Source organism: Solanum dulcamara, chromosome 2 (genome assembly GCF_947179165.1).
Source record: "Solanum dulcamara chromosome 2, daSolDulc1.2, whole genome shotgun sequence".
NCBI classification, from domain to species: domain Eukaryota; kingdom Viridiplantae; phylum Streptophyta; class Magnoliopsida; order Solanales; family Solanaceae; genus Solanum; species Solanum dulcamara.
This window is the reverse complement of record NC_077238.1, coordinates 79,969,600-80,030,547: the sequence shown is the minus strand read 5'-3', so window position 1 is coordinate 80,030,547 and position 60,948 is coordinate 79,969,600. Positions and strand designations below refer to the sequence as shown.

At 34.8% G+C, this 60,948-nt stretch overlaps 7 protein-coding genes and 1 non-coding gene across 10 annotated transcripts in view; 2 read left to right on the top strand and 6 right to left on the bottom strand.

Moving 5' to 3' along the window:
• Nucleotides 1-282: 282 nt before the first annotated feature.
• Nucleotides 283-9,280, top strand: LOC129880957 (O-fucosyltransferase 1). Of its 2 annotated transcripts, XR_008765511.1 has the most exons (10): nt 283-450; nt 576-726; nt 3,157-3,235; nt 3,357-3,427; nt 5,402-5,490; nt 6,364-6,487; nt 6,569-6,852; nt 7,215-7,344; nt 8,126-8,854; nt 8,942-9,280. XR_008765511.1 is itself a non-coding variant. In XM_055955236.1 (9 exons), exons 1-9 carry the CDS (start codon nt 443-445, stop codon nt 8,723-8,725), a joined length of 1,536 nt encoding a protein of 511 aa, XP_055811211.1. In that variant the 5' UTR covers nt 283-442; the 3' UTR covers nt 8,726-9,280. The 2 variants fall into 2 exon arrangements, 1 of the variants encoding a protein (XP_055811211.1); XM_055955236.1 differs by having other exon boundaries at nt 8,126-9,280.
• A 639-nt stretch (nt 9,281-9,919) lies between these two features.
• LOC129880956 (uncharacterized) lies at nt 9,920-20,089 on the bottom strand. The gene is made up of 9 exons (XM_055955235.1): nt 19,539-20,089; nt 17,686-17,778; nt 17,414-17,518; nt 14,966-15,124; nt 13,309-13,407; nt 13,109-13,237; nt 12,524-12,703; nt 11,376-11,492; nt 9,920-10,324 (listed from the first exon to the last, which is right to left on the bottom strand). The coding sequence occupies exons 1-9, from the start codon at nt 19,893-19,895 to the stop codon at nt 10,151-10,153; spliced, it is 1,413 nt and encodes a 470-aa protein (XP_055811210.1). The 5' UTR covers nt 19,896-20,089; the 3' UTR covers nt 9,920-10,150.
• Nucleotides 20,090-20,739: 650 nt separating this feature from the next.
• LOC129881327 (U6 spliceosomal RNA) lies at nt 20,740-20,842 on the top strand. The gene has a single exon (XR_008765554.1). It is a non-coding gene; the product is annotated as a U6 spliceosomal RNA (small nuclear RNA).
• A 4,017-nt stretch (nt 20,843-24,859) lies between these two features.
• Nucleotides 24,860-35,013, bottom strand: LOC129880955 (ubiquitin carboxyl-terminal hydrolase 2-like). Of its 2 annotated transcripts, none has more exons than XM_055955232.1 (3): nt 34,928-35,013; nt 31,306-34,124; nt 24,860-25,328 (listed from the first exon to the last, which is right to left on the bottom strand). In XM_055955232.1, the coding sequence occupies exons 2-3, from the start codon at nt 34,116-34,118 to the stop codon at nt 25,094-25,096; spliced, it is 3,048 nt and encodes a 1,015-aa protein (XP_055811207.1). In that variant the 5' UTR covers nt 34,119-34,124; nt 34,928-35,013; the 3' UTR covers nt 24,860-25,093. The 2 variants fall into 2 exon arrangements, with proteins under 2 accessions (XP_055811207.1, XP_055811208.1); XM_055955233.1 differs by having other exon boundaries at nt 25,211-26,481.
• A 1,475-nt stretch (nt 35,014-36,488) lies between these two features.
• Nucleotides 36,489-40,103, bottom strand: LOC129873637 (probable pectinesterase 29). Its single transcript, XM_055948768.1, has 6 exons — nt 40,090-40,103; nt 39,865-40,008; nt 38,924-39,083; nt 38,272-38,478; nt 37,477-37,721; nt 36,489-36,657 (listed from the first exon to the last, which is right to left on the bottom strand). Exons 1-6 carry the CDS (start codon nt 40,101-40,103, stop codon nt 36,489-36,491), a joined length of 939 nt encoding a protein of 312 aa, XP_055804743.1.
• Nucleotides 40,104-42,337: 2,234 nt separating this feature from the next.
• On the bottom strand, nt 42,338-44,737 carry LOC129880954 (60S ribosomal protein L13a-4-like). The gene is made up of 4 exons (XM_055955231.1): nt 44,376-44,737; nt 43,115-43,231; nt 42,941-43,028; nt 42,338-42,658 (listed from the first exon to the last, which is right to left on the bottom strand). The coding sequence occupies exons 1-4, from the start codon at nt 44,645-44,647 to the stop codon at nt 42,515-42,517; spliced, it is 621 nt and encodes a 206-aa protein (XP_055811206.1). The 5' UTR covers nt 44,648-44,737; the 3' UTR covers nt 42,338-42,514.
• Nucleotides 44,738-48,371: 3,634 nt separating this feature from the next.
• LOC129878320 (transcription factor FAMA-like) lies at nt 48,372-51,694 on the bottom strand. The gene is made up of 5 exons (XM_055953451.1): nt 51,538-51,694; nt 51,107-51,242; nt 50,370-50,945; nt 49,308-49,763; nt 48,372-48,729 (listed from the first exon to the last, which is right to left on the bottom strand). Exons 2-5 carry the CDS (start codon nt 51,128-51,130, stop codon nt 48,628-48,630), a joined length of 1,158 nt encoding a protein of 385 aa, XP_055809426.1. The 5' UTR covers nt 51,131-51,242; nt 51,538-51,694; the 3' UTR covers nt 48,372-48,627.
• A 1,336-nt stretch (nt 51,695-53,030) lies between these two features.
• Nucleotides 53,031-60,948, bottom strand: part of LOC129880953 (26S proteasome non-ATPase regulatory subunit 1 homolog A-like) — an 8,242-nt gene continuing 324 nt past the window's right edge. The window contains exons 2-13 of the mRNA XM_055955230.1: nt 59,279-59,342; nt 58,939-59,044; nt 58,441-58,552; nt 58,161-58,329; nt 57,056-57,510; nt 56,824-56,959; nt 56,474-56,722; nt 56,060-56,280; nt 55,194-55,452; nt 54,626-54,858; nt 54,035-54,548; nt 53,031-53,807 (exon numbers count right to left, since the gene is read on the bottom strand). Coding sequence (XP_055811205.1) covers nt 53,487-53,807; nt 54,035-54,548; nt 54,626-54,858; nt 55,194-55,452; nt 56,060-56,280; nt 56,474-56,722; nt 56,824-56,959; nt 57,056-57,510; nt 58,161-58,329; nt 58,441-58,552; nt 58,939-59,044; nt 59,279-59,342 — 2,839 coding nt within the window. The 3' untranslated portion in view covers nt 53,031-53,486. The remainder of the gene's footprint in view (nt 53,808-54,034; nt 54,549-54,625; nt 54,859-55,193; nt 55,453-56,059; nt 56,281-56,473; nt 56,723-56,823; nt 56,960-57,055; nt 57,511-58,160; nt 58,330-58,440; nt 58,553-58,938; nt 59,045-59,278; nt 59,343-60,948) is intronic.

Sequence of the window (60,948 nt, the reverse complement as noted above, 5' to 3'; positions counted from 1 at the left end):
ATAAAAGACATTCTTTTGAAACGAAAAATAATATAAATAAATTAAAATGAAAGATTTAGACAAATATTTTAAGATAATAATTTTTATTTACGTACCAAATACTAGAAAATTAACAATAAATTCACTTATTTTCCTAAATTCACTAATTTTTCTAAAAAACATTTTTCATTGTACCTCACACTTACCTACTGTAATATATATTTTTTAATTAAGCCAACCAGTAAAAAAATTAACATTGATTATTATACACCCATATTAATATTAATGGCAGTACAAATTTCTAAAATTATAAAAAACCCAGTGACTTCCGTAACACGATTATGTATACAAATTGTTTCCTCTAATTCTCACTGTTGGCAGATTTCTCCAAATATTCAGCGCACAAAATTCTTCACTACTTTGAAGCTTTACGGAATTCTCCATTTCTCGGATCTCAACAAAAATGCGGAGGTAAATGCACTAAATTCATACATAAATCTCTTATTTTCACAAAAATCTGCATGTTTTTCCGTTTATGTATGTTGATTTGATCGAATAACGCTTTGGATCTGATGGTTATGGCTTTTTTGCGACAGGCCTGGGTATCGGCAACCGCTGAAGCAGCAATTAGGTGGTGTTAAAGCAATGTTTATAAGGCTCTCGATTGCTGTTATCGTTGTTGTGATTTGTATGTTCTTGTTTATGTATGCGATTTCGGGTAATAATAGTAACAGTTCTTCAGCTGAGGTACTGCGTTTCAAGCTGTTTGTAATTAGCTTGAATTGCTTTTATAGTTTTTTTTAGTTGCTTAATTTGATTAGAAATGTGGTGATTTAGCTAGAAAAAAAAGTCTTGTTTGCTGTCATTGTTGTCATGATTTATATGTTTCATGCTTATGTCTATAGTAATAGTAACAGTTCCTCAGCTGAGGTATTGCGTTTTAAGCTTTTGTAATTAGCTTAACTTGCTTTTATAGTTTTTAGTTGCTTAATTTTATTAGAAATGTGGTGATTTATCTTGAAAAGCAGTCCTGTTTGCTGTCATTGTCGTTGTGATTTGTATGTTCATGCTTATGTCGATTAGTTAACAGTTCTTCAGCTGAGGTACTGCATTTTAAGCTGTTTGTAAATTAGCTTGACTTGCTTTTGTAGTTTTTTTAGTTGCGTAATTTTATTAGAATGTGGTAATTTAGCTAGGAAAAAGAGTCATATTTGCTGTTGAAATTAGTTTTTCATATTTGCTGTTGAAATTAGTTTTGTTAGGAATCTGCAGTTGATTGCTCTTATAGATTTAATTTAGTAATATTCTCAAATTTTTCGATTTTAACAGTAACAATTCTTCAGCTGAGGTACTGCTTTAAGCTGTTTCTAATTAGTTTGGCTTGTTTTTGTAATTTTCTTAGCTGCTTAATTATTAGAAATGTGGTGATTTAGCTAGAAAAAAAGTCCCATTTGCTGTTAAATTAGTTTTTGTAGGAATGTTGATTGCGATCTTATTATATGTTTCGGGTTTTCTCAATAAATTCATCTTGACCTTGTTCACCAAGTATGTACTATCTAAAGGCCTTTCAGCGGTTTTATCCATGTAATGTCCTTTCTCTGAATTCATTATTTCTGTATTACGCATTCTTGTGAAAAATTTGGCTTGCTCTTAATCACCTTTTAAAATACATAATATCCACCTTTTGGAGAAATATTAGTACTAAAGTCTGACAGAATAACTCTTATGTTTAGTTAGGTCATGTAGTCTCATAATCAGTTTATCTGCTTCAAGTAGGATGCATCATTAATTTCACTTAAACCTCAGCAAAATTAAAGTCTCTAGTTATGGTTGGTAAGACTAGAGTATAGTCTCAGTAATCATAATTTAAATTCATAGGCAGTAGAAGGAGGTAGAGAGAAGAAAGATGGTCTTATCAAATGGGGCTCCTTGATTCATGCATTGCTGTGCTTGCATAGTCGTAAAGATGAGTCGAAAAGTACAATCACCAGTTTAGACACTGCATACTCCCATACAGATGACAGTGTGCTAAGTATAGAGTGAGAGTTTTGTTCACTTTACCATTTAGCACTGTATTGTGGGCACTGCACTGCATTGTGAGCATGTTACACGTGCTGGGTAAGTAGTGGGCTTTCTCCATCACACGTTGTATTACATAACCCAGTTGGCTTCCATCCTCCCACATCCTCTTGAGGGTTTCACAAGCAGCAATCTGTGTTGAAGTTCCTAAATTGGCATCATTGTTGGATATGCTCCTGTAACGACTGCTGTTATCTGGTGATCGTGCTTAGCTCTATGGGGCAATAAAGCTGGAAGTGGTTGGGCATCTGTCATCCTCCCTTGAACTTCTGCATCTGACCTGGGTTCTTTCCTCCATTATGGAAGTGCTAACTCTGCTCGTGTTGGCAATGACAATGGCTAAGAAGGCTAGGAGGAGAGAAGAAAGCTTTGCCATACCAGCAGTTAAAAGGCTTGTGAACAGAAGAGCTAAATGATGCTTGTGACAATGATCGTGGTTGTCTTGAAGGGCATTTATAGCAGAGTCAGTGGAAAGCATTGGGTGATAGCTGAAGGCTGAGGGAAAAAGTTATGTGGTGTAGTTGAGCATTGAGGTGGCCAGCTTTAAAGCCTCCACATAAATTTGCATGCAAAAGCTGCCAAAAGCACCTAGTTCGGATGCTAAATGTTAATTGTCTTTCAAAACTTTCCATAAGCATTTGCATAGTGTAGCAGTCTTGGCTGTTTCTGTTCCTGATCACTGTACACTATTCTGTACTTGGTTTGCTGGAGGTCATATGCTAATCACTTGATAGGAAGTTCATAAAAAAAATCTTATTTATGACATGAAAATCTCAGCTACAAATTCAGTTGATGATAGTTCATTTCAAATTGTTTACATTTTTCCTCCTCTCCAAACAGGAAGTTGATAATTGCAAAAATCTCTGATATGCTCATCTTTAATAACATAAATGTGCAACACATATAGTATCACATAATATTACCTAATATAGAATATTTGCAAGAGCTGAGCTATTTGTCTTACCTCATCTACGCTAGGTTTTTAGCTATTTTTGTATATAAATATGTAATCTGTTGTTCATCATGGAATCTGAACCAGCAGTTGACTTTTCATCAGTTGATTATTATGTTACATATTATGTTCTTCTATCTGAGCAGATCAATGCGGAGGCACTCTGGGGAACTGCTGCTTCTGATGGTTGGAGGGCGTCATCTGCTCCTCGATCAGATTGGCCTCGTATGCAATTTTACCTATCTATGTCCTAGACCAATTCAAAATGAACACAATTACGATATCAAAATCTACAATGCTGCAGCTTTATGCTAACGTCTCTCTTATCTTTTCTCTCCTTTTGCAGCTCCTCCCAGTGAAAGCAATGGCTATTTACGGGTTCGGTGTAATGGTGGTCTGAACCAACAACGTAGTGCGGTGTGTAACTAATCCTTGGTGTGAGATTTATGAATATTTTTTCATATAATTTAAATAAGTAAATCACTCTTACTGCCATATTACTGTTCTTTTAATCAAAGAACATCAACTTCTGGAAGTAGGTAATAAAGTTAGTCAAACAATATCAACTTTGGGAAGTAGAGCTAGATACGAAGGTTTCCTCGTCTTATAGGAAGGATGGGGCAAAGAAGCTAGCGAATAAGAAAGTTAGATTCGGATAGGTAGTTTGAATATAAGCTTGTGGACAGAAAAGTCAATAAGAAATGTGATGTTTGAGCAAACAATTCACATATCTAGGCTTAGCTTTCTAGTAAAGTGGCAGATTAGATGAAAATGTAACATATATAATTGAAATAGGAATGATAAAATAAGTTGAGTGCTACGTGAAAAAAAGAGGCCTAACAATGACTAGACCGAAGTGGTTGGTGAAGTGGCATCGTCTTTCTTTTCTTGTGTTGATCGCTTCTCATTGCTAATTTCGGGTTAACCATGGCCTAACCTCAGAATTCCGATGAAAACTTTGATGGTGAATGTGTATGATTGGGCCCCTCATAAGCCAAAAGATTGGTGATTACCGTCCAAACAAGTACTTGTTCTCTTATTCTTAATATGGTCTTAGCAAGATTCATGATATACTATGTGTGGTCAATAAAATATAGTGAAATACTCTAAAAGCTAATTACTATAGAATGATTGCGAGACCAATAACATTATATATGAGTGCATGTTGGCCTCTTAAGGTTCAACATATCTACAAGATAAATTTTGTTAAAAATGGAGATGTCATATAAGATTGCACAAGATTACAAATGATCAGGTCCAATAGTAGATGAAAATACCAGAATTACAGAATAATACTCTTTCTGTCCCGATTTATATGCCATACTTTTCTTGTTAGTCTGTTGGCAAAAGAATGTCATACTTCCTTATATAGAAACAATTTAACTTTGAACTTCCATTCTACCCTTAATAAGATAAATTATAGCCACAAAAATGTCTATGGCTTAATTTAGACCATAAATTTCAAGTGTCTTCTTTTCTTTTTTTAAACTCTGTGTCTGGTCAAATATCACCACATAAATTTGGTCAGGGCGAGTATGCCGTATGGTCGCTTTAAATTGTTTGACCATATCCTCTGTACACTTCCCGATGCATTGATCATTTACGATTTGATGATTAAAGATGATAACCTAGACCTAAGTTTATATGAATGCATTGTCTCAAAAGACTTGTAGTCTCTCGTAATAAATGCATGTTTAGCCAAGGACATAGCATAATACAAACAAAAGTTCTATATAGTGGATACCAACTAATTGGGATTAAGACTACTTGTTGGTGTTGTTATTGCACTTATATTGTGTCTGGTGTTTGTTAGTCCTTCCATTTTGGCAAGTTACTTCTTTGTAGAGATACATGAGTCGATTATATGTCCAAGCATCACATGCCGGTAGATGTGACCACCATTATAGATACTCAAGATATTGTGTCTTGAGAGCTGGATGTGGTATTTAGGAAATATCTAGTTTCTAAAAACTCCGAATTTGCCTCAAAGACTTTTTTTAGTATTGCACTTGAAGAGTGTGGCTTAATGGTCTATGAAGTGGGAGGAGAACCATGAGATCTCAGGTTCAAATCCTTATAGAGGCAAAAACACTAGGTGATTCTTCCTATATGCTAAAAGCCATTGGACAAAGTTACTCATTATCTGTGTTGGTGGGAGACAACATGTACCTGGTAGAATAGTTGAGGTACGCGCAACCTGGTCTAGACACCATCGTCATAAAAAAACACTTGTTTATTATTGTAATGAAGTGAACCTTAATAAAGCAGAATGGATAATGAGAGTTCATATAATTAAATTATTAATCTAACTAATTTGGTGTTGATTTGTACCTCTTTTTTCGTCCTTTATGTTGCATATATTCGACATAACAAATGCTTGTGACTTTATAGATCTGTAATGCAGTTCTTGCTGCACGAATTATGAATGCTACACTGGTGTTGCCTGAGTTGGATGCAAATTCCTTCTGGCATGATGATAGGTACTTATTTCCTCGAATTCCCTAATTCTTCTACAATTTAAAAACCTATATCATGATTGACATTGTTATTTGAGTATATTGCTTAAATCTCTGCACTGTAATGACGTTGGTTCTAAGTTTGTCCTCAACAACATGCGTGGTATTATTCCAAATCTGTGATTAATGGAGTATACAAGGCCGGCTGATAATAAAAAAGGTAGAGAGCAATTTCTCTAATACTCTTCAAATAGTTTTGTACCTTAATGGCTCGTAGGAAAATCGTTTTGAGCGTGATATTTGTGCTTCCTCTATTTATTTATTTATTTTATTCTTGAAATTTTAACCATTTCAAGAAATTTTTAAATTGAAGAAAGAGGTCATGCACCCAGTAGTTGGTGGATTTTCTCTGATAGAGAGAGATGACCTTTACAAATTCAAGGAAATTGAGGAGTTAAAGACAGTTTGAAGTTCAGCCACTCATCTTGAATCATGGGCAGCAAGGCTTTTAGTTTTCTTTACTTGAAATTTTAATTTTTTTTTTTATGTAGCTGATGTTATCACTGGATGTGTTACTGAGTGATTTGCTATTCTTTATTTCTTGTCCTGCTCTCCAAAGGGTCACTAGGAAGTAGGATTAGACTAATATGGTTCATTATGTAGTTTAACATGAAAAGACTGTTGCACCAATCACTTTATCGCACAAGGGGGAAGTTCTCTTGAGCATGATATTTATTTTAGACAGTCACTCAGAACACTTGTTGGAGTTAGTTTGTTACCATTAACTTGGTCCCCCAAGCTTGCTCTTGATTGATTTATAATTCTCACAATTTTTAGTAGTTTGAGTTTTTACCATTAACTGAGTTATAACATGTAACTTTATTTCTATATCCTCAGTGGATTTCAAGGTATCTATGATGTTGAACATTTTATCAAGACATTGAAGTACGACGTAAGAATAGTAGAAAGCATTCCTGAAATTCGAAAAAATGGAAAGGTCAAGAAGATAAAAGCCAAACAGGTATACATTGCTCCTCAGAGTTTGATCATGTTCTTCTTGGGGCTCTGATGGATTTTTGAAGAAAGCATTTCTTTTTTTCAGATTCGACCCCCCAGAGATGCTCCTATCAGTTGGTATACAACAGAGGCTCTAAAGACGATGAAGGAACATGGTGCCATTTATCTTACTCCTTTTTCACATCGACTGGCAGAAGAAATCGATTATCCTGAGTACCAGCGGCTGAGATGTAGGGTTAACTATCATGCTCTTCGATTTAAGCCTCATATTATGGAGTTAAGCAGTTCAATAGTCACTAAACTTCGTTCACAAGGCCACTTTATGACAATACACCTTCGTTTTGAGATGGATATGCTGGCATTTGCTGGGTAAGTTACTCATTATTGTGTGCACTTAAGTAGATTAAAGCTCAAGTGGTGCGTTAGATCCCATCTTCTGTTCTTTCCTGAGGTGGCCCAAAGGAAAAATGAAACAATGTAATAGGAAAAGAGGATGAAAGAGAGGAAGAACAGATTCTTCAAATCTCTCTCTTTTTCTTTCTCACTTTGTTTTTTTTCCCTATTCCTTTTGTGGCTGGGAAATTTCGAGCTGACTACAGAAATAATTGCTCTATTCCATTGGGTATCTTTAGCCCTTGAAGTACTTCTAGTTGGTGCTAGTTAGTATAGACCAAAAATCTTCCTTTCGTGATAGAGTTTGATCCGTTTAACCTTGGGCTCAATTTCCCCAGGTGCTTTGACATATTTTCTCCTGAGGAGCAAAAGATTTTGAAGAAGTATAGGCAGGAAAATTTTGCAGAAAAGAGACTTGTTTATGATGAAAGAAGGGCAATTGGAAAATGTCCACTAACTCCAGAAGAGGTAATCGTACAGATACTTGTACACAGTATATGGATGATCTTCATATTTACAATTTCCATGCTATAAGTTACTTGATTTAAAGCCATCTTAGAATGGTTAAATATGTATCATTTGGATGAGAGTAGAGGTTAAAGATGCTTAGTATAGCTCTGATGTTTTAAAGATAACAATAGTCTGTCTCCTCGACTCTGTTGTTTTCCCAAAGAGTAACTACGCATTTAAGGAAGTGTATATATGTAAAGATGAACTCTAGTAATCATTAAAGAGATTATCCATTGGAACTTAATATATCTTTTAATACAACCAGCAAAGAGCCACCTTTTGGGATACAATAGGAAGGTGCACAAATACGGCAACAAGAGTGTGTAAATTCATTGTGGTTCTTTGTGATGATATTTTATTAGTCTGACCCTTAAATATTTTTTAAGGTGAGTAATTCAAGGTATGAGAAGATTGCTGTCTGTAAATATCCTTTCAAGGACTTGAATCAGTTTGTGAAAATTTCTGTACTCAGAATTGCACATCATTAAATTGAGAATTAGCTCAAATACTAACTTGACTGTATGAAAATGAAAGTATTTCAACATCCTCTTGTTTCATGAATGTCAACTTTAACTTGATTTATTTATATGCACGCCAGTGTTAACAGAAGAAAGCCTTTCAAATCATCAGGAATTTGATACATTCCTTCTGAGTTGTTTAAGTATATACATTAATACTTGTATTGTTAACTAGAAAATTGTTGTTCAGATAATTGATATCTTCCCTTCGAATCTGGCAGGTGGGTCTTATTTTACGTGCAATGGGTTTTGATAACTCTACTAGGATATATCTTGCTGCAGGTGAGCTCTTTGGTGGTGAGCGATTCATGAAACCTTTCCGTTCCATGTTCCCCCGCTTGGAGAACCATAGTACAGTGGACACCACAGGTGAGCTGGGGAAGAACACAATGGGCTTGTTAGGTTCAGCTGTGGATTATATGGTTTGTCTTCTCTCTGATATTTTCATGCCAACATATGATGGACCAAGCAATTTTGCAAACAATCTCCTTGGTCACCGGCTATACTATGGTTTTCGCACAACAATCCGACCTGATAGAAAAGCATTGGCTCCTATCTTTATCAGTCGTGAAAAGGGGCATACAGCTGGTTTTGAGGAAGCAGTTAGGCGTGCCATGTTAAAAACAAACTTCGGTGGACCTCATAAGCGGATCTCACCTGAATCATTTTATACCAATTCTTGGCCAGAGTGCTTTTGTAAAAAATCAGCTGTAAATCCTGCTGATAAATGTCCACCACATGATGTTGTTGAAATCTTAGATAGTCAACTGGAGAGTGAAGGAATCAGTGACTTTGAGGCAAGCGGGTCAAATTTGACGTGAGCTGTGGATAAATAGATGTACTGGGTGAAGTTTCTTGGTAAGATTCTATGGTTCTTGAAATGATGCGACAACACGAGGTCAAATGGAAGAAATGAGATGGTTTTCCTTATCTACGAGTTGGTTTTACAGGTATCACTTATCTCAGATCATTCTCTATAAGATATTGTGATGATTTTACTTGTACAGTTTTAGTGATCACCTGATGAGTGATGACAGTAAATGTAGCTGCCAATGGATAAAAGCAGCGTAGGTTCCTGGGAAAAAATGACAACGATTTATGGAGAATATCCTTGATTGGTGTTTGAGTTAATTTTTCAACTAGGAGGAATCCAGGGAGGTTTCGTATGTAGGACTAAGGGACCAGCACCTTCCTTCCAGCAATATTAGTGTCATTCGATGCTTGAGATGTTGAAAATCTGAGCATTTTATTTTGCTCACTTTTTTCAGTTTGTATCTTTTTGAGTATCTGACTATGTTTACTTCATTACCTCATAACCATTGTTGTATCTGATTTGGTATCTTCTTCAATACGAAAATAATACGGTCTTTCCTACATTTCATCAGGTTGTTAATGAGAGTACTGGTTTCTTGCGTTCACAATTAATACATTAGACTTGTTATTTCAAGTTCCACTGCTGATATTGAGGGTGTGTTTGGTATGGAGGAAAAACAATTTCTACAAGTGAAATTCTACACTGTTTGTGTCCTCCCCGCCCCCACCCCTGCCTCCCCACACCACCCTCAACCCCATAGTATATGTCTAGATTTTTATTTAAATGATCTTGGGACAATATCTTTTGCTTGCTTATTTAATACCAAAACATAAGTTAGTCACTTTCATACCAAATACAAAAATTCAAAAGCTACAATAATGCGACATGGGGAAATAACTGGCTAGCTCTTTCCCTACTTGGAAATGAGGAGTGAAAGGTCAAATGACATTTTCTGATGCATTGTTATGTCATGCCAAGCATTCTTGTAACTCATGTTTCTTCACGTAACGTGTAACGTGTTCTATCTGGTAGATTGTGAACTTTCATATACCACCAAAATACCTAGTGTAAATCCCATAGGTGGAGTCTGAACAAAGTATAGTGTACACAAACCTACCTTATCTTATCTTGTGGAAGTAGAGAGACTTATTTCTGAAAGAATGAAATAATCACTATCATCTTTGTGGACTGAACTTATAGATTCAAACCAAAAAACAGTTCCTATCTTCTCCATAAACCCAACAGAAATCTCCGACGCAATGCATGCGTATACATTCATCCTGAAGCTGAAAGCAAGATTGCCGATTAAGGGAGGGAGATGGGAAGATGTAATGTACTAATTACCTATATCAGACATTTACATTCTTAAATATTACAGTACATTTGATTATACAGTGGAGAAAAAACAAAGAAAAAGATGTTTTCTCCCTGATTAAAAGTTTAAACCAGCTGATTTAACACGCAGTTTATTGGCGACATAGAGAAGATGGCTGATGTTAGAAGATGGATAATTTTGCAGTAGCTTCAAATTAGAAGTGAAATCACCAGCAAGTAAACGCCTCCGGACAATAATCAACATAGCACAGCAGATTCTGAGCAGTGTTTCCTGCAAGTTGATAATAATATTTTATTACAGATTATCGGAAACAACCTCCTTACCCTAACAAGGTGGGGTTTAAGGTCTACGGACACTCTACCCTCCTAGACCCCACCTGTGGGATTATACTGGATATGTTGTATTACAGTAATAAACAATATGTTTCTCCACCAGATCACAAGTATTTCATAGCCACAGCAGACTAATTTCCCCTCCACACCCAACTCACAAGGAAAGGAAGAAAAGAAACACATGAATTTTAAGTTTTTGTTGTACAAATCTACACTTAACAATGCCCTCAGGGTTTAGTTCAAGTGGCAAAGGTTGACGGACTTGTGACTTAGATCACAGGTTTGAGCTCTGTGTCATGCGAACTAAGCCTGGTATTGAAGTGGAGAAGGGTAGAGAGGCGGGCCCATTATTTAAGTTTAAAAGGCTACGGGTTGGCCCTACACAGATTTCATGGTCATATAAAAAGAGTCCAAAATTCTCACTCTGGAACTGGAACACCTAGCTTACAAGAAACTCTAAAATTAACATGCTGCGATGAAACTATTAATCGAGTGGAAACCAAAGATTTTTCACATACATTTTGTCTCCAGTTTTGAGTCGGTAAAAAATGACCTCCCAATTCGAAGGACATAACAGTGAAATCTCTAATGCAGATCTTTAAAAGGATAAAAAGTATGAGCTCATGCAAGCAACATCTTAAAAGAGATATAGCTCTTCGTGTATTTGAGTAAGGAGACTGATGATGACAACCCCCATACAAAAAGAAAATTCAGAGGATCAGATACTGGCAATTATTAAGGTGCCTTTCGAAGCATTAACCAGCTCATTGGGGTGGGCAGAAACCAGTATGGACAGCAACATTAGTGGAATTCGACTCTGTAAAACCTTTGAAACACCTATAAGACTTAATTGTTCTTTGTAGATCCTTGATGTGGAATTTCCCCCTAAAAGTCAGTGAAATTACGTATCCAAAGAAAAAGAAAAGGAGTAACGAGATAGACTTAATAAAAGGACAGAACATCAACTTTTAACTCCCATGACATCTAACCTGAGGTCCTTCAGGATCACTTAGGAGAGTGTCCCATATAAGAAGACTGTCTGGAAAATTGAACTCTTGCGTCAGAAGGAGAGTTATCCACCTAAACGCATAAAACTGTGGATTCACCTGTTAACATCCAACAACGAACACATAAAAGATCAGTGTTAAACTCAAAATATCAGAAAAGCAAGTCAAGGTAATCTCTCGCACCTAAGGGAAAAATAAGAAAACGTGCTGAATTTGTTGTGCACATCCAGCAGTAAAACCAACAAATTCTGATGTAAGAAAGCACAAGGAAGAAACCTCTTAAAGCACAAGGACCATCACAAACATATGGGATGTCTTATGACTTTAAAGTCATGTAGTCTAGGCAATTAATTCTTCATCACAGGAATCAGGACATATATAAATTCTCTAGAGACGTGTTTCCAATATATTCTCTAAATATAGATTGTACCAGCTGCTAATATTACATGAAAGGCAAAGAAAGAAGAAATTCAGACAAATCCTACTAAGAGGAAGGTGTGGATGACTAAAGGATCTTGAATCGAGAATATAAGTTCAGCTTAGGGACAGGCTACATGCGAATCTGAATCAATTCTCAATTGGGTCACTTGGCTGCCCAGAATAAATAAGGTGCCAGACAATGAAAAACGGTTTTCATTCCAAAGGAAACAATTCACAAATGAACAAGCCCAACATGTTTCATGGAAAGCTGTTAGGCTTAAAACTAACTTAAACCAGGTGTGGGCATGGTCACCTGCACTCTATCTTATGCTGATCCTGTATTTGCCTTGAACATGTCAGACAGGTGTATAAGGTGTAGGATGCTCTGCTGATACTTCAAAATACACTAAACAATGGCAAAAACACTTGAGATACCTGTACCAGATATGCACCTTTAGGCAGATCTGTGTAACATAGCTTGCATTCAAAAAGTAAGGTTCTGGACTAGATTAAGCCTCCAGGATGACAAACACATTAACGCTGCAGTTTTTTCTTTAAATAACTAACTACATTAATATTATAAAACATGTCATCAATAATGTAAATATGCAAATAACAGAATTAGCAAGCAGAAAGGGTGCCTAAATTAGATGTTCTCAAGACTGAACAAAAATGTAATAGCCAATAATACACTAAACAAGGAATCTTACATTAGTTGTCACTTCAAGATGCCGCCATAGCTCTTCATCATGTTCTTTCAAAAGCTGAGATAGCCTTGTAATTGTGAAACGAATACCAACAACACTATTATCAAGTTGCTGACAAAAATTATCACGAAATCCACTCAACAACTCCACAAAGCAGAAGAAAGTATCTGCTTCTGCAATTGCCTGTATAATTTGCAGATAGAAATGATAAATAGACTGATTGACGAGGACATTTGAAGCGTCAGTATAGAAACAGCTGAGAAAATAACTGTCTAGAAAAAAAATAGCATCCAAAGGTTTTGACGAACCGAGTAGCACTCTTCACCAAATGATCAATATACAGAATCACAACTATCATTATCACAGAGAACCAGAGTCACAAGTTAAAACCATAAGACTAAAGAGAAAGATAAAATATAAAGAATGATGTTTAAAATAATTCATTGGTCGAAGATCAGCAGTTGCAAGTTTCAAAGAATTCAGCTGGCCCCAAATTCTTTAGCAAAACTTGGTTACCAGCTATCATGTTCTGGGAGTGACTACCCACAAAATGTCACTAAGGGAACAAAGCATCACTTAGACACTTACTGCATCTTCCTCATTGGGATCATTCCTGAATACATAGAAAAGTGGTGCCAAGATCTCATTCATCCCTTGCACATATCTAATACCAGGATTCAGTTTGGCAAATATAATGAGTATAATCTTCAAAGCATCCTGGAAACAAAAGATAGACTTGATCAATCCACTGCAGATTGTATTATAAAGCCCAAAAGACTACCTCTTGCCTGGTTAGATTTTGCAGACGATGTGTCCCCTGAGAAAAAGTGCAGGTCTGGATGGGTACGCTTTACATCCCGGTCAATCTGTTCAATAATCTCCGTGTCCTACAAGAAAATAGTATAAGACAAATTATCAACAGTAATAAGCTGTGACATACTCCTGTCAACTTGACAAATTTTGCAGTTTCTTGTTGTTTTTTCCCATTTTGAAGGAATTAAAATGTTAATTGTGTACAAAAGACAGTCATGATAGAACTGATCTGCGTCCAGTGCAATGTAAGTATGGTTGAGGAAACTATCAAATATCACTAATACGTAACAGCTTCAAAGCAAAAATAAATTTAAAAAGCTACTTTCATACGAATCTTGATCCATTTGTTCCCTCTCCGGGTCTATCATGGTCTCAATATAACAAAGTGCAGTGTTCAACGGGGGTACCATACTATTAGGGGTCGTTTGGTTGGAGGTATTAGGAAAAATAATCTCAACATGAAGTTTTGTCTGAAATAATACAATGTTTGGTTGGACGGATTCGAAACGCACAACTAATGTAGTGTTTGGTTGGCCGTATTAGAAAAAAAAAATCCTCTCATAAGGAATGCAACGCTTGGTTGGCAGTACTAAATAAGTGAATTCAGCTATTCAGAATTTTTTACGTATTATTTTATGCGGGATAGAATGTGTCATAAGAGCTAAGTTGCGCAGACTCTTCATTTTTGCTGTCACACCCGTGTCGACATGAGACGGGTGCAGGTGCGGGATATGTGTGGAATTCGGTCAACCCACATCAGATACTTTGATCAATAGTCCATGGAAAAATTTGGGGGAAAATTGAGATTTTGATAAAAGATAAAATAGATTTAAGCCAGGAGGAATGGCATACTTTCAAGTTTTAATATTATAATCCTTTTGTCTCTTTTTTAGCTTTTTCTCTTGGTCAATATTCGTTGCTTTATTTTTCAAGCTAAACAGAGAGATGCCAAATTATCAAGCAGTTGTGTTCTGACTTTTGGTAGACAATAGCAATGACCTATAAAGAGAGTTGGAGGAAGGTCTTGAATGACTTTCTTTTTCTTTTCTGAGCAGAAGAATATCTTTATCTTTATAACTATATTTTTGTAAAATTGAATATTTCTAGCCGAATCCCCACACCAGTATCCATACTCGGATTCATATCCCCGAATCTTAAAATTTCGATTTTGCCGAATCCGACTCTCGGATTCGCATCCGTCTCGGACACTCGCACCCAAGTCCGAGCAACTTAGCATAAGAGTATGAGTATTAGAAATACAACGATAAAAGTATTTGTAGATGAAATGCGCTTAAAGTAGGTAATCCCCACATAACATCCCTGTATTAAATATGCACTGCATAACAATCTCAACATTATTATCCACCGTATAAAAATCCCTTCATAAATACTCTCTATATAAATAACTCCTGCATTATAATCCCCGCATAACGAGCATAAGAATCAAACGGCCCCTTTAAGGTACATTTACAGAAAACAGAATGTACGAAATAGATTGTGACATTCAGTTTGAGGCACTTGTCTTGAAGACATGTATTCTTATGCTCCACAATGGTGCTCTAACAGAAGAACCCCTACATAATCTTAGAGGTAGCTACTGGGGGAAAAGATCATTCGAAAAAAAGGTGGTACCTGGAAGAACTGATTCCAAATGCTACTTTTTCCAAGACTCAAAGGATGCTCTTCCTGAGTTACTTTAGATCTTGAGAGTACACCTTTGCCTTCAATGTCTGTTCCTGTTCCATCGTTCTCAAGACTTGCAGACTTCTCCAACCTCCTCGCAATCTCTGACTGCCTAGCCATAACAACATTCAGGAAACTTTTGTACTAGAAAATAAATGATGCTTCCAGAATAACAAAACTCGCATGGTATACATGAAATATTGATTCCATGAGAACACTTTTCGTTTCTTTGATAGGTATTGATTCTATGAGAGCATTTTTTACAATCATTTTTACACATTAACCTTCCAATAATACCAAGGGGACTAAACAACATGAGCAATAGGCTATCCCCCCAGAAGATGACTAAACTGTTCAAGCAATGCTAATTTGTCTGCCCAGAAAAGAGAAGGAAAACTACAAAATTAATTATTGCAAACAAAGTCTGTGTTTCCATAACAATATTTGCTACTGTGGTCAACCATATTTAAATACTTGTAGATAACTCCAAGCAGGGGACTTGAAGAAAGGGACAAGACAAGAAACTAAATCCCAAATTCAAAAAAAAATTGCCATCAATTCTAGTTCTCATTTGACAATGAATCTCATCTGGAGCAAACCATCTATAAAAACCATCTGTAGTTAGCACTTTCAAAATCTTTTCTGATAGAGAAAAAGAAAAGGAAAAAAGGAAGAAGAGATAGCTTTTTGATAAGTCAAAGTTCTTTCGTCAACCCAACACTAAGTTAACATCACTTTTGCACACATATCAATAAAATTAACCACCTAATTATGCAGTATGGAATGTTTCCTTTTGCACCAAAAATTATATATTGAATGAAAGGGAACTTGACTCCCATAATGAATCATGGCAATTCTACAACACCGTTTGCTTCAGATCAACAAAAATATACAAAGTGGAGATATCTTCCATGTCTTTCTCTTCTTTGTCTCCAACTTGCTCATTTTTTTTGATAAATCAATCTCCAACTTGCCAACTTCCTCCATAGTTCTAAACATCACCAAACAATATATAAGGATAACAAGGCCCACGACTATGCATGACAAGTGGGACGGTTGGCCCATGACCATCCAGCCCGGTCCACATGAAATTAGGGGGCAAGGGCTGGACTGGACTTTACTTAATGGGTTCTGCCGAGCCCATCCATTTTTGGGGCTGGATCAGCGCACATCTCAGCCTATACGGCAGCTGACCTGGTCTGGTAAATTCTAAAGATTTTTTTGTAATCTAAGGGGTCATTTGGTAGAGTGTATTAGAAAAAATAATGCATGCATTAGCTTTGTGTATTAGTAGTACCTTGTTTGGTACACTTTTTCAACCTATGTATAAAGGCATTAGTTATATACTCTATTGTGTATTGAGGTATGCATTACTAATACATAGAAATCCATGGTATTAGAAATGCAAGGGCTTTTAAAGCAAGTATTAGCATGGTTAAAGACCCCCTTGCACCTCAAAACCTTTTTTACATCTTTTTCACCGTAATTATGGAGGGCATTTTTGTAGATAAATATTTTTATGCAATGCATGCTATTTTTAATACATCAAACCAAACAATGCATAAGAAATAATCTATGTATAATTAATGCAAGCATTACTAATGCACTCTCTTTAGCATTATTTTTATACACCTAACCAAACGACCCCTAAAAGCTTGGCGACGGCCAAAAACAATCAAATTTTAATTCTAGCCTTTTTTGTTGTTGCCAAACAGCTAAAAACACCCAACCCTCCAAAGTCATATTTTTAACTCTCTACTTTGAATAATCACATTTCAACCCTCCCAAATATCAACTATTTTTTTTTCGGGAAAAAGCTCAAATATGCCATTGAACTTTGAGAAAAGGCCCATCTATGGCAGGGTTAAAATTTACAACGACATAGTCTAATTTTGTAATGATAAAGAAATAGAGAACTTTTTTGAAACAAAAGCAATGTTGTTAAAAGCCATCGCTTCATTGCTTAAAGTGAAGAAGTGATGCGAAGCAAGGGATTACACTTCATGGGTGAAGAAGTGAGCTACAGATAATTGTGCGCTTCAAACAATGATGCACAAAGTGAACAAAAAGAAAAGCGGTGGTTCTTTAGATCTCAACTTTGAGTAATTGGGTTAATATTGAAGGGATTGTGTATAGGATGTTGAAGTTAGTTCTTTTAGTTATAATTTGACTATTAGGTACTAGATGTTCGGCATTTTTATCATGAAACTAGGCAATTCACTTCTTCACTTCATGCCCATGGACCTTGTTGCTTTTTGCGATTTTCAAAGGAAGCATGAGAAGTACCGACAGACAAAGGAGGGGTAAACATGAATTCAAAGGTCTCTAACTTTCTATAATATTTTAGTAACTATAAGTCGTAAGATGTCATGAATTAGTGAAAAAAACAAAACTTACAGGATTCATAAGGAGCTCCTCTTTAAATTGCTTGTACTGAGACCTCTTCTTAGCCAATTCCATTGGCCATAATGCTCTCTCAGTTGGCAAATACCCTAACAGTAGCTGCACAAAGACATGCACTCAAGATGATATATATACTCAAAAGGTATCTACGAAAAGACCTTTTCATATCCACAAACTCCTAGAAAAAGAATTTTCTCCAATTTTAACCAGAACAAATGCCAGAAAAAAAAGTTTTATAATATTAAGTCGTGTGACACGTTCAGTACCTTCCACACTGTAGCACGCATGCCAGCTCCATCTGGTATTCCTTGTGATGCCAGCCTCCGGACTTCCCCCAAATTAATAATCTTCCTTGACAACTATATCCAATAAAAATGAAACAGTGTACTTAGCAACAAGAAGAAATAGGCCTTCCTATCCTAAAATGAGCTACTCATTGTGTCATCCTTCAATATCAGGTCTCTTTAACTCTCAAGCAACAACATACCCAGTACAATCCCACAAGTGGGGTTTGGGGAGGGTAGGATGTACGCATACCTTACCACTACCTTTGTGAGGCAGGGAAATTGTTTCCGATAGACCCTCGGCTCAAAGAAACGAAATCAAAATAGAATTGAAAAGAAAATAGCGGCAACAAAATAGCAAGATGAACAAAACAAAAACATGTATAAAATTAAAGAATAGGCTACAACGCGAATACTAACTAATACTACTAATAAGTAGAAAATGGGCAGATGAGACTAGCTCCCTGCCTCTCCCACATATAAGTACGACACACTGGGCTACCTACTACTCTTCTATCCTTCTATTCTAATTTTCGGGCTCCATACCTTCTTATCTAGGGTCATGACCATAGTAAGCAAGGAGAAGATGTGTCACGTCCTGTGTAATCACCATTCCCTTGCTTCCTTCATCTTGTCTGCCATTGAGACCAATCTCACCTTGTAATGTATGACTTCGTTCCTAATCCTATCTCTCCTAGTATTCCCACACATACATCTGAGCATCCTCATCTCTGCTATCTTCATTTTCTAAACGTAAGCGTTCTTGAATGGACAACACTATGCCCATACAACGATGTAGGTCTAACTACCACACTGTCAAACTTATCTTTAAGCCTTGGTGTCACATTCTTATCACAAAATACCTCGGATGCAAGCCTCCATTTCACCCACCCTACTCCAACTGAAGGGTGACGTCATAATCAAGAATAATAATAATTTGTTCCCATTGTATATATTCAAAAGACAAAAGAGACTAACAAGCACCATTGACTAATTAAAGGTTTCTCATACTCAATACTCATGCACGGTGGTGGATATGTACAAGTCATGCACATCCCACAGGATTTAACTTATATGCACTAACAATGTCAAGTATTTTTACATTATCCATGTAGGTTAACATATTTTAACCTAAACATCAGTTCAGATATTATATTTTTTAAAAAATTTGTAGGTTAGTCGGTTGTCTAGTTCCATTTTTAGTATTGTTATTATTACTTTCTTATTATTTATTCTTTGATTTTAGTATTACCTGATGTTTCATTTGCTTCATCTATCATACTTTTTGGTGTTGCTACTGTTTCACTTCTTTACGTTTTCAGCATAATTTCTTCACTATTATATTTGCTTTACATACTTGTTTTTTATGTAACTGGTAAAGTTGCTGCCATGTGACCAGGAGGTCACGGGTTCAAGCCTTGGAAACAGCCTCTGGCAGAAATGCAAGGTAAGGCTGCGTACAATAGACCCCTTGTGGTCGGGCCCTTCCTCGGACCATGCGCATAGCGGGAGCTTAAGTGCACCGGGCTGCCCTTTTATACTTGTTTTTTTATATGTTTTACTTGAGCTGAGATCTATCTATCGAGTAAGCCTGCGTACACACCATCCTCTGTTGTTGTTGTTGTATGGGGAGGGGGGAGTAAAGCTAAAATGGGCAATGAATTACAAGGAATCAAACCATTATCAACAAGGTGAAAGTTCACATATAATATATACTTGATACTACATGGATAGCTAGTACCCTATTAGCTATACAGGCATATTAACCTTCCTATAACAATCTCTACATTATAATCCATGATCATAAGTGTATAAAAGAGAGAAAAGTTTGTGACCTCTTGAGAAAGCTGAGCCTGTCGAGAAATATCCTCAGTTGAAGAGATACCAGATGTCGTAGTACTACTAGCTGAGCTCCCATTTTCACCATCACTACGGCAATTACTACTACTATTCAAATGAGCAACAATTTCCGCCTTAGGGCTCGAAGTCGGCACAGGACGAGGCTCAACTTTTATTACAGCAGGAGGCGGCATTGGAACTGACCTATTTACCGACGACTCTGCTCTGACCGATGATTTTACAGCTGAATTCGTTGAGCGATTTATATCCTCACTGTCAATTGAATTCTTCGCAGGAGTACGAGAAGACCAGAGAGAATTGTTGAGCCAATCTGGAACGTGATTCTTAGCCATTTTCGATTTTTTCAGAGCGAAACTGAAATGAAGAATCGGAGATTTGTGGAAGAGGAATCGAATTTATACTCCGTTGTGAAACAGTTGGAAAATTGGGGACGCCATGGATGATGATCAGTGTATTTGGCTTGAGTAAAGAGAGAGGGGAGGAGTGGGAGAAATTGCCTTGGAGATTGGGAACATATCACGTGAGAATCTCGTGATGAAGGAAAATGTTCATCATTTATCTATTTTCTTTGGTACGTAAGTGAAAAGTAGTATTATGCTAAAGATATTTTAATACTCTCTTCATCTCACTTTAGGTGATATTTTTTGAATTTTGAGATTTAAATAAGTTTATTTTTTATCATAATTTTTTTATATATCTTTTAAATATTTTAAATTGATAATCATTATAACTTATACTACTTTTTTAGTAGTTTTCGAATATATAAATTTTGTTTCAAAAAATTAAAAAATTTCATGCCTGAATTTACGATTAAAATTAGAATGTTTGACTCTCAAGAAGCGAAAAGTGGCACATAAATTGAGATAGAATGAATATAATTTACACAATCACTATGAAAGGTGAGGGTGGGGTGGTGGGAATACAAGGGTAAAAAATATTGATAGGAGGATTGAGATGACATAATTAATATGGAATATTGCTTGAGGAGCTTGTTTTTCTTAGTTTCACTACACAAGTCATTTTCAAAATATTTCCTAAAAAAAATTAAAATTTTTGACTAATTGAAAATTATTTTCCTAACATATCGATTACACTCAATGTAGAACTATTCGGCATAGAATAACTTTACCCTTTCTTGGGAAAAAAAGAAGAAGAAGAATGCCATTACTGTTAATTGTCCCTTTGGGGACATTGAATAAAATTAGAACGATACAGAAAAGATTAGCATGGCCCCTATGCAGGGATGATACGCACAAATCAAGAAATAATCATTACATTGTTAATTAACTTAAAGTTATCTTTCTTACTAGTCAAGTAGTTTAAAATATCTTTCACTGATGATTGCTCTAAAATTAGGGGAAAATGGTTGATTTAGCTATTCAATTCGAACAATTTTATTTCTAAGGATTTAAATTTTTTAACATAATACATAGTTGGAGTTAAAGTTATTCAATTCTAAAACTCATATCATAAACAACATTTGTCCCTATTGCTAAATTGCAACATCTCTTTCATCACTTTTAGAACAATCACCTACACAAGATTGTGATATTTTGCAAGTATTAAGGTTTTTCACTAGATTAGACATTGTCATATCATCTTACATCAAAAGTTTACTCTTACTAAACTAGAAAAAGAACAAGGACCAAAATTGATTAGGTTGGAGTTGCTAAATTGAAAACAACTTCCTCTTGGTACTTTTAGAACAAGGACCTACAAAAATTGTGATAATTTATAGGCATATTAGATCAGACATTGTCATCTCACATCAAAATTTTGCTCGCATTGATCTAAATAAACAATTTTGATAGATACTACATACTAGATGATCATGCGCAAAACTCGTCTTATAAAAGAATTAGTGATCGTGTATAGACATCTCACTTCTAGTTATTGTATTTTAGTTGGAGATAAAATATATATGTGTCTCATAAGAGTAGAAATCAGAAAGTAATTACAAGACCAACACATAAGGAAAAAAATTCATGTAATGGCATTGACAATTCGTGAACTCCTATGGATCAAACAATTAATCAGATTAAACTTCCGAGGTTCATTACTTCACATTGCATCGAATAGTAATCGAATCGAGTATACCATGAGAAAATCAAATATTTAATAATCACTTTGAACATTCTAAAGGAATGTTTTGAAATCTATTGGTGTCTTCGCAATAATCATAAATCATATTTTTGCTTCTAATATCTTTATATGATTTTTCTTGATTATGAGTTAGTTTCCAAAATTTCTCAGAATTCCACCACAACTTTGTTGAATTGCAATTAAGTCTATAATTATTAGAAGGGCAACCTTCAATGTTGAAGCCTTGAAATTGTACTATGAATGGAGAATTGGACCAATTGATTTTGGCACTTCCATTTTCTGTTGCCCAAGTTTCTCCATTCCATATTGTGGCTTCTGATTGCATTGGTTGTGAAGGATATCCAATTCCTTTATGGGATTTGTTCTTGTAAACCCTAATTGGTATTTCATCTACAAAAAAACTTTAAATAAACAAATCAATTAGACAATAATTAATCAAGTATTATTAAATAACAAATGAAAAGATTGTATGGCCATCGAAAGGTACAATGGGATGATTGAAATTCATTCATTTTTAATTAAAAGGTCTCGATTTCCATCTTAAGAATGAAAGCCTTTTTGCTATAGGAGAAATTTATGCCTCACTTTACTCCTAAAAAAAACTCAATATCGATGGTCAAAAAGAATCGAATGTAGTAGCTTTTTGGACAAACGATAATCGGGGCTAAAGGACGCTCAAAGGGCTAAGAAACATGAAAATTATATTACCTCCTTAGTAGGCCTATTCGACGAGGATCCAAATTAATCAGATCCGTAATCTTCAAATAATGGATGATTAAATCGAAAGAATCGGTTGATTGATCCTACTTTACGTGATACACTATACAGTAACTTGCTACATCTAGATTAATCTATTTTTTAAAAATTTTGAAAAGGGTAATAAGCTAAGATTTATAGATTAAATGATTGTATAAAAATATTATGTAGTTATTATCAAAACTTTAATTAAATGTCTAGAGTTTGAGTTTTTTTAGCTAGCAGCGTTTCGACATGCCTGAATTTAACAGAAAAAAGAAATATAAACTTACACAATATGATGTGAATTCCATAGGATTGAGTACTCATGAAAATTTGCTGTTGGATCAAACCAAAGTTGAATTCTTTGCTCTCTATCACCAACACCATTTGCAAATACATTTGTTTGAAATATGTATGGTTTTCCTTTTCTATTACCTAAAAACTCGAAATCCAATTCATCATGATGACTTGTATGTGAATGTAGCTGCCAAAAGATTAAAAGAAAAATATAAAAGAATAAACAATAGAACTTATAAAATAAAATATTGAGTAACTTCAAAATCTAAATAAGAATTTTCACACGACTACAAAAATTTAGAGTTTTAAATGTTAGTATGAAATATTTAATAAACTTTAACAAACTAAACCCAAGCAAGATCCAACATTTTTTTTTAAAACAAAAAGGAGTTTATTTATTACAGTTTGGAGTCTTGGAGCAATAGTAAAATTGTTTCCATATGATTTTAGGTCATGACTTCGAGTCGTGAAAGCAACCACAATGTTTGTATTAGGATTAACTGTGTGTCTATATCACACCTCTTGTGGTACGATCCTTCGCTGAATCCTGCGTGAACGTGAAATGTTTTTTTCATCGACCTGTCCCTTTTTTTACTAGTACTGGAAAATACCATATGGTCACCTAAAGACAGAAAGATTCCACACAAATATAGACCTAATGCGAACTTAATAGCATGACCAAAATTTAATTTCAACTAATTGACATTACTTGTATAGTTCTCAAGAAGTAAAAAATTGAATGTATATATGTCTTCTTACATAAAAGGTTGTCACTACTCCAGCTGAGTCTTTGTTTGGTAGCTTTATTCTCATTTTGAATGATCCAGATCCATAACTTTGTTTGGACTGAATTCCACAGCCTGCAGATTATTTTTTTAAAAAAATAATAATTCATTTGGTATTTAGGTTTCTAAGAAAACAAAAACTGAAAAAAAAACGAAAAAAAATCAAAGGTCTCAGCTTCGAGCCCCTAAAAATAGAAAAAATCATGTTGAAAGTCCAAAAATAGGCCCCACAATGCGCAAATAAGGATTTTGTCTGGCCCCAATGCTTATAACAGACATCAAATGGAAAAACAAAAAAAGAACTTGTGGTCTAATCTTATGTTGTAAGGAAAAAACTCAATTATACAAAGATAGACGCCTTAAACTGGCTTCAATTGACAATTAAAACTTCAACTTTGAGGATGCACAACTGACTCCTCAACTCGTCTCCAATGTATTAGTTGAACACTCAATTTAACAAAATGATCATCCAGACACCTCCAAAAATTATGTGTCACGTTAGTGCCGGTTGTTCACTAAACACAATGAGGATGAGTTGAGGCGTCAAGATGTGCATTGTTTAGCTTTCAGTTGAAGACAAGTTAAGTTGTCTATCCATGTGTATGCCATCTAAAAAGTAGTCATTTACTAAAAAACAAAAAGAACGAAGAAAAGAAACTACAAAGGAAAGATCACCAGAAAATTTATCAAGGGATAGCTGAATTTCTTCTCCATTGTTTAATGACTTGACATTGTTGTTCCCCCAAGAAATGTTGTATTTTTTATCAAATGGTAAAGCTTGACTTTCAAAAATTCTAGTTAATACTAAAAGAGCACTTAGACTTGATAAATAGAAACCCATTCAGTAACTTAACAAAATTGCACTAAGATATTAAGGAAGGTCCTTTTTTTTCCTTTCTTTTAGTCGGGTTGAATTAAAAAGTGAAGAGTTTTAAAGTGACTTAAATTGAGTAATTAGATCAATAAATAAGCATTCAAGTCATGAGTTAGTTCTGTTCTTAAGTGAAGTAACTGTTGACAACATAAAATAGTCTGAGGGTGGGGTGGGTGGGGAATAAGTAACTGATGTGACAAAATGCAAAAAATAATCAAATTTCCCTGCCCTGTTAGAACAATCTGGTCTATAACAACACAATCTGAAAAAAAGTCATTCATAATAGAAAGCAAAAACCCTTGCTTCACTCTTCCCGCCTAATTGAGAAAGTAACTCCCTGCCTTCACGCCTATACTCCAACTCAGTAGCTCATTCCGGATAAGTATGACAAATCCTCATTAATAGAGTTAGAATAGACTGAAAATTTTCAATGCCAAATGTTGGAAATCAAAATGGCAATTGGAATAAAGCTCATCTGACAACAAGAGAATTCATCATATATACCAATTCAATTTTCATAAAAAAATAATAATATTCTCTTTCTCAAAGAGTGCATTCTAAAATATGTACTTCCTTAATCAATTGCACATCAAAATTTGAAGGGAAAAAAAGGGTGTTGATACTGGAGATAGTAATACTCACTCTCCCCTCCCTTTGTGTGTGTGCGCCCGCCCAAAAATTATCATAAATTAAGAAATTTACCCAAAAATTATCATAAATTAAGAAATTTATATCAAGTTTCTTCATAAAATAAAATGTATGCCTCAGAACGAAGAACTTCCTCCAACGAGACCTCACGAACATGAGTGTCACTTGCATAATACCACGTAAAATCTTCTGTGTTCTTGTCTTTCCCTGTGATCTTGGGATCTTCTCTGACATATGCAACATAATGACCTCCCCTCATCGTCCCCGAATGTACTACTACACCAATAAGATGGTATTTGTATGTCTCCTTCTGCAGGCACCTGCAAAGGCGATCATCAAGTAATCATCAGGCCATTTCAGCAGAGAGATTTCATTTTGCAGAAAATGAAAATATTACATATTACATGTGCATTGAACACAGGACCATTTTATCGACGAATCTTTGAAATCACAAACATACTATGGAGGACATTAGAAATCACTAAGCATGAAGGTAACACACCACAACGCTGTATTAAGAAATATACATAAACAAAATTTAACACACTTATTGTCCAACTTTGGTATCTAACTCATGGGGAAATGAGGATGATCTTAGTACGAACTCACCAATGAAACTGATGGTCCTGTTATGCAAGACATAAAACTCATCGAGCTAGCATGTATCTCCGAAGTCTGAATATACAGAGTTTTCACTAGAAAAAATGTAAATACTCAACAATACCCGGTGTATTCCCACAAGTGTGGTTTGGGGAGGGTAGAGTGTACGTAGACCTTACTCCTACCTTGTAGAGATAGAGAGATTGTTTCTGATAGACAATAGGTTTTTTTTAAAAAAAGCATTTCAAAGCAGTTTCAAATACTCATCAAAATACATTGTTTATCAATCTACATCTGGTCTCGATTCACATGATACGCTTGACATTTTTTTATATTCCACAATTGGTACATTACTTTGTTGTTTTCATGGATTACATTCCACATAATTATTCTCAAGTTATTTAGCTCTAGAATGCCGATCAAGTTGTAGAAATCATCTGAATACAACTCTCATCTAGAGCCTCAACAGATTTGTTATTCTATTCTATAATATAATTTTCTAATACAAAAGGGGAAAATAATTATAGAGTAGAACGGGTTGAGCTATGATGATTTCCATTTTCTGAACACAGAAAGATTTGGCTTCCTCAGTCCCTGCCCTCGGGAAAAATTTAACTCAAAAGTACATGTACGTATCTCTTTATGATAATGGTAACTCAATGATCAGCTAGTAGTCCAGAAAAGGAACAATTATGCGCACATCCTCGTAATCACAGACAGATGGATCAGAACAACTTGGAGGAATTCTAAAACCGTAAAGGAAAACAGATAAAAGCTTATCTTGCATGGACACAACTGAAAGCAAATCAGCATGCAGATCTGTGAGGGAAGGTTATGAGAGCTATTTCAGTTTGCCAGGATTCATTTGACGTCCTGCATGATGTATCCTTGTCAATTTAACATAAAACCATTTCAAAATAGGAAAGCCCTGTTGTATATTGCCTCCGTCCCATTTAATGAGATTCACTTTCACTAGGCATTAAGTTTAAGAAAGAAAAAAGAATCTTGCAACTTGTGATCTAAAACAAGAAATAGACATTTGTGTGGCTATAAATCATCTCATTAACAGGTAAAATAAGAAGTTTCAAGTTAAATTGTGTCTAAATATAGAAAGGTCTCATTATTTTCATACAGACTAAAAAGAAAAGTGCATCACATAAATTGGGACAGAGAAAGTACCAAAGCTACACCTCAGTCCATAAAAGTTCAGTTGACTATATGAATCCTCAATGACCATTTTTTCTCGTTTAAATTCATCTTATGCCAACGTTACAAAAAATTAAAATTAAAATTAAAAGTACTAGAAGTTCTTTATATTACCTTTTTTTATTAAGTTTTTAATGTATCCTACTAACATAAGAATTTTTAATAGAGTTAAAAAAAATCCTAGAAAGTATAGAACCTAATGTAGATGTATTAAAATGACTAAAAGACATTTCCAACTAATTCGCATTGCCTATATAAGTTAGCCCCATCTTACGCTATGTTTTTTGATTCCAAGCGAATGTAGATCTCCCAAACCACTTCCTTCCATGTGTACCTCCTCTGATTTTATCCTCAATGTGTGCTATTTGTACCTTCTGACAATTTTCATTTTTAATTTTGTCGAATATTTGATGACCGCACATCCATCTTAGAATCCATAGCTTTACAACACTCATGTGTGGGCTTTGGCAGCACAACATTTCTTCCCATAGAATATTGATGATTTTTTTAAAAAAATTTTTTATGACAAGGGAAACCCACAGCCGCTACCCTTTGGGTGCGCACAAGGTAAAACCCCCGCTCCTATGCAATAGCTCACAAACCACATAAGAGAGGTAACCTGCACAATATTGATGATATTATAACTAACTATTATATGGAACTTACATTTCACTTTGCCAGATCTTATCTAATCACATAACACCGCGGTAGCACTTATCCATATCAAGCACCAACTTTGTTTCTATGTGCAACATCTTCATCTATCATTCTTTCCTCGTGAAACACGACCTCATCAATCTCACCTCACATTCACTCTTCTTATTTTGACTAAGCTTGTACTATCATAAAACCTTAACTCTCTAGAATGCATCTCCATAGTACAAGCTTTTTTGGTTGACACCCTCGATGTCATAAACAAATAGCATACACCACGGGACCTCATTAGTATTGTTTATTTAAAAGATAAAAAGGAGGTTTCTAAGGGCTTTTGCAGCTACTATGAGCCCGTTTGGATGGGCTTAAAAAGTAACTTTTATGTATGAAGTGCTTTTAGAACTTTAAAGTGCTGAAAGTTATTTTTATAAATAAGCAGTTGAGTGTTTGGATAAAAGTGCTTAAATGAGGAAAATTATGTGAATTTTAGGGTTAAAAGAATAAAAAGGGTAGTTTGGGAATTTAGTTAAAATATAAGGGATATAAAAGTAATTTCCATGGTCAAAGAAAATGACTTTAAGCACTTAGAAAAAAAAAATAGAAATCCTAACTTTTCATTTTTGACTGACTTTAAGAACTTTCTGGCTTAAAGTTAGCATTAGGCAAACACGTCCAAAAGCTGAAAAGGGGCTTTAAGTTGGTTTTGACCAACTTAAAGCCAATCCAAACGGGCTCTATAACAACTTGCTGCCGAGGAATAACAAGTGCAAGTGGATTATATGAGAGAAAAAGCTCGGGAACCATAGCTGTATTTTCTCTCTTTTCGTGTTAAAACATTTTGGAAACAAGAACATGAATTCAATCATTTTTTTCATAAAAAGCAAGATAGGTTATATTACATGGATACACACGCACAAAGTATTACTTCCTCCATCCCAGTTTATTTGACATTGCTCGACTGAGCATAATGTTTAAGAAAGAAAGAGTTTTGAAACTTGTGGTCTAAAACAAGTCATAGATATTTATGTGGCTATAAATCATCTCATTAAGGTAAAATGGGAAGTTTAAAGTTAAATTTTTTCTAAATAGGATGTTTTCATTCTACACTTGTACAAGTCTGCAAACGATATGTAAAAGGTACATTGTTTGTTACAAATTTCTTTTGCTGAAGTTCTCAAACATGCAAGATGTTCTAATATAACTCTCATTAAACAGAGGTGGCAGTCATACTTCCATAAACTCTTGAATGACGTAGGGGACAGAGACTTTGTGTTGGGAGATTTGGAACATACAGAGAGGCGTCGCAATTTTGGATATTGCAGGAGTATTAAGGTCGAAGAGGTTAAGGGTGTTGTTCGTAGGATGCGCTGGGGAAGAGCAACCGGACCTGACGAAATTCCTGGGGAATTTTGGAAGAGCGCCAGCTTGGTAGGTTTGGAGTGACTGACTAGGTTATTTAATGTCATCTTTAAAACGGCAACGATGCCCGAAGAATGGAGGTCGAGCGTAATGATCCCTCTATACAAAAACAAAGGGGATATCCAGAGTTGCAACAACTATAGAGGTATCAAGTTACTAAGCCACACTATGAAAGTGTGGGAAAGAGTGGTGGAGATGAGGGTGAGGAGAGGCGTGTCTATTTCAGAGAACCAGTTCGGATTTATGCCGGGACGCTCAACTACAGAAGCCATCTATCTTATGAGGAGACTGGTGGAGCAATATAGGGAGAGGAAGAGGGACTTGCATATGGTATTTATCGACTTAGAAAAGGCCTACGATAAAGTTCCAAGAGAGATACTATGGAAATGTTTGGAGGCTAAAGATGTACCTGTGGCATACATTAGGGTGATCAAGGACATGTATGAGGGAGCCAAAACCAGGGTAAGGACAGTAAGAGGGGACTCAGAGCATTTCCCAGTTGGGATGGGGTTGCATCAAGGATCAGCTCTAAGTCCATTTTTATTTGCCTTGGTGATGGATGCATTGACGCGACAAATTCAAGGCGAGGTGCCATGGTGTATGCTTTTCGCGGATGACATAGTCCTGATTGATGAGACTCGTAGTGGAGTTAATGCTAAGCTGGAGGATTGGAGATATATCTTGGAGTCTAAAAGGTTTAAGCTGAGTAGGACCAAGACAGAGTACTTAGAGTGCAAGTTCAGTGAGACACCTCAGGAGGTTGGCGTGGAAGTTAAGCTTGGTGCCCAAGCCATTCAAAAGAGAAGTAGTTTCAAGTATCTTGGGTCTATCATGCAAGGCAGCGGGGAGATTGACGATGATGTCACAAATCGTATTGGGGCAGGGTGGATGAAATGGAGGCTCGCTTCCGGAGTGCTATGCGACAAGAAGGTGCCACCACAACTTAAGGGCAAGTTCTACAAAGTGGTGGTTAGACCGGCTATGTTGTATGGGGCAGAGTGTTGGCCAGTTAAGATCTCTCACATTCAAAAGATGAAAGTTGCCGAGATGAGAATGTTGAGATGGATGTGTGGTCACACCAGGAGCGACAGGATTAGAAATGACGCTATTCGGGACAAGGTAGGAGTGGCCTCGGTGGAGGACAAGATGCGGGAAATGCGACTGAGATGGTTTGGGCATGTGAAAAGGAGAGACACAGATGACCCAGTGAGGAGGTGTGAGAGGTTGGCCATGGATGGTTACAGAAGAGGTAGGGGTAGGCCGAAGAAGTATTGGGGAGAGGTGATTAGACAGGACATGGCTCAGTTATAGCTTACGGAGGACATGACCTTAGATAGGAGGGTGTGGAGGACCCACATTAGGATAGAAGGCTAGTACATAGTCTCGTTATTCTTCCCTATTCATAGGCGCACTAGCACATTACAATTCCTTGTGCTCTCATTTCTGCTATTTCTGTTACTATTTATTACTTTCAGTACTTTTGATTACTCTATTTTATCTGTGATGCCTTCGTTATTTATTTTCCTATAGCACTTTGAATTTCTTAACCTTATCTGACCCCCTTTTTTGCCTTTTTTGAGCCGAGGGTCTCTCGGAAACAGCCGTCCTACCTTGGTAGGAGTAAGATCTGCGTACACTCTACCCTCCCCAGACCCCACGTTGTGGGATTTCACTGGGTTGTTGTTGTTGTTGTTGTTGTTGAATGTCAAAGCAACATTGAATGTAAGAGTGAAATAGCATCAATGACAAGTTCTGTCTCAAAAGATTCCATGACTTCACTACTTTTCGGGCTTAATAAATATTTCTTTATGAAGAATAAATATTCTTTTTTATAAACAGCCTCTGGCAGAAATGCAAGGCAAGGCTGCGTACAATAGACCCTTGTGGTCAGGCCCTTTCCCGGACCCCGCGCATAGCGGGAGCTTTAGTGTACCGGGCTGCCCTTTTTTTATAAGTGTGTGTAAGAAAAAATCTTGGAAGGCTCTAAGGACTGCAAGTACATCAGCACAAAAGCAAGCTAGAGATCTTGATAAAATCCAAAAGGGATTGGCTTACAGGTCAAAGATAAGACAGTGAAGCCAGAGATCATGACAAAATCCCAATGCATTAACCACCACAAATAATGCCCTCTCAACAAGAAAACAAGAAAAATCATACTAATGAAGGCCATAATCACACATCTTCAGATTCAATAAGCAATTCTCATTTTTAATTAAGAAGTATACAACACACTATCTAATGTTGTATTGAACCTTTTTCTACCAAAAGTCTTCTAGCTTGTCCTCTGAACTTCCTAATATGGATTGTTGAATTTTTGTATAAAATATGAATCAAAATATTAGAATCAGTCTAATGAACAAGGGATACACAATAGTCCAAAAATAATTAAATTCCCAAAATGAAGGAGAATCAACAAACCTGGAGTCAACATATGGTTTGATATCAACAGTATCTCTAAAATTGACATGGCCACTCAGCTTACTCAAGCGCCCCCGAGCATCTTGACTGAACCTCTTTAAATGAATAGACAAAATAGAAGGGACCTTATCAATTAGGATCCGTTTAGTTGCATCTCTCTCAACTCTAACTCTTTTAAAGTCTGTCTCCTCATTCTCACTTTCTTCAGATTCAGATTTAGCAGAAATCAGCGGAGCTTCCAGCAATTGAATTTTATTGTTCTGATAGTCGCTATTCACTTGATTACTAGCTTCACCCTGATTTCCCTGTGTGCTGTTTTCCGATAGCCAAGACACTGAATCTCGCTCAGCTTGAGGGCTGGTTTCGTTTGGGGACAACAACCTGTCATCAGAAGTTTCCAACGCATCTTTTTCTGTACTTCCATTATGAGTTCCCAGTCCAGTCAGAGGAGATGTTCCTGAAGAAGACACGCCATTTGAATTTCTGTCCTCATGTCCATTCACCATGCTATGTGATCTAGGCTTCATCAACTTATTCTTAGATTTCATTCTCTTTTCTTTTAGAACTTTTCTGCAATTTTCACATTGCCAAGCATGTTCACTTTTGGGAAGAAGCTCGGGCTTTGTAAAATAAGCCAAACAACTCTCCACTGATACTGGAGCATCTGTATTATCAACTTCTTCTGGATCAGACTCGCTGATGTTTGAAACAGTAAAACTAGCTTCTCTGAGTCCATTGGCCTGAGAAACAGCAGCATTGCACAAAGGCTGATCAGAAGGTCGTGCATCAGACTCAGGTTCATTAAATAGATTTCCAACACCATCCAAGTCCAATGAATCTTGTTCCCAACCAACAGCAACTGAGGATATATCACAACCTTCTTTTAACATGTCACCAGAAGTGGAGGTTGCTTCTTTGTATGGAAGTAACAGAATCTCTGACTCTTGTAGTTGTAATGGGGCTTCATCTTCCAAAAGCCTCATGTATGAATCTGTTCCAAGATTTGAATCCACAGAGCAGATCTTTCCAGACTCTTTAATCAGTAACTTTTTACTGAATTCAGAAGCTATATCGCAGTCTGGTGACTTGCATTGTCCTTGGTCATCCAAACACATCAAATCATTAGGAGAACAAGTGCTGTCTGTACATGTCAACTTCATCTCTGTATCAGCATCCAGATTATTTTGCAAATGGTCAACAGGTTGAACAGATCCAGTTTCAGAACCCTGATTAGTCAGGATGTGATCAACTTGTAAAGCTGTTGACTCACCATTTGGCAGTGTATTCTGATCGAGAAAATCTAACCATGTTGAATCATCCACCGTAGCCAACTGTCTAGTCACACCCACGCAATTTTGCTCATAATGAGACTTCTTACTGGAATATGAGTCCTGGGAAGTTAAACCCATATTATCAGCCATAACACCAGCATCAATGGATTCTAGCGATGCATCAGAAGGAACTTTCATTCCTTCAGTGACAGGTACTCTAGGATGCACGTGACTGAGAGATTTCTCTCCATTTGCTTGAGCATTAAGAGAAGCTGCATCTCTGCTAACTTTAGGAAGAACTTTTCCGATTCTCTTTGGAGGTTTTGATATTATTTTGGCATGGGAGATTGATTGAGCTCCTTTAGATGGAGGTTTTTTCGTCGGAACAGGCAATGAGAGATCCAAGAATGGCTCATAGACTACTGAAGTGTGCCCACACTCAAGACAGCTAACAGTGCTTGAAAGTCGGCCACCAAAGATGTCATCGACAAAAGTTGGACATGAACTCAAGGATTTACCTCCATCCTGAGAAGATTTGATTTGCTTTCTGCGGGTCAATTCCTCAGTACACAGACGATCAAGTAAACAACGAAGCAATTCGTGACTGTCCTGTTGTTGGTATCCTCGAAACTGTGGAGCTTTGGCACATAATGAACCAAACAAAGATTTTGGATTTACAGATTTTTTCAACGCAGCCTCATTGCTTGTCTCAGCAAAGAGCTTCTTCAGACCAGCGGTAAGAGGACCAGCAAAACCATCAAACTTAAGGAAGTAATCCCGTAATCTATTCATTGCCAGTAGGTTCTGCATTATTGAATTGAAAAAACATGTATTCCCTAAATTAATCAATCCCCTAATGACATAATCAACTTTTCCATCAACGCCTACAGAAGCAGAAGCTTCTGATTTAATTTCGCTAGTGACACTCCCACTCCCGAACCAAATAGCCTCCACATCAGTAGTAGGCCGTTCAGTCGGACGCCTTTTAATCATCTTTGCAATGTCCTCAACTACATCTTTTTGTTCACTGTCATCCTCTACTTTCTTAGCGTGAAGTAGTGTATTGCACAGAAAACACCAACGCAGTTGAGGATTTTCAAACTGTACAGCGAGAGGGTGATGGTAACATCTTGCATGCCGAACTGCATGGCTCTGAGGTGTAGTAGGCAACCCAACACCTCCGCACGAGAAATGGCCACATACTAAACAGACCCAAATGGCTTTAGACTTCTGCTTGGGATATGCACTTCCCTTCTTTTTTCCATGTTTACCTTTTGTCCTACTAGCTTGTCTATCAGCTACTCCTTCCCTGCAATCTTCGCACCTAACAGATTCTGAAAACTCAAGTTTAGCGGAGACTTTGTCCACATCAATAACTTTATCAACATGTGGACATCCTTTTCTATCATTTACAACAACAACCGCATCATCAGGAGTATCAACATTTGGACTGCTATTTTCATCAATAGGATTTGCAGATGCCACGGGATTCCACGTCTCCTTGACACCACTTCTAGCCTTTTTCTTAGCCTTTTTCCCCATTATTCCCTTAAAAAGACCACAAAAATCAAATAGATTTAACTTGCATACACTGACAGTGCAAATAATTTATATACTATTTGTTTAATTTAACTGGTTATATAGTAGGCTAGCTAGAACATTTTCAGGCTACTAATATGCAACAAACACAGACATTTACTTGTGATTATCTTTTCAATGAACCAACAACAACATACCTTCATACCCCGTGAAGTTCCACAAAGTGGGATCTGGGGAGGGTAGAGGTACGCATACCTTACCCCTACCTTAGAGGTAAAGAAGTTCTTTCCGATAGCCCTCGACTCAAGAAAAAAAAGCCCAAAGCAGTCCAGTAAAAATAAGTAATGGAAGTACAAGAAAACAACAGAAAGTAACAGAACAATACTAGAAACAAAATAATACGATATTAGTCGAATTACAAGAAATAACAGATACTAACAGAAATCAAAGGACAAGAAACTACAAGAACAATACTACAACTACTAGTATGAACAGACAGCAAGACAAAACATTCTATATATAACTAGTCAAGTTGACATATAAAGGCTTGAATTCATACTGCACTATATATAACTGGAAACACACAGAAGCACAAAGTTCTAATTAACCAAATCAACAACAACAAATTACTAGCGAAAAATTCGATTTTCATTCCAACAGATACCAAAAAAAACAAATCTTTGATACATGGAAACCTAATATATAAAATTAACTATACTAAATATCATTCATTTCAATCTTTACATCCATAAATTGTAGTGCAAAGGGTATTCTGATACAAGCTAAAGAGAAGAAATTTTTCAGAGATTTACCAGCAACTATATGGAGAAAACAGGCAAAAGATTTCTTCAGTAAATTTTCAAAGAATTTATCAAGTGACTCATCATTGGGGTTGTGGGGTGGGGGTGGGGCTAAGCAAATTCAAAAACCTCAAAAGGAGCAATATTTTTATTTTTTATTTTTTTTAGATAGTAATTATATTTTTTTAGTATAAATAATGAAGTAAAATACTTACGAGACTCACTAGAGTTTATAATCATAGGATAAAGTTAATTTCAGCATTTAATCTCGAGATTATTATTTTTATTGGATGTATCAAATGATCACTAATTTTATATGGTATTTATTATGTGTTGGCTTCCACCGATTTAAATCTATAAATACCTCAATATACTAAAATTTGAACAAATAAAAGAATATTACTAGTGTTTTTTTCTTTGCATTTAGTGTTTATATAAAACTAATTTAAAAAAAGAAGATATATCAATTAATTATGATGAAATTATGTACATTTTTCATTTTAATCTTTTTATTGTTAATGTTAAATTCATTTATTGAATGTAAATATTGAATCAAATAAATAATTGTCCTAGTATATAATTAAAGAGTCTTAACACTATACATAGTAATTTTATAAATGAAATTTGAATAACTAAAACGTCCTTACTTAAAATTTGTGCATACCTCTCCACGCTAAAAAAATTCCCAAGGGAATGTTTAAAAAGTTGTTTCGCAGTCTTCTATTATATAATCCAAGTAATTATCAGATTCAAATTGATGTATATATATAAGTATTGGACATTGAATAAAAAAAATAAAAAATAAAATATATATATATATATATATATATATATATATATATTATTTTTTATTATTTTTTTTAGTTCTATGAAAAGTCGTTCTCCTTGGAAGACCCAAATATATGGAATTCATGTCTTGTTCTCCTAGACAATTTAGGTCTACTAATATTTGGTTCCTACTAAGAAGAGGTATCACTAAAAAATAAAAATAAAAAGTTATAGAAAATTTTCTTATGTGGTGCGTAATTTTGTAGCTTTATGAGAAAATGGTCGTAGATAGAATCAGAGAATATGAAGGTCGAAAATTAAAGTAAACGCTTAGTAGATAGTCAAGCATTATCTAGTCAAGTATGACTTCTTTTCATACTATTTGAGATATGTTACTTGAGTCAAGAGTGTATTAGAATCAGTCTTCACAAAATAGGAATAAGGTCGCGTACATTTTACTCTCTTCGCCTCAAACCCCATTTATAAAATTACACCGATATTTTTGTTGTTGTTGTTTATATTTTTTGATGGCTAACCTTAACCAGTGAGAAGTTCAAAAAAAAAAAATATGAAATTGAAACAATGAACATATGTCCCACAAAAATAGGAATATACATCTAATGTTTATTATTATTACAAGTAAAATAGAAAGGAAAAAACATTTAAAATCCAACATGGTTTAATTAAGGATTCAAATTCTCTACCAATAATTTTTGTTACATTCGTGAACGTGGATCTTTCATTCATCTGGAAATAAAAAAGCTAATTAAGTGCCATAAATAATCTAATTAAGCTAATTAATTATCTATAGTACTTTGAGGGGCTGCTTCATAATCCAACCCTCATTATCAATAAATGATAGGCTTATTAATTGTTGCAACTCTTGTTGGCTCAACTTGGTTGTCCATGACACTCTTTGTGTAGTGTTTGATCCAATTCCTTTACAATTTTCCTCAGAAAATGTCAATTGATTCCTACATCATAAACAAATTACAATAATGGTTATAACCATGATAATGATAATAATGAGTTTATATAAGAAAGCTAAAAAAAAAGTCAGAATGCACTAAATTTTCGCTATGCACAAGATTTGACAGGGAGCAGATCACATTAGGTTTATTTTGTGATTAAACTGAAAAATATTTTCTGAAAAAAGTTTTCCACATACTAAATTCTATATATATAATAAATATAAAAGAAGATTTAAATAATTTTGTCATTTTGAAACTAATTATATTTAAATTTCTATAAATTAGTAACCTGATAAAATGTGTAACTAATCCTACCATCAAAGGATGTAATGAAAAGATAAAGGCTCTTCCACGAGGTCTCATTATCCTCATAAAAAGAAATTTCTGTCAGTCACCTTGCAAGCTAACCATCTTCTGTCATCTTTTCTCGTGATTTAGCCCAACTATGAGTTCTCTTTGCTAGGGAGAGCTAAATTACAAAAATAGCCTTCTATGATCATTTTTCGGCCTTAGTTTTTAAAAAATAACCAAATTCATAAAATTTCAAATTCTATGAGTAAAATTCAATGAGAATGCCGACATAATTTGAAACTCCATGATAATAGTTATTTCAATTAAAATGACTAAAAAGTGGCTATTTGTGAATTTTACCCCTCTAAAACTCCTTCTAATATACAAATAAGACAAGTAAATTCTGAATACCGAATTGAATCAATTCCAAACATCATATGATCATTAAACAAAAAATAAAATCTACGGACAACGTAAAAATCTTTTTCTATCACGCATATAACTTAAATATAGGAAAGGATCGAAACTTACTCTCGTCCAATAAAATTCCAAGCAGCCCAACCGGGCGAAACGACGACGTTTGACATGGAACAATTATAGAAAAGAACCCTAGCATAGTCCCTCCATGGCCTCCCTAAAAATGTAAATCCAGTTCCAAAAACTCCACAATCTTTGAAAACAAATCCACTTTGATCCTTTGGTCTTGTTCTTCCTTGTGCTGTAATAAATCCTATTATTCCATTTAATCCTCCTGCATTTACTACTATGCTACATCTCTGCATATATAAAAAAACAAATTAGTAAAAAAACAAATAAAACACTACGTCGACAACAGGGGTTGGTCGAATGGTTGACACCCTTCATCTTTACCTCTGAGGTTATGGAGTCGAGTCATCAAGAAAACAAAAGGGATAGGAGCTCTTAGGAAAGGGTAAAAGAAAAAATAGTGATAATTACGAGTCAGAATCATTCGGCCATCTAATTTACAAACTGTATATATTGTGTATACATTACACTATACCTATGATATACATTCATATACACAATAGTTTATATATCCATAACTTTAGAATTCATAACCTATGTACATGCATATACATGTAAAAAAAACAACTTTTTGGAGTTATTCGAATTCAAGTTAAATTTCAAAGATTATAAAAATTGTATATTTAAACAGTTTTTCGAGAAAAAAAATGAAAATTATTCATGATCAAACAGACACGGAGACAAATTTTATGGCAAGTTAAATTACCTAGCCATACAACAAACATGTCTACTATTATAAATAATAACAAATAAAACAAAATATGATGCAAACAATTTTACCTCATAGATAGATTGGCCATCACCAAAGATGAAATCAACAGCTCCAACAATAGTGCAAAGTTTGAAATAATGTCTTCCTTGTACATCCCACAATGTATCTTGCACTCCAATAAATCCACATCTATAAAATGTTGATTTATCTCCAGAAATCATTGCTGCCACTGCTTGCATCACAGCATTCACTTTTGGAGGAATGTTATAAGAATTCTGAACAAAAATAATACACATAAAGCTTGTCAACCAAAAAAAAATTAACCGCATCCAAGTTGGTCGATGAAGTGAATTGAGAATCATGACGTCTCAGATGAAATAAAAGCATTAGGTGATTTTTTTTTATCTATCTAGCCCATATTGTTGGTGGGAGGTCGCAAGTATTCCGTAAAATTAATTGAGGTGAGTGTAAGTTGACCCGAACACCATAATTATCAAGGTCCAGTGGTGCGTGCGAACTAGCGCAGACACCACGCTTATAAAAAATACTAACCACCACTGAAAAAACACGAGTTTCCAATGGATAAATTATCGAAAACGTTTCTGACAAGTCAATTTCTTATGAATTCAGTCAGAAATTTGCGTATTTTTTAGTAGTGAATAATGTCTCATTAAATTGAATTTATTTTTTTTGGTTGGGGGGGGGGGGGGGTTTCCTTACTATAAAGGTTATGCTTTTGACAAGTGTATAATCAGCTTCAGATATGAATGTAGCATCAGTAGCAATAGAGTCATGACCATCCCATGTCACATTTGTTTTTCTTTTTCCTTCTCCTTTGAGATAAATATATGGCTTTTCTCTAGGGATTTTCACTTGTTCCCTGCATAAAATTTCCACTCCAATTAGTCAGTGGTAAATATGATACAATAACAACAATAGTTATTTGGTCAAATTCAGACAAGTTGAAGTCGATTATAAAAATCTTACATATATTATTAATTTTGATCCATATTTAAGTGAGTCTCAATATAAAACTTTTATTACATTTTTCTAATGATATAGAAATAATATATAACAACAACCATGGGTTGTCAAAAAAATCACACTCTACGTGTAATGTATTATAAATATTGAACCTCTTTAGTTTAAATTTTATTTTCGTCACTAATAACAATAACTACTATCTCTCGCTTCAAACACGTTGAGATCGACGATATAATTCTTGCATTGTGCATATATATAGCTGCCTTTAAGTCCGTCTCAATTTAATATTATTAAAACATATTTTTTTCCAATACTAGAAGTTATATATATATATTCTATCGACATATAAATATCTAACGAGACTAAAAAAAGAAATTAACAAGCATTGGACATAAAGTAATAGTAAAAACATACTAGCATGACTAAAATCAAATGAGCAAATTGTTTCTTATAACAATAAGTGAAATTTCACAAGTGAGGTTTAGAGATTGTGATGTATACACACAGCCTCACACTTATACTTTGTGAAGGTTAGATATATAGGTTGTTTTTTTAATAGACCTTCGGCTCAAATAAAACATATCAAAATTATATAGATATAATAGAAAAAAGAATAATATTAACAGCAACAACAAATAGTACGATAATCGAAACGAAAGAAAACGACAGGTGAGTACCTATATGCTCCAGCTTTGATGTATATACATATCCAATTTTGGTTATATAGAGGAACAGATTCAATTGCTGATTGAATAGTTGAATAATTTCCATGGCCAGATTGATCAACATAAACTGTTGGTAAATTTATTATTTGTTTTCTCCTATGATAAATTCTTGAATTTTCTTGTTCAGAAAATCCATTGAAGAAGAAAAGAAAAAGAATTGTGTAGAAAACATAACACTGAAAAGAAACCATTTTCACAAGAAAAATAATATTTTTTTTAATATAAAAAAAAGGTGAAGAACAATTAAAATGATCTACTTGAATTTTTCAATTCTATATAAGGAGATGTTTCTGTTTTTATTTTCAGGAAGTAAATTGAAGATGGAAAGTATGAGTCTAATAAAGAAATTTATTCACGGGAAAATCATTCAAATGATTTGCAAAATCTTCTCTAAAATGTTAAAGCGCCCGTTTGACCATGAATTTTTCACTTGCTATCGGAATAATAAAATTGTTTAGACATATAATTGTTATTAATTTTTCAAAATTTTAAAACTCTAAAAATTATTATTTTCATAATTTTCACTCCAAAAGCACTTACATTCAAAAACAACTCCAATTTATATTTATATCTAAACATAACTCCAATATTCAAATACAATTTTTCAACTTTTTCCAAATACTATTTTTTTTAAAATCACATTTTTTATGTTCAAACACTCGCTAAGTAATTTACTTGAAGAGTTTACTATGATTTTCTTAAGTAGTAGAAGTATTTTAAATTTCTCTAAAAACAAAATGAGGAAGATTTTGTTTCCCTTAATTGTTCTTTAGTCGATTTTTTAAATTTAAGTTGGAGTTAGATATGGAAAGTGAATGGGTGAGGTCAATAACAAATTTGGGAAAAAAATTATTTTCCTAGGGAGAAATTGGAAAGTGGATATCTGGAAAAAAAATTACAATTTATAGTACTTTTTATATAGTTTTTGAATATCTGAATTTTTATTTTAAAATATCAAATTAATATAATCTAATTTATCTTTAAAAATTAATCAAGTTGATTTTCGGAAAGCAAAACATGACAACTAAAAAGAAGCGGGAGTATAAAGTGTGGGTGGTTTAAATAAAAGAAAGTAAATTTGAAGGCATAGAATCTGCAATTATTTAAAAGTATGAACGTGAACAATGATGCCTAATAATTCAAAATTATCACGAGATGAACCTTCATTCACTATGATATAACACTATGGGTTTCTAAATCAATTTTCCTTATTTTTTGTTCACTTTCCATTCAAATATGTGATATCCATCCACTTTTTCTTTTGTTTATTTATTCAATATATTAAAATTATTTTTTCTCCTCTATTTGTTCATTTTAATAAATCAAGAAAGAATTAATTATTTTTTAAAATTTTATCTTTATCCGTAGATAATTATTGCTCGAATTTATTGGAATACTAGTGATCAAATGTAGAGTTTCACAATATTGATAATTTAGTAAAATAAATATTTAATTATTTTGTTTTCATAAAGAAAAAGTAGAAATACTGAACAAATAAAAGAGAACAGGGTAGTTTATATGCTCCGGATTTTTGGGATGACGCCAAATTACCTTGCAAATTGTTTTTTGTTATAGAAAATGCAGTATTAAATTTTTCTGAGTGTTAATTTGATACGAATTATAAAATTAAGTTAGGATATGACTCATTTGTAATAACGATTTTGGACAAATTGAAACCAAGATTATGAGTTACGACAATAACACAATATGTGTTTATTAGTAGAAAGGTTTCCTTCATTAATCTTTGTAGTAAAAACTTATTTGCATCAAATATTTACACCAAAGCCAATCCAATTCCCAATTAGAACAATCCAAGATGAATCTTTAAAATAAAATCGTTCAACCTTTTTACTCAATACTCAATAATTTATGATAATTTATAACTTATTTTAGATCATAAATTTAGAACTTTATTTATGACTATTCAAGATACAAAATAGAAAGCACAAAATACAAACATCATGGAGTCTGGAGTGGGATGCCGTTGTGAGAGGATAAAGAGTTTATTTTCAATAGACCCTCGGATGAAGAAAAATCGTTCTTCGAAACACGTAGCAACAAAACTAGTGTAACCTAAGTAACGACAGTAGTAATCAAATTAATGATATAAGATAATGCTGGCATGAAATTTTAGATACAAAAAATTAGTGTAGCGTGCAATTTTACACAACATTTAGGATGAAGACAATCTCACCCAGCTAACAGAGAAATACAACACGGTGTATATCTTCAGATGCAATAAATGTCAACTCAAACAAATTATTACCAAATCTCATACCATGTTATATTAAGTTTCACTGAAGACTATGGAGAAACACTAGTCGTTCCTCGATGATTCGCAGCTAAACAGTAGTATAACAAACTTAAGTTTATTGCTAAGCCCAGATAAGAATGCAAACTAGCAAGGAGTAGAGACAAAGCTATCTCAATAAAACCATAAAATAAATAACTTCGAAAAGATAGTTAAACAATGTAGTCTGCTCAAATATTACTAGAAGCAAAAACTGAACCATGCAGTACAGGTAGCATCTTTAAAAGACATATTAAGTCGAAATCTCAATCTTCAGCAAAATTTCACCTTAGATAAACTACGTTTTACACTCTAATACTTGTAAGGTTCAATAACAGCAAGTTGAGGACCAAGCTTCTCCTCAGCAGCCTTCTCGGCCTTAACCCTGAGTTTGGCCAACTGCTTTCTCCTCTCGTATGCTACCTGGGCTCTCTCCTTTCTCTTGTTCTCAAGCTCCTGTAATAATCATGTTTCAAGAGAGAAGTAAGCAACTATCCAAATACCACAGAAACACAGAAAACCAAAAAAAAAAAATTCAATTAGCAATGTAACTAACGTAAGCAGGACACAGTGAAATCGGCAAAGTGAAACCTACAACCATCTAAATTCACGACAACATGGAGACAGAAGAGTCAAATGAGGCACAACAGTGTGTGTGCAAGACAAGCTTGGATACTCTCACTAATAAAAAAAATCAAGATTGGTGGTCAAATAGAAAGGATAAAGCAAGAAATTCACCTTGATAGTGTCATAATGGTTCCATCCAACCTCTGATGAAAGCTTACCCAAGAGACAGTATTTATGTCCTGCTTGGAGTCTCAATACCCTAAATACGAAAAAAGGCAAACACATCAGTGTTAACAACATTGATACTAAAATAAAGTAAGCACCTGAACAGCCTTGCAATCTCACTTGAGAGCATCAGGGATGACCATCCTTTTGATTTTGTCATATGGAGGTGGAACACCCTCATAAACCTTCAAGCGGGCAAGAGCAGCTGCTCCACGCTTAGTTTTGTGGGGAATCATCCTAAGAAAAAATAATTAGATCTGATTAGACACACCAGAGAGGAAAATTTGACATAACCATCCAATAAATCAACCATGATAGGTTAGACTTAAGAACTTAAACCATCAATGCATCCTTCATTGACATGCATGCTTAGATAAAAAGGTCTACTTTTGCAAAGTCTTGAAAATTCTTCCTTGCAAATGACTAGGTTCCAACAAACTCAATAAAATGGCATTAAAGTGGACACCATACCAAAACATACTATACATTACAAGTAAGAAGAATTTGCAATTTAATATCAGATACTAGTACATTTTTCCCTTACAGACACCAGCTACAATCTGCCTTCAGGAAAAAAAGAAAAGCATACCCAAGGAAAAAAACCATTATTAAACTCTGAAATGAATACCCAACAACCAGTATATAGAGCTGTTTACACTATCATTTATTGTGTTTCCAAGCTTCAGCACTTCATTCCTCCACCCGAAAACAAAGATGTATATTCGAACATTCGATCAAGGATGCTGGTATAGAATATTGTTATCAGACTAACTGAACATGTTTCTTAAATTTGTTATTTCATGAAGTATATATACACAATATGTATATATATATCAGTCCTATAGAATAACACAGGTACTACATCCATCAAATCTACAAATAACAAATACCTATAAACAGTTGCTGCTCAATCTAACTTCAGCAAAGCAAGCACTTCTTCAACCAAAATCACTAATTGAAACTCAAGTATTCGAATGAATCTCCTACTACCAGTAAATTCAATCTTTTACTTTTAAAATATCATTTATTCAGTTTCCAAGCCTGAGCACTTCATGGCTCCACCGAAAACAAAGCCGTGTATTCGAACATTCTGTCTAGGATGCTACTAACAGAAATTGTTACCAGACTAACTACAAACCACAGCATAACTCCTTACTCCTACCTATACCATGGGAGGTAGAGTGACTGTTTCCGATTGACTCTCAGCTCACATTCCCCGTATGTATAGTATTACACAGGTACAACACCCATCGAATCGACAGATATCTATAGACAGTTATTACAAAATCTACAAATCACAAAATAAATCTACTTTCAGCAAAAACAAGCACTTTTTCAAGCAAAATCATCAATTGAAACTCAAAAGTGTTAACTAACTAACCCACGGATAGTCCTCCAGAGGATCTTAGAAGGAGCACGGAAGTGAATAGGTCCATGAGAAGGCTTAGTATTCATCCTCTTACGAAGGAACCTAAGATACTTCATTTTCTGACGAACAAGTCCACCAGAAAGACAAATCTCTTCACACCTAACGACAACAACTCTCTGTCCATTAAGCAATTCCTTAGCCAAAATCGATGAAAGCCTACCAAGCATGTGGTGACGAGCATCAACCACTATCCTCCTTGCGGAGATTCCTGAACCGGACACCATTTTTTGTTCTCTCTTGCTTACCTGTGAAGAAGGAAGAAAAATGGAGGAAGAGGCTAGGGATTTTGAGGATGTGAGATTAGGGTTTCGTTATATGGTGCAGGGAAGCTTAATGGGCTAATTTGGTGATAGCAAAGTGTTTTGGGCTTTTTGGTTTTATTGGGCTTGGGTCAATAAGGGGTTGTGTCCTTCAAGTCGCACGTTGCTTCCTACCACATTGTTTAAACGAAGTTTTACTGTAATATTCCTCTAAGAATCGACAGATGGTTAGATTTATATAGGTATTAATAATGCAGATATTAATTATGCGGATATTTAGTTATTTCATTTTCTACCTTGCATAAGATAATATACAAATTTCATCATACCGTATACATGTATTTAATCATGCAGGTTTTTAAATGAAAAAACAATTGTCGTACTATTTATCTTATACATGAATAACTTACTTCCTAATTAGCTACCAAACATTGTAGAACTTATGCAAAATTTTAATAATGAAATAAGTTGTCTTTATATTAGCTATCAGGTGACCTCTAAGAAAATAGGAACTACAGGTCCACTTTTTGCTTTAGTCACATTTGACCGTCTGCATTGAAAAATGATTATAATTGCCCTCCGTTATAAAATATATATGTCTTTAATGTCATATTATCGATCTATATATGGCCTTAATGTTATAAAAATGGTTCATATTTGTCCTTCCTCTGTTAGCCCATCCAATTTTAGTCAAAATGATAGTCCATGTTATCAACTCACCACATCAACCCTTATTCTTCCACCACTGTCCAAAATCATCCATACCTTTACCATATGTAGCATCACCCCCAACATAGATCTTGTTGTTATAGTATTAGATTATTATTAGTATTTTATTTGAATTTGATATTTATCAATTTTAAATTATAAAGATAAGTTTATCTATTTAAATATTGTAAAAAATAATTTTAATTATTTAGTATTCATAGCTTAATACACATCTTATTATGCAGTTGCATATCTTCAAAAAACAAATGTGGCCTAAGTTTCAAAACAATTGGGCCTACATCTTGTATCCACAATCCAAACCCATATCCAGTTAAAGTCCTAACTGGGCCTACTTCTTGTATCCAGTTAATATATACACTATATACGTTATTTTTCTAATTTCTTTTATTATAATTTTTGAACTACCTTGAATTGTTTTTCCTTGAGTCGAGGGTTTATCATAAATAACATCTCTATCTATGAGGTAGGGACAAACTCTATGTACACCTTATCCTCTCCGGATCTCCACTTTATGAAATTACATTGAATATATTATTGTTGTTGTTTCTCTTATTATAATTCAAGTCCTTTACGAAACAGTAGTTGGTTTTCAAATTATCATGAAACCATAACAAATTAATGAACTTATCCATTTTTCACATTAGTTTGAGTCAAATTTTGGTTTAAGACAGTTTATCTTGAGCCCCCTTATAGATAGTTTTAAAATTTAAACTAATTAAGATGGCTGTAACAGTGTAGAGGAAGAATGTTAATTACGTGAATACTTAGTGTAATAATTAAGAAGATACATATATTAGGACCATGCAAAAAGGCAAGTTATAAAAATGTTGTATAAAAGTATAGGTTAAGACGGATACAATACAATATTAAACAAGATTAGAATATGCATTATCACCAGGTACGCACATGTAGCACAATCAAGAATTAAATGAAAGAAATTAAAATCGTCTAAGATCGATAGTTTTATTTGATAATGTCTATGATATAGGTGCTTGATTTTTCCTTTGTCAAAAAATAATATTCCATATATATACAAGGCAGAGCTAGCTACTCTTGCGAAAGGGATCGGAGTTAATTGAAATCAATTCGTGGGAAAATTACATTGTGTAGATCAGTCAATATTGTACGTATATATATTGTACGTTGAATTTTTCTTGACTTTTTATTTGTTTACTTCATTATATTTTGAATCTTCTTGATGAAAATTCTAACTTCACAGTGAAAAAAATATATTTTTCTTTCCCCTACCATCAAAGTGAAAACTTAAAATATCTTTCGAACAAAATTTAAGATTTAGATAGGCTACATATGGTTGTGAAAATAGAAATATCGTAAAAGCCAAAGTGATACCATGTCTTGTATAATTTTTCGTAACTTCTCTTAATTTTGTCTATTTAATTATATTATTTTTAGGGACAGGACCAGTTCTTGTCCAGTTGACCTTTGTACAACTTAATTTTCAGGTCTCTATATATTTTATTTTTGAAATTATTCATGTTTGTTTGAGTAACCAACGACAATTTGTAATGAAGGACCATCTAGTTAAGTTTATTTATTTGTTTTGTTTTTTTGCTTAAACAATTTCTAGCTATTTTCTATTCATACATCTAAATTCTAAAGTATATTTACCTAAATAAAGAAAACGTACAAAAAAAATACAAACCCCTCAAAAGACATCCCAAATTTCTTTATCTTTTTAATTCTGATAATCACTTTGTTCGGAGAGATCCTAAAGCAACGATAAAGTTTTCCTTGTGTGATCTGTAGGTCACGAAATTGAGTCGAATAGATTGTCATTAATGCAAGTATTATGGTAGACTAATTACATCACACCTCTATTTGAGATTCCACCCTTCCCTAGACCTTGTTGAACGCAGAATGCTTTAATTTGTACACCAGACTGCCCTATGATCATTGTGTCCGCTAACATGTGTGCACCTCAACTAATTTTTCAGAATACCTATGGCCACCTACCTCCCACCATTATAAAAATTAATCAACTCTCTATATCCATTGGAATTAGCTCGAACAAATAGGAAATCATCTGTTTTTCTTATTTTATTTTTTTATGACAAAAAAAATCTATAACTGCTATCCTTTGGGTGTGCACAGAGTAAGACCCATGCTCCTATGCAATAACTCGCAAACTAGAAAAGAGAGGTAACCTGCACTAGACAAGTCTGGTGCGATGAGCCCTACCCAGAAGACAAACCCTTGCTTCACTGGTAAGAAATTTCAAACTTGAAATCTTTAACATGAAAGTCTCAAGCCCAAACCACTGGACCACCCTAATGGGTTCTGTTTTTTTTTATTTCTATTGGAATTTAAATATAAAATCTCATGATTTTTCGATATTTTTGCTTTGACTACTAGACCACATACTCGGATATAATTTAATTTCTTAGGACAAGGGGCATGGTTAAGGTATCAATATCTAATGTCAGCCTAATACACCCAATATTTAGTCCTGACAAGTCAAACCCCCTCTCTGAAAACAAGGTACGATTTGTAGGGCTCGTTGACCTTCCCTGAGTCACATAATATAATTGCCAAAACATACAATAATACATCAATTTCAATTTGTATTAAATATGTATGGTACCATAGGAGAGATAATGTCATCATAGGTCTTGTGTTCCAGTTTTGTAAAATACAAAATCATCTTTCTTAAGGAATACTTTACGTCTATATATGATTTTCAATGCAATGAAATACTAATACGAATATTAAATACAGAATGGAAAATACACGCACAACAAAAAAAGAGAGGAGATACTGTCACCATAGCCAGCCACGTTCTTATTGTGAGATATTATAAGTAGGAGAAAACAACTCATCCCATCAACTAATTACGTGAGATATTATAATAATATCCCTTAAATTCTCAAAATTGAACATTTAAAGTGTGGATAATATAGCGCGTGAGCCTAATATTGAGTAAATAAATAATGGAAATAAATAACTTTGATTCTTGAAAATAAATTTTGGGTCAAACTTAATCTCGCAAAAGAAGAAATAGTTGATGGAGTGAAGATTGTCCCTACATAGGTGGACGAAGCTTTGAGGTATCCAGTTCATTTGAATTCAATATAGAAGAGCTGTGCTCCCAAATATCTAGAGTAATTTAGCATTCTTATACTAATTATGTTCTCTCTCTATATAAATATGAGAACACACCACCTAGCTAGAAAGTACAATAAATAGCTAGTCTTCAACTAATTGATATCATATGGGGCTATTTCAGCATGAATGAAACTGAATATTTGTTGGATTGAGTTTGCTATATCATCAGCTGTGTACCTAGTTTCACCAGAAATCTGCAAAATAAAAAATAGAAATAATTAGGCAACAATAAAGAAGGAAATTTGTGTAAGCATGTGAAAAGGTGTTACTCCCTCCATTTCATTTTACGTGTCTTAGTTTGATTAAACTCAAAATTTAATTAAAAAGGTAAGGGAGACTTTTAAATGATCACGTAGTTGTAAACTAATTAAAAATGTGTATAATGTACCAAAACACTGTTTGAATTGTGGCTTCAAACATGTCAAGTGAGATATTGAGATTAAAGAGTTACTCCGTCTGTCTCAATTTATGTGACTCCTTTTTACTTTTTAGTCAGTCTCTAAAAGAATGACATTTTCTATATTTAGTAATTATTTGACTTTAAACTTCCCATTCAACTCGAAATATGATTTATAGTCACACAAATATATATGATTTGTTATAAACCACAATTTTCAAATGTCTTCATTTCATTCTTAAACTTTGTATCAAGTCAAACACCATCACATAAATTGTGACGTGTTAAATATAGAAAGTGATATTCTTTTTTTGAATAGACTTTAAAAATAAAGTAAGACACGTAAATTGAAACAGAAGGAGTGTTAATAATTACCTTGACATTGAATGAATAGAGAACAGTTTGTTCAATGGTTGTAATATTAGTATGAAGAATACTAAGTTGCATATCTTCCAATGCAGCAACTGCCTTTATGAGTTGGCCAGGTCTCCTTCTTGATAGAATCTTGATCATTGCATCAAACCCTAATAGTTTTACTTCAACATCAGCCAAACAAGACTTGCTCTCAGCTATGTCTTCTTGAATTCCACCTTCAATATTATATTCATTTGGAAGAGGAAATAGTAATGGTGATTGATGATGAGGATTTATAGTACTAGGGTTTTGATTAATTGCCATTGGTGGTGGTGGTGGTGTTGATGAATCTCCTAAAGGTCTTGTTGGAGTATCTCCATAGATTCTCCTCCTCTTTTGTGATTCAAGGCATTGTAAGAGTTGTTCCAATTCTCTAACAAATTCAATTGCTCCACCAATAATAGATGCTTGATCTCCCTACAAGACAGATATACATCATGTTGAGAGTTCAGACCTAATATAATTAAGTAAATAGAAGTGTGGTAGCTATCGCTGACTGCTTAAACTTTTAGATGAGATGGTCATAACACACTTCTACACGTCATTAAATAACTTAACTTTACTAGAAGTGTGTTTTGCCTGATAATTTAATCATTTAGATGAGATGATGACACAATTTATCATGTTATAGGAGCAGATAAAAACGCACATCCTGAATTCGATCCTAATCAACTTTAACGCAATAATAAAAAGAATTTGCACTTGCTTGGTCCATGAAAATTTAGATTTGGTATGAAAAGGGTCATGAAAAATTAAGGCGTATATCACTAAGTAAATGATCGAAAGTGTGTTTTAACCTACGTCCTGAGTTTGATGCTAACTACCACACTAGTAAAAAGGAAAAAGGATTTGCACGTGCTTGACTCGTTACCACAAAGATATATATCACTAATTAGTAAATGATCAAAAATGTGTTTTTTTTAATGATTTAGATGAGACGGTCACACAATTCATCAACACTACTCAAACATAAAATAAATAAAAAATTGTAAAATTCAAGAATTTGATGAGATAAATTAGTACCCTTTGAACATAGGAGCCAGGCATGAAAGACCTCAAGACACGAAGATGTTCATTCATTTGCTTTCTTCTATTCCTCTCCACAGCAATATGTGTCATTCTTTGGCTCTCAACTTCCTCACTTGTCTTGATTCTTGGCCTCTTTCTCTTATTGTTATTACTCTTCCCTTCTTGACTTCTTTCAATAATATTATTATCTTCACCTTTTTCTTTTCCACAACCTTGTTTTTGTGATACCATATTTAAAGTTTCTTGATCATCATCATCATCCTGGACAATCTTCTTTTCGTTCAAAACGGGGAACTTAAGGAAGTACACAGGATCATCAATCCCAACATCTTCCTCCGATACTTTGGTTTGATTTAATGCCAATTTAGGCCCAAAATCCGCGAATTGCATCACATCCGCGAAGCTTAACTTGTCAAGAGAAGGATTCGAGGGTAAAAACCCTAACGAACTCTGGTTATGTTGTTGTTGTTGTGTAGAATGCGAATTAAGCAAGTAATCAACCATTTGATTATTAGTATTTGATGAGGATTCACCAATTACCATTTGAAAAGATGTAGGCAAAGAATTATCCTGCAAAAATATTTCATGTTCAAAGTGAAACAACATAACTATATATATTGATATTTCAAAATCAAGAGATAGAAGTAATGAAAAATGATGATATATATATATATATATATATATATATATATATATATATATATATTTGTGTTTGGAACTTTGGATAGTACCTTGCAAATTTCTTCTTTCTCCATTGTCTTGTTATAGGGTTTGTTTTTTTTACCCTAAAAACTTTGACTATTTCACAAATTCATGCAAAACTCAAATCTTTGGTGAATTTGATCACTTTCTAGGGTCCACCTCTACCTGGAAAAGACAAAAAATAGTTATCAAACTACCATATATGTTAAAGATATTTAATAGGAAATAATTTATTAGATGCGCGACTTCAGAATTTGAACATTAAAATTTCAAGTTCTTCATCCGTCTGTGCTATTATATTGAATTTCAATGAATTCGTAATATGTCTATAAAATTGACAGATCAATTATCCATCGAAAAATAAGAAAATCTAACTTTATCTCCCCTTAAAAACTATGATATTATAGTATGAAAATAGATGTATATAAATATATAAGAAGATTGAAATTTGGAGACTAACCTTATAATTTGGAGAATATGAAGAGGATAAAACTTAAGTGGGATTTGCTAAAAATAAAAACACAAAAAGGGGACATGAAAGATTTATATATCTCAAATGAATTATGGGCCTTGCAGGGTATCCAGGTTGAAGTTGTCTTTGACTTTTGGAGGTGATTTTGTTTGTATGCATATATAAATATATTATAATAATAATGTCTCTCTCTATATATACTAAGATTTATAATTTTAAAATATAGACATATAAGAGGAGCCTATATGGATTAATTTCCACCTCACAAATCTACTCATCACTTTTTTTCACCTCCACCTAAATAATTAATGGGAATCACAAGCAGAACAACTTTATCACCTCTTTACATGAGGGTTTAATAAATACTTAAGCTCTCTCTGATATATATGTGATTGTTTTATGATTCAAAGAGAGTGAAAATATTCAAAGTTTGAATTGTTTTTTTTTAAAGATAGGTTTAATAAAATTTATGCACGTGAGCACTTTAGCAGCCTAGAAGTTGTCAATTGGAAATTAATGTAGGTGTTAAGAAGTGTCACTAAAATTGCCTCGCAGTGCAGACGGTGAGACGAGGAAAAAACTTATTCACATTAGATATTTATGATCAGAACGATTAATGCAAAACATATTACTTGTAAGTTTTATCTGTTAATCATGATTATCTGATATGTAGACTGATTTTAATTTACAACTCTTAAGATTAATATATTTTACTTAAATATTGAATGTGAATTAAGTATTTTTTACTAGGATTCTATACATAAGAAGTAACAGTCTCACGTGTATACCAATTTGCTTAACGCATTCTCAAAATAGCGTTGTGTTTTATACTTGGGCATTACTTGTTAAGACCCTATAACTTTCAACAAACTACATAAAATAATCACCAAGGGGTCTCAAGGCCCTGCATACTTTCTCGATTGAATTCGTCGCAAAGTTTATCTCTCTTACGTAATTTACGAACTTTACACTAAAGCAACACAAAATTTATCTTATGCGCATCCAAAAGATAACATTTCTCGATTGAATTCGTCACACAGGGCTTGCTTAATGTAATTCACGTCACACAAGGCTTACTTAATGTATTTCACCTCTCATGTGTGGTTTACGAACTTTACACTGAAACATAATTAATTTATTTTGTACGCACCTGAAAGACAGCGCCTGCAGATTCCCTGTCAAAAATGCAATATTCTTAATAACGTCTTCATATTTTGGCACTTCCATTCAAACCTATGGTGGTGAAATAACTCAAGTTTGCTTATTTGAAAACAAGGAACACTAACGCTCTGTTTGTTGTTTTTAACATATATGATTGATTAGCTAGTTAGAAATTGTCTACAAATTTGAATCTAAAATAATTAAAGACCGTTAGTTTTTTCTCTGGTACATAATTCATCTTTATTTAAAAATATTTTATGCACCGCAAAAATTTACTCAAGGCAAGAAAGAAAGTTTTAAATATATTTAGGAAAGATATATTGTAGAAAAAAACTTGGTAGCAAATATATGGAAGTAATCAATTCATTGCTAGAACACAATTTCTTACTACACCTATACCCTATAGAATAGAAATACATCCAAATAGTGTCTGCGGGAAGCATATAATCCTTTCTTTTTCTGCCTTTCTATCGTCGCGTCTGAAACATGGTAGAATCTTTTTCCTCGAAAATAATCCACAACGATAAGGGCATATACGCTCTAGAGGTACAGGTGAACAGACAAAGGACATCGAGAGTAAACTTTCCAGTATGAAAAAAACTACATGCTCGTCTCTGTAATAAGAGGAAAGAAGGCTTTTACATTCAAATTCAACTTGATCACGGAAGATTACTCTTTGGTGTCGATATCTTCTCACCTCTTCCCATTCAGCACATCGCCTCAAATGGATTTCATGCAATTAACACCCAATCAATCAGCCAAAGGTTTATGATAAATCACGACGTATATTCAAATGCCTGTGGTGGCTGAGGCTCCTCATCAACAGCCACTGCTGAGGCTGAGCCCTGTTGTCCAGCTGAACCACCAGTACTGGATGCAGTTGATGAGGGTGTATCAGTAAGAGCCAATACTTCGGGTTCATCAGGACGAAGATCTTTCAGAAGCACAAAGCCAGAAGGCGATGATTTGATTGGCAAATATCTGCTTTCTTCCAAAAATTTGATGTACTTCTCCTGAGTAGGAACCACCCTAGCAGGGTTGGTCAAAATCTCAAATGATGGCTCTGGTTCATTCTTCTTCTCTGCAGGAGTATCCACCTGTCAATCAGAAAGGTCATACTTTGTGAGCAAATAATGACAGTTCAAACAGCGGTGCAATACAAACAGAATCATTTAGCGCAGAGCATTTTTTCTAATTCCGATTAATAATTCCCCAAGGACCCCAACAAATAAAGAACTGTAGTCACAGCACGAAGCATCACAAAACCCCTTACAAGAGAAGGCCACTTTTGAAGTGAAAATGGATGAACGGAACATATTCTAACCTGCATAGACTCTCCATCCTTACTAGTGGACTTGCCCTTGTCTGAACTAGTGGCAGCAGAAGTTGACGCGCCAGATGCCTTCTCAGCATTAGCTTTCTCTGCCTCTTTCTTGCTAGCCCTGGCCTTGGCCCTCACTGATGTTGATAAAACAGCTGTAGGAAGTTTGACAGCAGAACTAGTCGTGGCTACAGTAGTAGGCTTAGGATACTCAAATAGCGACGGCTTAGCATGCGATACAAAATCAAATTTAGGCACTTTTAGGTCATAGTTTAGCCCAATGAAAGCTGTGGGTGAAAATGCCAAGCTAACAAAATATATAAGGGGATACCAATACCAAAACTGACTAAAAACAGCTAGCCCGACAACTGCAGTAATTTTATCATGTTTCGACTTTGAAAGTAGCTTTATCGTCACATTCCTTCCACCGGCATCAAGAATTCCAGAGGCCAAGATTGCACCCATCTTACTCATGGTATCTTCATGCTTATCAAGAATAATTTTCTCTAATTGCCGCCTGAAAAGATAAAAGCAAAAATCTCAAAAAACAGATGAGGAAACAAGACTTTATGCAGAAATTTAGAGATAAAATACCTAAATGCACCAACACGGGAATCACTAGCTTCACTTATTTGGACCATCACCATGGCCATAGCAATGAGAGCACCTTGACGTACAAAATCAACTACATCTGATGTCAAAGGCTCCAACAATGAGATTGCCTCACTCAGACCAGTACCAGCACATGAAATGCCAACTGCCAAAGCCGCACCATAGCGCACGTGTGGATTGTATGACTCAGACAACAATGAGACAATGCGAGGCATCTGCAAATTCAACGCAATTAACTAGATTAGAATTCTGTTGTTTCATCACTTCAATGCCCCCACATGGGTCGCAAGCCAACGACTGAGCTCAGCTAACACAACTAGCATTTTTAGAACTGGAGTTAGCTTAAAGTTTTCCGCTTTTATTTTTCTGGTTGGGGATTTGTGCATGTCCAGAGAGGGAGGGAGAGGAAAGATGGTTACATAGAACCAAAATATGGTTCTGTTTCTAGAAGACTGTTAAATGTAGTAATCCTGCTGACAACTGAGACCATAAATAACATAATGAGATTGATAAGAACCACATAATGAACCAGCATCAGAAAAGCTCCAACCTGCTCTGGTTCAGAATACATAACAAATCCAAGCGCCAAGACTGCAGTCCGCCTGACGTCATCACTCACATCTGATACAGCAAAATGCAGCAACTGACGGATAGCCTTATTATTTGCCGTTCCCCTGTACGCCAATGCCAGAGCATACATGCCACCATAACGCAATATAGGATCTTGATCCCTGGTCATCTGCTCAATCAGTGTATCGGCTTCTTCTTCTCTTCCATACACAGTGAGGGCTATCCCCAATGCCAAACCCCTGCATGCAATGTCAGAAGGTAATGTTGAAGCACATGTTATCATATCTTAACATATAAATAAAAACAGTTCAATCATCCACAATGTTTTCAATAACATGGGCAGATTTATTTATTTGTATTTGTAAGTGAACATAGGCAGGTTTATCCTACTGACATAAAGACATACAGGTTAGATTTTTAAAATTTCTTGCTTTACTTTAATCAATAAACTCAATATAGACAACAAAAATATTGATTTTACTCATTATTTAGCTCACTCAAAATAACTCAAATTTTACAATGTTTTGACCTCAATTTATCCAGTCAAATCAATTCAAAATACCTACCAGAGCTCTTTATCCATAATTGCAATTGTTGCTTTTTTACTCTTTATACATGCAATCTAATATATCTTTGCAATTAATTGTTCCTTTGTTTTACTTTTAATCAAAATGCTTTATGTAGTCCATTATTCAAATTCTTTATTCTTTGCAATTTCAATCCTAATTGTAATCAATATTATAGTCTCTGCAAGACGCAGGCAAAGATACTTCAAACTGAGATATAAAAATCAAAACACACCCCTCGGATGAAGAGAAAGTACAAGTATTCAGCTGTCGACTTTACCTGATTATCTTCTCGTGTTGTGTCTCATGAGCATAAGCAAGCATCTCACCTGCCTTCTCACTTGCAGTTCCAACCATTAATAAACCCATACCAATACCAGCAGCTTCTCCAGCAACCGCACTGTCAGTATATAGGACGGTCTTAATGTCATCATAAATGTCTTCATCAGCAGTTCCTAAAGCTGCCAAGCCAAGCCCTAAGCAAGCACCATGCTGAATAACCTGCAGCATTAAGAAGATGCAATGTAAGAAAATAACAGAAAAAGCAATAGGTGGAACAAATATAGCCCAGGAAGCATGATCCAATTAATAAATACAAGTACAACAACAATAGCAAACCCAGTGTAATCCCACAAATGGGGTCTGGGAAATAAATAAATACAAGTACCACGATCAGATTAATAAATACAAGTACCTCTACATTGGTACTTCGTAGACTATCACGGAGAAATTGCTTGATGCCCTCCCCATGATTGGCATGAATTAAACCAAGAGCATACAATGCACCACCTTCCGAATATGGACTACCACCTCCACCGGCTCCACCCTGCGGCAAGTAAGGGGCCATAAGTGATCTCCCTTGCTGCAAGTGGCCACAATGAATAACACCTAATCCAGCTGTTGCACTAAATTTGGCCCAATTTGTTGCTCGGCTTAGCCAGTCCTGATAATTTGAGCAGAACATTCTGTCAGAACAAACCATTGTGCTACATACACCATATGTGAAGGATAAGGTTATTTGTCAAAGACTCAGAATCTACTCACTAGGTTCTCTCTAAGGAATGTATCTACAGTTGTTCCGGCATGCATAATTGCATTTGCATATATTGTTGCACTGTGACACACACTATTTCTCATCTCAACAGACTGCTTTATTGTCTTGAGAATAAGGAGATCTGACCTGTATGCATAGATTAAATAAAAAAAGATACTTAAGCATTTGCATTCATGTTTCAGCAACGAATATGGAAAGAACTTTAAAAGGCATTCATATTACTTGTTATGGCTGTACAAGAATTGCAAGGTCAGCTTTATTGAAGTTTCACCAGACAAAATCCCTTTGATTTTTCCCAGCCTCTCTGCATATATTGCTTCTTTTGGATCTACTCTTGTTTCAATCAAAGGCTGATTTTCCTCCGCCATTGGAACATCCTCTGCAGCAGTAGCATCTCCAGTCTGTGCAGTATTAGGCTCAGCAGGTTCTGAAGATTGTAGTTCTGGACTGGAGAGTCGATCTCTCACATTCAAAAGAAAAGCTTGGTGTTCATTCTCTACTAGGTCAAAAGCTATTTGAAATGCCAGTAGGGCATCATCCTTATTTTCGGAACGTAAAAGCTTCTCTAATATGCTTGCTACATCCTCTGGTTTATCCAAAAACATAAGCCACTGACACATGCTCAAATAGTTTGGAGATGGTGTCCCCTCATACACTTCAACAAGAAGACGAAGCACCTGTTGAGAGAAGCAATTAAATTACTGGTATTCTATTGATCTGGCATACAAATGTGAACCGCAGTTCCTCAATTTAAGGTAATTTTTTTACCTTTATCTACAAAGAAACAAGGACAACATGCAGATTTAGATGAGGGATGATCTTATAGCGAATGCACTTGAAGAAGGTAAATTATGCATCAAAACAACTTGTGAGGTATAAATGACTACTGCGGACAGAGAGCTAGTACTCTGTGAGAACCACAGTTATAGGAGTGATATCTAATATTGGGTCAGAGAATTATAAATAAGCTATTACAAAATAATTATGCATTTTCCAATGATAATCAAGGTCACAGAACAGGCAGGACTGCGGGGGCAGCAGCATCTTTTTACTCAAGCAAACAATCAGATTATAGAGTAACACAGAAGAGCAAAAACGCACAAGGCCTAGCACGTTCAAGGATCAACATAAATAAGCTATTACAAAATAATTATGCATTTTCCAATGATAATCAAGGTCACAGAACAGGCAGGGCCGTGGGGGGCAGCAGCATCTTTTGTACTCAAGCAAACAATCAGACTATAGAGTAACACAGAAGAGCAAAAAAGCACAAGGCCTAGCACGTTCAAGGATCAACATAAGGTGTGCATATTGTAACAATCGATACCTCACTTCGATATACTCTGCGACTGACGAAGTTATGGGAGACATTACTGCAATATGCCAGAGTTGCATCAACATTATCACTCCTTACAATTGCTTCAGCAACCTTATCCAGCCTTCTGCATTCAATGGCCATGCCAATGGCTTGTTGATACTTTCGATCCACTATACACCTAAGGCATGAAGCAAGCAATTGTAAAACAACAGGAAACCCCCAAAAGAACTACTTTTATAGTTTAAAATGTACAAACATTATCTTTTATATATACACAAAATTTGCATACTTCTCAAGCATTCTCTCAACAATAGCCTCCAACCTAGGATCAACCTTTGCAGCTTCATCATATGACTCAGCAGCCTTAGTCTTATGACTTGCATATTCATCCAGTGCTTTAGCTGAAGGAAGGCAGAAAGCACATCAACAAACGCAACGGTATTAATAAATGAAAAATGAAAAAGCTGCTAAAACGATATAATATACATTAGCTAAAACATGTGAAAGCTTCCCGTTTGGAGGGTTCAACCAACGCATATCAATTGTTCCAGTTTATCTATTTTACTGTTTCCCCAAGAAAGAACCAATCTCAAGTATCAAGTTTTTAGTGTTGACATCACTACACGAAATAACACAAATTTAGGCCTAGAAAATACAGAAACAGCAAACATTTTCAAGTTTGTAAGCAAGTCCTTGCTAGAAGAGCTGCAAAATATATTAACATTACTAAAATGAGTATATAAGGACAGAATTCACAGGAAGAGAGTGCATTGATTTGAATATTTACCAAGAACAGTATGAACATAGTCAGAATCCTCATTAACATCAAAAAGAGGGCCAGCTCCAAGGGCATAGGATAATGAGTCATTATGTTCGCCCAAATGATAGAAGACCTGAAGACAAAAGAGCATGTGTGGGGATAAAAGAGAAAATGTTCAATTTATGAAACAAAATCAGTTATTTCTATGATGCCCCTCTCTCAATTTCTTTAGCACTAACAATTATCTAGTAATGTATTAAGGCTAGAGATTTTTGCTTTCTCATCTTCTCTGCAAGATAATTAACCTCCTTTCTTTTGGATGTGGTAGGGAGGAATTGATGCTAAACAAAAAATATTTAAAAGTCACCTTTGAAGCAACTAATGCTGCTAGTTGTCTTTGGGCAAACTCTTCATCCTCGTACAAGCTTTCTCTGCAAACAATTTTTTAAAAGATTGGAGATCATAAAACACAAAAGGAATATGCAATCAATCAAATAGGCCTTAATCCTAAATTATAAATCAACGAGTACAACCGGAAAGGTAAAGCATATGAATTTGGATAAGACGCAACCTACATGCGATATCCTAGACACTTCAGTAAGCAAAACTCCAGCAATACACTTTTTTTGAGAGGTAAAGCTCCAGCAATACATTATCTTGACTTGATCAAAATAACCCAGATCAATTAATACATAGTCAGAGCTTGAGCTTCATTAATTTTTCAGTGTCCCTAAGCTAATTAAACAGCCTCTCTACCTCAAAAGTAGGGGTAATGTCTGCGTACACTCTACCCTCCCCAAACCCCACTTTCTTTGTTCGAGATCATACTGGGAATCCTGTTGTCCATAATCTAATTCATCTTTACTCAACAAGATATTTGGTGCCATCAGCTCAAAAGGCTTTGGTCTAGTTGTAAAAGCACAACGTGCAATCTGTGGAGTTAGGCACAAGTAACAAGTTCACACCCTGTCACAAAGAGAAGTATGGTATTTAAGTGGACGCTTTTCTACTTCCCTCCAATACGTCCCCAAAGTTACAGTCGATTTCATTCTTTCCTTTTGTCCCTTCGATTGCTAAAACGCACACAGTCATAGTCTTCTAAAACCAAAAGAGAAAAAGACCACTTTCTTTGAAAACTCTACGGGTTTTACACATAATTGTGCGGAAATAGACTCTACAGTTATAACCCAATTACTGTATTTGGAGGAAAGAACGTAGTGGGGTGTAGTTCTAATCACAACACTTTCTTAATTTTGAGCGGTTTCATTTATCCCTTGAAATTGTTACAACAATTAAAATATTTAGAGGAAATACTAGTATACAAATATGAAATGAAGAAAGTTGTGGGAGTGAAAATGTCAAGATGAATGTGTGGGCTTACTAGGAGAGATATGGTCAAAAATGAAGCTATTTGGGCCAAGGTGGGCGTAGCCTCTGTGGCGGTCAAGATGTGGGAGGCTGGGTTGAGATGTTTCGTTCATATCAAGAGAAGAATGGCCCAAGAGGTATGAGAGATTGACATTGGAGGGCCTAAGGAGAGGTAGAGGTAGGCCAAAGAAGCATTGGAGAGGTTGAGGATTCACGTAGAATGCTAAGTAATTAGTTTTGTGTCTTGTATCACCATCTAGTAGTATTAGTATTGGTTTTTGGTGTTTTTTACTATTTTATAAGTCCGTATTTCTCACTCTTAATTTTCTATTACTACTTATTGTCCCGTATGCCTCTACTTTCTTACAATCTTGCTTTTACGGCTTGCGTCTTCATAAATCTGGTGCTTTTACTTTCTTTGAACAGATGGTCTATCAAAAACAACCTTTCTAGCCTCTACACTCTTCAATCCCCACTTGCAGGACTATATATTGGGTATGTTGTTGGACTAGTATACAAATAACACTAATTGTTCAAAACCTATACACCAATTATACACTAATTATACAAATAACACTAATTAACTGTTCAACAATGGAAAAAGTTTTACATTCTGCTACTGTTTAACCAATTCAATAGCACAAAACAAAAGGAAATACTAGTATCATA

Bases quoted from the DNA above. Each gene is read 5' to 3' on its own strand.
- LOC129878320 (XM_055953451.1), bottom strand. From the start codon at position 51,130: ATGGAGAAAGAAGAAATTTGCAAG. The intron at 50,946-51,106 runs GTACTATCCAAA...ATATTTTTGCAG, and splicing joins AGAAAGAAGAAATTTGCAAG to GATAATTCTTTGCCTACATC. The intron at 49,764-50,369 runs GTACTAATTTAT...TCTGTCTTGTAG, and splicing joins CTGGCTCCTATGTTCAAAGG to GGAGATCAAGCATCTATTAT.
- LOC129880954 (XM_055955231.1), bottom strand. From the start codon at position 44,647: ATGGTGTCCGGTTCAGGAATCTCCGCAAGGAGGATAGTGGTTGATGCT. The intron at 43,232-44,375 runs GTTAGTTAGTTA...ATTTTTTCTTAG, and splicing joins CTCTGGAGGACTATCCGTGG to GATGATTCCCCACAAAACTA. The intron at 42,659-42,940 runs GTGAATTTCTTG...TGATTATTACAG, and splicing joins ACCATTATGACACTATCAAG to GAGCTTGAGAACAAGAGAAA.
- LOC129880955 (XM_055955232.1), bottom strand. From the start codon at position 34,118: ATGGGGAAAAAGGCTAAGAAAAAGGCTAGAAGTGGTGTCAAGGAGACG. The intron at 25,329-31,305 runs GTTTGTTGATTC...TCGCCTTTGCAG, and splicing joins AAACCATATGTTGACTCCAG to GTGCCTGCAGAAGGAGACAT.
- LOC129880957 (XM_055955236.1), top strand. The intron at 3,236-3,356 runs GTATGCAATTTT...CTCCTTTTGCAG, and splicing joins TCCTCGATCAGATTGGCCTC to CTCCTCCCAGTGAAAGCAAT. The intron at 3,428-5,401 runs GTGTGTAACTAA...GTGACTTTATAG, and splicing joins TGAACCAACAACGTAGTGCG to ATCTGTAATGCAGTTCTTGC.
- LOC129873637 (XM_055948768.1), bottom strand. The intron at 38,479-38,923 runs GTAAGGAAACCC...ATTTTTGTTCAG, and splicing joins TCAAAAGCATAACCTTTATA to AATTCTTATAACATTCCTCC. The intron at 37,722-38,271 runs GTAAAATTGTTT...TTATATATGCAG, and splicing joins ATGGCCAATCTATCTATGAG to AGATGTAGCATAGTAGTAAA.
- LOC129880956 (XM_055955235.1), bottom strand. From the start codon at position 19,895: ATGGCTAAGAATCACGTTCCAGATTGGCTCAACAATTCTCTCTGGTCT. The intron at 17,519-17,685 runs GTACTGAACGTG...GTCTTTGTGCAG, and splicing joins TGCGTGCTACAGTGTGGAAG to CTACTGTTAGGGTATTTGCC. The intron at 10,325-11,375 runs GTTAGATGTCAT...ATCAACTTGCAG, and splicing joins GTGATCCTGAAGGACCTCAG to GAAACACTGCTCAGAATCTG.